Source organism: Columba livia, chromosome 1 (assembly GCF_036013475.1).
Source record: "Columba livia isolate bColLiv1 breed racing homer chromosome 1, bColLiv1.pat.W.v2, whole genome shotgun sequence".
NCBI lineage: Eukaryota > Metazoa > Chordata > Aves > Columbiformes > Columbidae > Columba > Columba livia.
Genome location: NC_088602.1, coordinates 59,164,363 through 59,236,451, shown reverse-complemented (window position 1 = coordinate 59,236,451; position 72,089 = coordinate 59,164,363). Strand labels below are relative to the sequence as shown.

General features: G+C 38.6%; 1 protein-coding gene across 5 annotated transcripts; it reads right to left on the bottom strand.

The window, feature by feature from the left end:
• Nucleotides 1-36,307: 36,307 nt before the first annotated feature.
• Nucleotides 36,308-63,676, bottom strand: LOC102093448 (protein S100-A16-like). Of its 5 annotated transcripts, none has more exons than XR_010471568.1 (7): nucleotides 63,636-63,676; nucleotides 62,327-62,416; nucleotides 60,449-61,522; nucleotides 59,655-59,803; nucleotides 54,047-59,149; nucleotides 51,993-52,105; nucleotides 36,308-51,551 (listed from the first exon to the last, which is right to left on the bottom strand). XR_010471568.1 is itself a non-coding variant. In XM_005507808.3 (3 exons), the coding sequence occupies exons 1-3, from the start codon at nucleotides 60,489-60,491 to the stop codon at nucleotides 58,922-58,924; spliced, it is 420 nt and encodes a 139-aa protein (XP_005507865.2). In that variant the 5' UTR covers nucleotides 60,492-60,595; the 3' UTR covers nucleotides 58,715-58,921. The 5 variants fall into 5 exon arrangements, 1 of the variants encoding a protein (XP_005507865.2); XR_010471569.1 differs by having other exon boundaries at nucleotides 62,327-62,362; nucleotides 63,636-63,654; XR_010471566.1 differs by lacking the exon at nucleotides 63,636-63,676 and having other exon boundaries at nucleotides 36,308-52,105; nucleotides 62,327-63,629.
• Between the last annotated feature and the right edge of the window lie 8,413 nt (nucleotides 63,677-72,089).

Genomic DNA, 72,089 nt, shown 5'->3' with positions numbered 1-72,089 from the left:
AGGCCACATTCTCTCTTCAGTTCTACTTACATGAATTCAACATCAGAGTGCTTTGGTTTTATATTCAAGTGGGTGTAAACGAGTTGCATTTGTAATGTATATTTATTTTAAACAGATTTTTTGTGCTTCTCATAGTCCTGACAGAAGGAAAAAGAGAGGAGAGGAGAGGAGAGGAGAGGAGAGGAGAGGAGAGGAGAGGAGAGGAGAGGAGAGGAGAGGAGAGGAGAGGAGAGGAGAGGAGAGGAGAGGAGAGGAGAGGAGAGGAGAGGAGAGGAGAGGAGAGGAGAGGAGAGGAGAGGAGAGGAGAGGAGAGGAGAGGAGAGGAGAGGAGAGGAGAGGAGAGGAGAGGAGAGGAGAGGAGAGGAGAGGAGAGGAGAGGAGAGGAGAGGAGAGGAGAGAGAGTTGAGTTTTGCATTAAGAGAGATTTCCTTTGCAAATTATATTAAACAGGCAATAAACAATATACATAATTAATGAATAATACATCACAGGGGGAATAGTTTAGGAAGCGAGCCTTAGTTGTGGTGGAAATCATGTCCACAACAAGTCCAGTAGAATGGCATTGTACATCTGCATTTCCAGACAAAGCTTTACATGAATCATCTGGAACAGGCACAGGCCCGTAATGTGTACAGGGGAGTTTTCTCTATGTATGTAGCACAGTAATTACAACCTGTGAAAGGTTAGTTTATCCTTCAGAAAGACTATTTCCATTATACTATTAGGTAAGAATTTACCATATGGCTCCAGGTTTGCCCTTTTACTTTTTTTTTTTTTTCCTTAATAAATCAATAACCAAGGCAACTCGCAACTTTTTTTTTTTTTTTTTCCTAAACTTACTTTTGTGAGCATGGAGTTTGGTGGACCAAGAGATCAGGGACATTCCACACAATCCCTGCACAGATGGTCAGATGCAGCATAAGGTGAGAATCAGAAAAGCTGCCACTTAGCTGCCCTCTCAAAGTTAAGAATAAGCACCTGGTGAGCATGTATAAGATACTAAACAAGCTGTGGAGTTTTGAAATTAAGAGCTACTGGGTTATATTAGCTTTTTTTTTTTTTTTTTTTGTAGCAATAGCATATGGATGCCAGGAGGCCCTCATACTGGGCAGGGAAAACTGAAAGTAAATTGGAAACAGAAGGGGAATAAACTTCAGAAGAATAAAAAACTGCCAACACAGCCTGATGTCTAAAGTTGATAATGGATTTGTATTTCCTCTAGTCCTCTGAATTCTTTATCACTACATTTCCCTGTAAATTATTAAGGTTGTATTTGGCATGTGGGAACTTCTATAGCATGTATCCAACTGAATTACAAACGGATCTGCAAGCAGAAAAATATATTACCTCTTTTTAGGATTTAGTATGTTGACTGCCCTCTAAAAATGCAGTCTCTATCAGCACAAATTTCATACATAACATCATCTGTTTGACACATAATTGACTTAATTTAATAATACATGACAATATTAAATTTGGGATTGTGGTTCATCCAAAGACATTGAAAAAGTGAACACACTTACCCAGCAAATAAGTGCTCTTTTTTTTAAAAAAAAAAAGGTTTATAACTATTTTGTGTGTTTAAAGAAGACATGTCCCTTTAAAATAGAGCCTCTCCTTTTTTTTTTCTGTTTTTCCACCTGTAACCCATGATTGTTAGCAGCAAAATAATTGAATAAAAAGTTAAAAAAAAAAAAATCTCTAACTATGGCTTGTACATCTTACTTATTTTGCTGTATTTTGAGCACAGATCACCTCACATTTTCTCCTGAAAACTCTTATTGATTGTTTTGGAAAATTACTAGCACCTAGTAAGGGGAAAATAGTTTTAACAAACAAAAAAGAAAAATGTCCACCTGATGAAAACAGTGTCAATAAGAACAAAGACCAGTTCTTCTAGTTGAAATCATTTAAAATTTGTCTGAACTTTGTTTATCTAAATATATGGACAAGACCACATCTATTTAAAAGAATATTACTTTATATTAATAACTCTGTTCTTTGAAAATATGTTCTTTGTCTGTTCTCTAATGCACCTATACCACCTCTTGAAGCATTCTTCCAACACAGGAAACTATAGGTCCCTATTCAGCAGATGAAGAAATAAGAGAATAAAGGTCTTAGCCTAACTCAAATGAAGTTTATAAGTCTGTCATTCATTTGGGATGTTTTTAAAAAACAAAATTTCAAAAAAGACAAAGGTCCGCAAAGCAGGACTAAGCAGAGATGTAATCACCAAATTGAAAAAAAAAACAACCAAAAAAAAAAAAAAACAACAACAACAAATAAACAAACAAACAAACAAACAAAAAAAAAAAAACAAAACACATTTCTAAAATCTCTGTTCAACAACAAACCTCGGTCTGGAAGTAACAAAGTGCTCCTGGCATGTTTTATGAATCTTTCAGACCTAGGACATACAGTAGCTCCACCTACACATAGGAACTTGACATTTCTGCGGTGATTTGCAAGACCCTTAATAAATTCTATTTTGTGGCCTGAGAAACCAGTGAAGATTTCTGAATCCTGCTGCACTGGGCATTGCAGCCTCTATTTCTACATCCTCTATTTCTAAATGTTTTTCTGCAAAGTCATGTTCTGAGGTAAAGGAGCAGACTAAATTCACATCTGAATAAATTCATAATTCACACCTTCAGTTCACTCTATGGTTCCCAGTTGTAAGTGATAATCACACTGTGTTCATTTTCAAGGGATAGTTTTGACACTCATAGTAATTGACCAGGTCACTATATAAAGATTTTTCTTTGGATGTTTTATGGCACAGAAAACCATTCCAGAATGTAATGGCCAAGACTGGAAATTCACCGATTAGGATAAAAGTAGCATAAAATTTAAACCATAGTATTTTCAATGTAAAATGTATAACTTAAAAAACAAAAACAAAAACAAAAACAAAACAAACAAACAAAAAAAAAAAAAAAAACACAAAAAAACAATCAGAAAGCCAGGGAAAAATATTTTTGAAAGAAAACAAAAACAGAAATATGTTTTGTTAAGTGAATTTTTTTGGACGGGAAGAAAAAGCTATTTCTGTAACATTTCAGTTGTTCAATGCAAATCTTAGTTATTTCCTACATTTGACAAAACATTTAGGAGTGATAGAACAGCAAACATGAAGAAATCATGAGAAAACATGGCTTTTTGTCAATAGCTGTAGAATAAGTTATCACTCATAGATGTATGTTATGGATTGCTAAATGTAATGGTGGATGCTCTGAATTATGGCTTGCTTGTTCCATCAACAAAGATTATTTACCAATAAATACCAAAGTTCTCATCTGGGTGGATCTTCTGATGTCACACAGTACAGTTTCCCTTAAGGCCGGGTGAAAAGAGGCAGACAGAATAACATGGATGGGGAGAGTATGTACATAAAAGGGAAATTAAAAGAGCAGAGAAAGCAGAGCAAGATAGTAATTTTCTAAGTCATCCAATATTCATGAATAGGTCATTCTCCCTGGTATATGCTTGTTTAGATGTTGCAATGAATGAATTTCATTAGCAAGATCAGAAACTCGGGTGAAGGACTGATTGCAACTTGTTGAGTTACCTTTCTACTAAGAAGTTATCTTTTTTATACACTAGCTCTATTACCTTTAACTGTTGAGCCAATTTTAAAGTCTCCTGAAAATGAGATAAGCTCAACATACGAAAATTGTGAATGGCTAGAGATTGCTTACTGTTAATGGAAATGTGAGCAGATGCTTCACTATTTTCAGAGAACGTACTGAGGGAAGAAGGGTGAATAACAGTATGTCATCCCTTCCTTAATTCTATTGACTGAATAGCCTGTTGTTGAAATATCAGGTTTGGTCCATTGATTTCTGATTGTATTCCACACTTGTTTACAACTCACCATTTAATGTCATGTGATTATCTTGGTGTTCTTTTCTTTTTAGACTAATTTTCTTTTTATACTAATTTAGACTAATCCATTTTTCACCCTTTTTATAGCAACTTACATTGCTACTAGCTATTGTTATACCTCATGAACTGTGAAACACTTTCCAAAGCTGGAAAAGTTCGTTTCCAAAAATGGTAATAAGTAGCTCTGAGGTGACCTTCAAAGACAGTGTTTTCTCCTCCAGTGGAGAAAAAGGAGTAAATTCTGCAGTCACTTTCCATTTATATCGATTTAGCTAAAATAGGAATTAGGCCCAGAAAATCCAGCTGCTGAAAAGGAAACAGAGTTAGAGCTGGAATTCACCTTTGTGAATAACATTCTGTTCTGTGCAAGCTGGCACAGGTTCTGCATTGAAAAGCTCCAGAGAACAAGTCCTTTAGAAAATGTTACTTCATTTGGCTGTGTTTCTTCTTCTTTTTTTTTTTTTTTTTTCATCTTACTTCAGTTAAGCTATTGTTTTGTTGGGGTACCTCTTCAATTAACTGCTTCAGCTTGGCAGTATATGGTCTTGCAATGCATAACTGGATGACTACTTTACCTTTATGGCTCAGAGAAGGGGATGAAAAATCTGTAGATCTTTGAGAATACAGGTCAGTGATGCAGTGGTGTTCACCTACTGCAGCAATATTTTCTACTCTAGGATGCAATGAGGTTAAAAAATGCAACATTTTATTAACATCTTCTACAAACAAAAGAATATCCTTTACCACAAGAAATTTGATGGAGGTTACTACTTGATAAGTTCCTCCCTGAGTAATTTAATCACATCAGCATTGCCACAAAATAATGTGAATATCCCAGTGGCAAGACTACATACTAGTCTTTGAGATGATAACAGAGAACTCTTGTATACAGATGAAAACTTCTGCACAGTCTATTTCCCACTATTACTTTCCCTTATTCTTACAGCTATGGAATCTAGAATTAAAGAGAATAGCTGAAGTATGGTGTTATCTTTCAGCTCCATGATAAGCAGGTACTAATGCAGAAATAGATATTTCGCAGAACACAGAATTAAAGAAATGCATTAGACTGCTGACAGCTATTGACAATATTAGATGAGGTCAGCTGTGGTTTCGCCCCCAAGCACAGAGATGCCACTACCTCCCTGAGTAACCTTTTCAGAACTACACTGCACTCTCTAATGTTTGGCTAAAACTCCTTGCTATAGTACCTAATGCTACTGAAAATAGTTTGTCTCCGCTTTCTTTGTCATTGCCCTTCAAGTACATGTTGACTGCTAGTAGACCCCCCTGTACTCTCCTCTTTACTAGTCCAGATCTTCCAGCTTGTTTTCATAATCCTTGAGGTCCCTGATCATCTTGGTAGTTCTCACAAGTCCCTCTTCAGTTTTCTGCATCCTTTTTGAGCTGTGGAACCAAAACCTGACAAAATAATCTCCCTAAATGCAGCCAGAACTTCCTGTGATCTGATGAGGTAATTTTTTTTCCTTTCGTGTTTCTCCAGTTCAGCAATAGCAGTGATATTTAACAGAACCTCTTGACTCACTGCAACAATCTACAATGTGGCCATTATTTGTAGAGTAGTGTCTATTGTACATCGAGCTTTTAGGATCCTCAATCAGAGAGAAGCTGCATGCAGGACTTGTGGACTATTAAGGCAAAAAAACAACACATAGAGCTCACTCTATATAATATAAGGTGAAAAGTACACTAGTGGAGGTAAATTTGTGATTTTTTTTTCGTTATCACTTTGTCCCCACTGCATCACTTAAAGTGCATCAGCAATGACAAGCAGTTCACTGGGAGACTGTGATTCAGTGATGACATGCTGAAGATGCCTTTTTCGTGCAGTGACTATGCTGGCTCTTAATCTTGAGTTGGATTTTAATTTTCCTGATAGTTTAACTTTCAACAAATTACAGTGACAGTGACAAGGAATTGCTTGACATCAATTGAAAAATGTAAGTAAGTTATTTATGTATGTGAGTCTCTGTAGTAATGTTTCAAATCCAAATCTAGTAAAATAGTATATGTTAGGTGTCCTAAACCAGACAAAAACCCTATGTCTCTGAAACTGATCAGCGGTAGGTTTTCAGAAAAAGTTTATTGGAAACAGAGCAAATATACTCCTCATCTGTACCTTCTTGATTTCCCAAACTTGAGGCTGAAATTATAAATTTTTTCTTCCATGACTTGTCTTACTGCCCCATTCTTGGTTTATGTCTTCTTCATAATGCTGTGAAAAAAATAAAAAGCAGCTTCTTCATTCCATTGGTGATTTTATCATCTTTATTTAGCCTCTTCTTGGTAGCTGTCCCACTATTCTAACTGTCTTCACAGCCTTTTTTGGGTCCTACTCTACCCTTGCACCAGCAGAAGAGCATGCAGCATTCACATTGCAACCATTCCAGAGATTTATACAATGGGGGAGTGGAGTCTTTCATCTTGTTCTTTATTTATTGTCTTTCTGATAATTTCAACAATCAATTTGTTCTTTAAATTGTTATTCAGCACTAAGCTGACATTTAGAAAACTATCCACAATGAGTCCAAAATTTCTTTGTGGAATACTGATAGCTAATTTAGAGCCAATCCCTTTGTGTGTATAATTAGGAAGCATTTTGTATTTTTCCCTCTTGAAAATTATTTTGTATTTATCAACAATGAATTTCATTTACCATTTTATTGTCATGAGAGTCTTCTGTAGTATTTTACAGTCAATTCTAGTTTTAACTATGTGAATAATTTTTTATTACTAACAAAGCTTGACATTTCATTATTCATTGTTTCCCAATAATTTATGAATATATTTAACAGCAGAAAACTCTGGTAATAAAACACTGATTCTGTTCTACATTATAGTTTTCATTAATGACTGGTAATAGTCAACTCAGACTCTTCTGTGTAAAATTAAGATTCTTTCTTTTCTACAGTATGCACCATATTACATTTATCAGCACTGAATTTTCCTTTATACTATTCAGTCACACAGCGCTGTACTGTCCTTTGCAATTCTCCAGTCAATTGTCATCTTTCCATATTCATTAGTAAGCTGTGTCATTTGCTATTCTTCTTCTCTCTAGGTCAGTTATAAACATACTGAACAGCACAGGCCGTGGCATCAATCACCATGAAACTCTAGGGCCCGACCTCAGTGAAAACACACTGTTTACCCCCACTCTGTGTTTGCAGTGTTTCTTCAGTTATTTGTCCATATGAAGACCTTCCTTCTTATCTCATGGCAGATTATTTTCTGTCTTATCCTTCTGATGAAGGATATTGTGGAAAGCCTTTGGAAACCATATAAAGTAGATCTTCCTGTTCCACACAGTTGTTGCCTCCAGGAAACTGAACTTTTAGCTACTGTTTTAATAATCATTCCAGCTTTGATGCAGTTTCGTTTTCAAAATTGAATATTGCTGTGGAAGATTCTGAAGGGACCTTTTAATCCCTCAAGAATATTAAAATTTATTAAATTTACTATTACAAACAGGCTCTTCTGAATCCAGGTGCATGTACAGCGCAGGCTTAAATTCAGAGCTGTTTCTTTTCTTGTGAACTTTTTAATTAGGAATGCCAATAAGCAGTCATGTATGTTGTCAAACAATTTATTTGTTACACCATTCCTTACCAGGATACTACCCAGTTCACATAGAGGTAACCGGAGTCTCCATTTATCGTTGTACTTTTGCTTTTACCTGCTATATTTTACATTAGTGTTTCATGTATATTACAACCTTCTTGACTGACTAACTGATAGCATAGTATATTAATATTCTGCCTAGTCAAGTCTTCATTTTAATTGTGGGAATACTCTGTTGCTAGAACTTAGAGTTATTTACCTTATTTCACTTCTAACATGCAACGTCACTCCTCCAGGTAATACCTTATCTCTCATTTCTCTGTCATTTGTGTCTTGATATTACAGTATTTTGTTGTTTCCTCTCCTATTTCTGAGATGCCTGTTATATCTCTTGTATAATCATAAATTCTTCTACTTCACTACTTTCTATCTGACACTGCATAGAAGCAGGCAAACAGTTAAGTTCCATCTCTATGCTTTATGTAAATTCCCTGCTGAAATAGGACTTCTAGTGTTGTGACTGTTTTTTTAATATTTCCTACCTTAATTTAACAAGGTCTTTTCTAGAGAAACTGGGAGTGACGTTGAACCTGAGAAGAAGGGAGGGGTGGAGAGAAAGTATCTTAAGATTTTGTTTTATTTCTTGTTACCATACTCTCATTTTGATTGGCAATAAATTAAATTAATTCCCCAGAGTCAGGTCGGTTTTGCCCATGACAGTAATTGGTGAATAATCTCTCCCTGTGCTTATCTCAACCCACAAGCCTTTCACCATATTTTCTGTCCCTTGTCCAGCTGAGGAGGGGAGCGTTAGAGTGGCTTGGGTGGGCACCTTGTATCTAGCCAAGGTCAACATACTGCAAAAATAAATCCGTATTTGATGTAACGAAAAGAGTACGTATGAAGGACAAACACATTAAAAACCCCACATTTCATTTAATCTGATGGGAATTTTTTCTAGTTTCCTCTTTCCCCTTCCTACCACAGAACACAAAGGAGACAGGGAATTCAAACCTTCTCAAAAAATAAATTTAGAAGATTCATAAAAACCCAAACTCTAAAGTAAAAATATTTTTGTCCATTCTTCAGAAAGAAATAAAGGTGCTCCAAAAATAATTTTAGTGCTTTTAAAAACTTTTATGTTGAATCTTTTCACCTTTTATTTAAAGTCATTTTAAAGTAAGTGTTATAGTTACTGGAGGAGACTACACTATAGCACAAAATAGTTTTAGTAGACTTTGCAACACTAGATAAAATGTCTTGAGTGTGAGATGTGAACATTTGTTAAACAGTTGTACATGAAGAGATGTATTACTGTTAGTGTATCAAAACGATTCTCTTTTGAGGAATCAATTAAACATTTTGTGCCAAAAACTGTTTTAATCAAGTGACTATAGGAATTTCTCAGTTACATATTATACGTCTGCCCTGGTTTTGTTAAAAACAAGACCAGTTTCTCTTTTAGTGAATTTTTCTTTCAGTTAAGCCCTTCTTAGTAACTGCACTTTTCTGAAGTTGGATATATGTTTTGGTAGACATAGCAATGGAATGCAAGGTCACTGATAAGGATGCACATCCTGTAAGTGAGAAGGGCAAGGAGGAGCGAACTGAATAGGTGACTAAAACTGACCAACTAAATATTCCATCCCATTCACATGATACTTCATATAAAAGTAGGAGATCACGAGGATCTTGTCCCTTTTTCCCTTCTTCGACTATGGCTGACATCTGGGAAGGACCCTGACTGCTGTTCCTGCAAATCTGAGGCCTAGTGACAGACCCTGCATTCTTGAATCCAGTTCCGGTTTGCTGCAGAGTCCAACCAGGACTTCCAGGTGCCTGCTCTGCTGCTACCGGAGCAGCCGGTGCTGAATTGACGGGAATTTCAAGATCAGTTTTGTATATTTTCTATTATTTTCTCTATTTTATTAGTAGCATTAGTAAAACATTTTAAACTTTTTTTTTCCAACTTGCTAATCTGTCTCTCTTTTCCTCACATCGTCTCTCCTTAGTGGGAAAAGGGGGTGCTGAGCAGGAGAGGGGGCTAACAAAGCATCTGCCATGGTTTATTGTCACCTTGCAATCAAACCTTGACAATGCCATTCCTAGCTCACAAGTCTAGATAACAGTATATGCTAAAACTAGAATATTTTCTACATTTGATCTATGAAGGTTAGCTTAATTTAGCACATTTTTGACTATTATGTTAAAGGCAAAAATAAACACAAATGTATTTCCCAACACTAGGGGGGCAGAGGGGGGGAAAAAACAACAAAAAACCACAACCAAACAAAAAAAAAAAAAAAAACAAAAACAAGCAAAACCAAATAACAAACAAAGAAACCCAACAAACCAAAACAAAATAAAACCACACTTTTTATTTATTTAAATTTATTGCTGTCATTATTATTTTGTTTTCTTCTGTTTTGCTATCTGCCCGTCAGTATAAATGCACATCCAGGTCTACAGCTGAAATCAGCATGTAGATGAGGCTTCTGATATTGCTGTCAACCATTTGTCATCTGATCTGAGGTTGCTGGCCAACACAAGTTGCCTTGGCCTAGGGCACATCCTTCATGGGGGAGCTGTTGCTGTTAGTAGTGGCAATGTGTTTTGTAGGCTTTCATTAGACTGAGTTTCAGTCGATGTAATCTGCACAAATTTTCTAAGGCTTTTTTTTTTTTAAAAAAAGGCCTCTTTACTCCATATATTCCATGCAATTTTCTGTGGCAAATACATTGTTTTTCCTTTGAAGAGCTATATAAGAGAAAGAAGCTCAAAGTACTGTCTTTGCCTGGTAAATATTTGGGTTCTCATTTGTAGTGGGGTTTTTTGCTGTACCTGAATTCCTGTTATCTCACATGAGATTTTGTACATCTTTCTCAGAACTTAGTATTTCAAAGTGCGATTAGCAGCCTTGGGATATATGGAAAGCATGGGATATTTTTGTCCTTATGAACTTGATGAAAGGTGTAGTCAGGTGCTAACACATTATTACAGTCTGTTATAGTGCAATGAACAACAATGTTTCTTAATTTCAGAATAATAAAGAAGGTAAAGGCTTAAGAAACTGGTTTTATCAATTATAAACAAACAAAAACCACCCAGTGAGAAACAGGAAATTTCATATATAGGATATGTAGCAATATTAAAGTATGTTTGAATACAACACCTGCAAAATAGTAGTAGTAATTCTAACAGTAAACAAAAAGTCAATGTATTTTTCAGTAACCCAGCACTTAGACCTACTCACTCAGGATCTGGAGATCTAAGATCAGTTTCTCCCTCTGTCTCATATGTTAAGTAATCCATCCCATGTTCTAGGAGAAGGATCCAGTCAGCCTTCTACAGGGTGTTTGGTTATTGTGTTCTTTTGATCTCTAATGTGAGTATTATAACACTGTGTATTAAGTAACTTAAATAATGATTCCATGGTCAGCTACTTTGGACCTACAGCTACCCTCTTACACTGAAGCCAGAAGAGAGCACATCTGAACTTAATGCTTGCCCATTCCAAGTGAGAGCTTTAGACAAAGGAGTATCATGAAGTTAGAATAATCTCCTTAACACCTCATGCAAACACTGTTTTTCTTCATGTAATTTTTTAAAAATACTTATTAGATCAGTGAGAGAATCTACATCTTAATGTCTATGACATTCACTTGCAGGGTAATTCCTTTGCCTGTTCCACTATTTAAATAATTTGTACAGAAATATTCTAAGCAGAAAAAAAAAAAAAAAAAAAACAAAAAACAAAAACAATCTATGGATAGTTGTTCATACATCCTGCTGCAGAACAAGTGTTCCAGGTAGAAAGGTTTTCAGATATGGGTTCAGGCTTTCTATATCATTGGGAAGTTTCAGTGACTAGACTGCTAGACAGAGAGTCACTGTGGTCAGTTGTGTCAAATACAGATTTTATTTCTTCAGCCTATTTCTTCTAAGTACCAGAAAAGCAAATGATTTTATGAAGTGATTCAGGAAGTTAAAACTTTTCATTTCAGGAGAATCTTCTTGATGAAATTGGCCCAAACCATAAAAAGTTCTGTCTTCCTCAACAGTGAATGTTCAATTATAAGATATTCATCCAGGTCCAGTAGGAGAGCACTGAGTATACATAATTACTTTGCTCTGCTGACCTCCTTTTCCATGGGCCCTGAAGCATAGGTCTGTTTAAGGACTTTATTCAGGGATTCCCTCGTCTAAGCTGAATTGGATTGAGTTGGACTGTCTTAGATTCTAAAGTCCTCAGAGTCAGAGCAAGGCCTTTGCAGCTCTGGGCTGCATTAAGTCTTCCTCATCAATTTGATAGGCCTGATAGAAGGATGACCTACATTTTCTTTGCTCTACGTTTAGGCAGCCCATCTCTGACTTAGCATGTGGTACACACCTCCATATTTATCAGGAGGTATCAGCAGTCCTAGGGGAAAAGGAGAATATGTCATGGAGGCAACTGCCTCTCTCCTCCAGAGAAGACAGAATTTTCATTCTTTTCAATCTCCAGGGTATGCAATTGTCCGTATTCAATAATTTATTCAGTGGCTCCCTTTTGTTAGCATGAATTACTGATACATACAGCAGTAAATCAGTCAGTAAAAGTCTGAAGTGAATCACCTCATCAATGCCAGTTAAAAGAGAGATGTAGTTAAAATTTCAACTCAACTTTTGTCTTTTCTTAAAATTAATCTTTGAAAATTCCCTCACTAGTTAGGATCAGCAAAGGTCTTCCTGCTGATGATAAAGAGGTAAAACCGAAAATTAAGGTACAGCAAGATAAAGTTCTTTTCTTAACACTCTCATGGAAAAGAAAAAACCAGGACAACATATTCTTAAGTGAGATCACTTTTTTCTCTAGAGCTGTCAGTTTATAAAAATAATTGTATTCTCAGCATAATCAAAGTATTTCAGAAGTAACACTGTCAGTTTTGTGGACTATGAAGAGACACTGCCAAAAAGGTCTGGATGGAGAAACTTTGTATGCTGGCAAAAAAAGTACTAATACTAGTGAGATTTATGGATTACAAAGAGAGCATGTAAATGCATAATCATACTTGCAGTTTGTCTTTTATACTCAGCCAAAACCACTGAGAATGTAATCTCATTAGGTTTAAATTGTCTACATGTTTCTTTGGCAACATTCATATAAATCTATGGTTTGGTGATTAAGAAAATGGAAGAAGTGAATTAATAAACTCTCTAGTTTCAGTTGAATATAATTTTAATTATAAGACAATAATAATACTTTTAGAAAAATAAATATTTGAATACTCATACAAGGTAGTACAGTACTGAGTATTTGACATTCTTGTCATTCTGTAATTCATTTGTCCTGTTTAGTGAAATAGATACTATGTGAGCCTTTTAACAGCCAGAAATAAATTGATGATGAACACCATAGTAAGGGCTTAATGGGACAACAGAAAGAAAACTGAGGTTAAACAAAATAAAGGAAATGCTTTGTATCTTTTCTTAGTATTTAGAAGTAATGACAGAACCACAGAAAAATTCCTTAGCAGATGGCAAGTCATCTTAATCAAGCAAATTAACGGATTATGCATTAAAAAAAAATAAAGTGGTGGGTTATTTGACACACACTGTAATTACATTGGACATATTGCTTTCAATAGACGTTAAAGGACAAATTAACATTACAGTTGTGCCAACTATGTTTCTAAATCTGGTTTTCAAGCTTATAATTAAAATCCTACATTATTACTGCAATAAATTAACACTTTTAACAGGATTCAAACATTGTGATCATCAACATTTGCTTTTCTTTCCCCCTCTCCCGAGAAAATATTTTATAAATAAATAAATAAACAAATGAACAATAGAGTGCCTCTGTAAATACTAAAAGTCTAGATGGCATAGAATTGTATCCTGAATACACATATTTCCAAACTGCAGCCTTTGAAAAGTTTTATGATGCTCTAGTTGAAAATAAAGAGCCAAAGGAAAGTGAAATTGTAGAAGTATTTAAAACATTCATTGAAAGAATCAAAGATTTTCTGGAAGATACAATTTTCAGCATTTTGATGGCTGACAGCTTTTTCATCCAGCTCAGCACCTTTATCTTCTTAAAGCAGTATTTAATTATCATACTGTTTGAGCAGATAAAAGCAGACCTTTTTTAGTGTAATTAATGCTTCACAACCCTCTCCGGGAAAGTTTTTTTCCTAATATCCAATCTGAACCTCCCCTGGCACAACTTGAGGCCATTTGTTCTCGTCCTATCACTTGCTACTTGGGAGATGAGACCAACACCCTCCATGCTACAACCACCTTTCAAGTGGTTGCAGAGAGCAATAAGGATATTGCTCTCACCCTCCTTTTCTTCACGCTAAACAATGCCAGCTTCCTCAGACTCCTCATAAGACTTGTGCTCCAGACCCCTCACCAGCTTCGTTGCCCTTCTCTGAAATCTCTCCAGCACCTCAAGGTCTTTCTTGTAATGAGGGGACCAAAACTGAACACAGAATTCAAGGTGTAGCCTTACCAGCACCAAGTATAGGGGGACAATCACTTCCCTAATCCTGCTGGCCATAGTATTTCTGATACAAGACAGGATGCTGTTGGCCTTTTTGGCCACCTGGGCACAATATTTCAGATGCGGTCTCACCAGGGCAGAGTAGATCCAGCAGACCAACACTCTCACCCAACTTGGTGTTGTCTGCAAAGTTACTGAGGGTGCACTGAATCCCCTCATCCAGATCATTGATAGAGATTAAACAGAACCAGCCGCAATACTGAGCCCTGGTGAGCACCAGTCATGACCGACTGCCAACTTTATTTGACTGCTTTCACCACAGCTCTTTGGACCCAGCCATGCAGCCAGTTTTTTACCCAGCAAAGAATACGCCTGTCCAAGCTGCCAGCTTCTCTGCAGAAATGCTGTGGGAAACAGTGTCAAAGGCTTTACTGAAGTCTAAGTACACAACATCTACACCCTCATCCACTAAGCGAGTCACCTTGTCATAGTAGGACGTCAGGTTGGTCAAGCAGGACCTGACTTTCATAAACCCATGCTGAACTGGGCCTGATCGCCTGGCTGTCTTGAATGGGCTATAAGGATGTGATTTAATAAGAATTATCCAAAATACAACATTTTACCAATATAGTCAAAGCTATCAACTACTTTTTGTTGTGAAGAATGCTATCCTGTCTTATTTACAATGAGCTGGGAGAAATTTTTGGCTGTCCTTAGCTTTTTTAGAAATAATTTTATCATCTTCACTTGAATAATTTGTTCTGTCTTCAGCCTTAAAGGATGTACTTCTATTTCTGTAGTTCAAAATGTTGTAGCTCCAATTACTAGAAAATATAATATTAGCAATTCAGTATCTTATATACATATATACACACAGACATATATATGTCAATCATGCAAATAATGCAAGACATAAATACATGTAGAATGTTTGTCTGGAATGTCTGCTATTTCTATATGCCTTGAATAACAGGGACAGGTTCACACCACTGTAAGTGCATCATTTTTCATCTCTTACTATTTTTTATATGTCACTGAAGGAGAATGATGAGGCATAATAATGTAGTCAAATAATAAAGAACCTGTTTATAAAGCAGTGGCATACACATCTTCTTTAATGACATTTTTGTATAAAGAATTTAACTGAATAATTCTGGTTTATTTTTAATGAAACCATTGTACCTAAGTAAAAATATTAATGTTTTCATCATGTTCCCTGTGTAAAGAAAGATACTTTAAAAAGTGCTGACTTTCAAGTTTACTTTGAAGTTAAAGGCGGTATTCATATACATTACCTGCAATGACTTGATTCTAATAGATAGTTGTACACAATGCAGAAAAGTTTCATCAGAAAAGTTTCATCAGACATTTATTCAATTAATATGCAAAATATTATCTAGAGGAGTTTGTTTAAATTTCAGTATGAAAGTGAACAGTTTATTAAGAATATTCCTAATCTAACAAACCAAAAAAAAAAAAAAAAAAAAAGAAAGTTACCTACTATATTTAGGGAAGCCTTCCATTCTGCCTAAATTAATCTATTCTCTAAAACAAGTTAGTCAGAAGATGAGTTTTCTCTTATGTTTCTTATACAATGAATTCTTTTTGTGGCCCCACTGGACCAGAGAAGACAGCAGATCTAAGAGAACAGAAAAGTTACAGGCTCAGGCTGAATATTTTTCTTCACCAAGTGCTCTAATTTGATGCTCTGCTACCCAGCCCTGAATTTTCATGAAACTTCAGGATTTAATTGGCTTTGACAAGTTTATTCTTTCCTGTATTTTACCCTTTTGTCACACTGCATTGGCAATGGGCTCAGTTTTCGGGAAGGAACTAACAGGTGGGTAAGCCGAAAAACTTCGCCTTGCCATAACCTCATATTCTTAGGAAACCAAATTAAAATGCTTTTTTATGTCTAGTAAAGGAACATTGTGTTCAGTAAGACTCACTAAGTCTAGGTACCCCAATAACCAAACCACACCTAAATGAAAGGAAATCTCTTGCAAAGACTGAAATTCAGTGTCTTTTTTACACCTTGCTTTAAACTCATAGTACTTAATACTTGTCATTATCAAATAACTTTCTTAATTATGATTGTCTCATTTCCTCTCAAATATTATAGTTGATTAACTCAGAAACAACAAAAAAGTTGTATGTGTCCTCATCTACTGGACTGTGGAGGTTAATTGTTTCTCCCAAATTTTATTGTAGCACTCTTGACCTTCTCTTTCTTCAGCCTTCCTTGACCTTCTCTTTAACGAGGCAAAGAAATGGTTTTATTCTGTAGACACATCTTCATGGAAATCTATTGCACTGTATTTTTCTACTAAGTTCACAAAACCATGAAATACTAAGCAGATAATTTTAAGCTGCAAATTTCATTTGTATCCACTGCTTTCTTTTTGAATCATTTACAACCCCCAGTCACTGCCCCCTGTCATCTTCTTTGTAGTTAATTTTTGACATCTGGATCTGTAAATAAGTCCTCTAGTTATACATACATACAGATCTTGTCTGAAGTGATCTGTGGAAAAGTGTTACACTCCATCCCAGCTGGTCAAATCACATCATGGACAAGATGCAAGAGTTATTTTTCCATGAAACCAGGTTAAGTGATACGAATAAAGTGGTCTTCAGTCTCGTAGTATGGAGTTGGGAGAGGTTCAAGACAAACACCTGGACTTCTCACATATGGAAGCATCTTTAGGTCTTCCATTGAGATGTAGCCATAAAATGCTCCAAGATGTCTTTCCAAAATAAAATCTTGAGTACCACACGAATTACTCAAATGTACACCCAAATTTTAACATGTCGATTTGCAAGTCTGTTCAATTCAATGAAACAGATAATTAAGCGTTATTTATTATATTTTATAAATATTATTTTTTATATATTCTTTCATAAAACAAATGCTTTATATGGGCTGCTTTGCTTTAGACCTCAAGCAACAAAGAGTTAAAAAAGAGACTCATTTTTTTCATATTTCTCATTCAGGGTTACTTACATGAAAGAGGACTGAATGTCTAATTGAAGGCTTTATTTTGTATTTCTTTTCTATCTCCTCCATGCTCGGTCATCCTGTTCAGAATAAACAATGCAACCTAAAAATCACATCCAATAAGAAAGAAGGAAAATAAGCAGGAATATAATTTTTACATCATCGTTCAGATTTCTGGTCATCACCTGATGAATCAAATATATTTATAATAACGATGCAAGGAAAAACATGCCAAATGATCTTTACTGGTAGAATTGTGACTTTACAGATAGAATTGTGACTAATAAATAAGAAATTAGGTGTTTTTAGAATCTTTTTACTACTTGTTATTTTTAGTGTGTTACATAGTTTCTTGGTTCTGTGTTTTTGAATTTTTTCAACTTTTCCCTTCCTTCACAGCTACAACAGAATTTGAAAAGAAGTAAGGTTTTCTGTTGCCTTTCTGAATAACCAAAAAAAGAGGTGAGAATATGAGATAGTTCCAACATTTTCATTATTACTGTTTTATACACAATACAAATGTGTGTATAAACCAGATTTTTCCACAATGCAACATTGTTGAAGTCTTATAGAAATAAAGGAACTAGTCCCATACTTGCAGTACATGCAGAGTAACATATGACAAGATAGTGCAGTGCTTCATACTACCATACTGTATCCAAACGTAATCAACATAAAAACCATTAGTAACCATTAACTACATTAACTCATTAAAGTTGCATGAAATTTCAGCATATATCTTAGTCTGGTATTCTGTCATTGAGTTTATTTTCCTTAAATAGCTTGCTTTTACAGGAAGAGAGAAAAATTAAGGATGCTATGACAGGTGAACATAAAAGGTAAATAAGTGCTGAGAACTGTTAAGCCAGAGTGTTTCCAAACATTTCCAGCTTGGGTTTCTGAAATCACTCACAGAGCTTCTTATTTGTTTGGTTTGGGTTTTTCTTCAATAATTTGTGTATAAATAACTAATGTAAAATGCTTCATTAGGTTTTCTTTTTCCTTTCTTCAAGAAGAAAAATATATTTTTATTATTGCATCTAGGCAAGAATAAAAAAATAAGGTTTTCTCTAAATATTTTCACTACATTTTCAAAGACATTTTAATCTTTATTTTTTATATATATATATATATATATATTATAGAGGATTTTCTGTATTTCTGAAAAGACTGTAAAACATGAAAACACTTAAGGCTTCATTCCACCACTGAAAACTATACATTGTCTTATATTTCCTACTAATGCGTGAATGTGTGGTGTAAAATATAAAGATGCAGAGAAATCAAGTTCTCTGCTAATTGCACTTTGGTAGATCCAGAAATAAGTTGAATTTCTTCAAGCTTGCAAAGAATTGTCCCGCCAGTGTTGACTGTAGCAGAATTTGGTAATTCTTCAGTGCTCTTGAGGTGAAAAAGTTTCTCTCATCTGGAAACCTAAACTTAAAACAAATGTGCTCAATAATTTTCTATATAAAAATCATTAAAGGACCAAAGACATACTGTATTAAGAAATATAAACAGCAAATATCAAACTTAAAAAGGGAAAGTGATTTCAGAAATGCAGCTGTCCAGGACACTCTTTGTTTCAATTTTATTGAACAGGTTTTGTATCAATCTAGTATGACTTTATTTTCTGTATAGATCAGCAGATAGACAAAGGTAGATATGTGACAAAGAATAAATTTTCTTCGGAAAAAGGCATGCAAGCAAAATTTCTGTAATGTTTCATGTGTTGATTTTCTTGTTTGTGTGTTCTTATTTTAGGGTCTTTCAAATTCAGAAAGGTGTGATGCAAGCTTAAAATTAACTAATTGACGCATTTTTGAAAGATAAACCATAATAAAGGTATAATGTAATATCATTTATGACGATTTAGTGAAATTATTCTTCACTCAGACCCACTGTGGTTTAGATAGGAAGCAATAAAAAACATAGATATAATGCAATAATATAAACCAAATCTTGGAATCATAGAATCATACAACTGTTTAGGTTGGAAAAAACCCTGAATATCATCAAGTCCAAATGTTAACCTAATACTCCCAAGTCCGACACTAAACCATGTCCCTAAGCACATGTGCTACACCTTCAGGGATGGTGACTCTGTGAATAAATTTTTCCTAATATCCAATCTAAACCTCCCCTGGTACAACCTGTGACCATTTCCTCTCATCCTATCACTTGCTACTTGGGAGAAGAGACCAAGCCCCTCCATGCTACAACCTCCTTTCAGGTAGTTGCAAACAGCGATAAGGTCTCTCCTCAGCCTCCTTTTCTTCAGGCTAAACAGCCCCAGTTCCCTCAGGTGCTCCTCATCAGACTTGTGCTCCGGACCCCTCACCAGTTTTGTTGCTCTCCTCTGCACTCTCTCCAGCACCTCAATGTCTTTCTCGTAGTGAGGGGACCAAAACTGAACACAGGATTCAAGGTGTGGCCTCACCAATACCAAGTATAGGGGGACAATCACTTCCCTAGTCCTACTGGCTGCACCATTTCTGATGCAAGCCAGGATGTTGATGGCCTTTTTGGCCACCTGGGCACACTGCTGGCTCATGCTCCGCTGGGTGTCAATCAACAGCCCCTGATCCTTTTCCACCAGGCAGCTTTCCAACCACTCTACACCAAGCCTGTAACACTGCCTGGGGTTGTTGTGACCTAAGTGCAAGACCCAGCACTTGGCCTTGTTGAACCTCAGACAACTGGCCTCAGCTCATCAATCCAGATGGCCCAGATCCCTCTGTAAAGCCTTCCTACCCTCGAGCAGATCTACACTCACATCCAATTTAGTATTGTCCACAAACTTATTGAGGGTGCACTGGATTCCCTCATTCAGATAATTGATAAAGAGATTAAACAGAACTGGCCCAAATACAGAGCCCTGGGGAACACCACTTGTGGCTTGCCACTCACTGGATTTGACCGCATTCACCACAACTTGTTGGGCCTGCCCATCCAGCCAGCTTTTTACCCAGCAAACATTATGCCCATTCAAGCCATGAGCAGACAGTTTCTCTAGGGGAATGCTGTGGGAAACAATGTCCAAGTCTTTACTGAATCTAGATAGACGCCATCCACAGCCTTTCACTCATTCATTAAGCAGGTCACCTTGTCACAGAAGGACATCAAGTTAGTCAGGATAGCCAGTCTTCCACCTATCTAAGTAAATGCCAAACACTAGAAGTCTCTTGTTTAAAATATGCCATGTCTTACACATTTAAAATACTGTGTCTATTTGTCCCACTATATGCCTTCCAGGCTTGGGCAGTCAAACCTCTTTATAATCTTATTCATATAAAACAAAATATTTATTTCCACTCTGAAATATATTTCCAAAGTGGCTGCAGCTCTTTTCCCCTATGGTACCCTTGAAAATTCATGACCTTTTACATAAAATCAAATACGCTATTTCTACAGCAGGGGACAGTTAGAAAGATTTTCAAATAGGGGCCTCAAATTAATAAACTTTGAGCTGTGCATTTTCTGTTGCCTACAAATATTTTAATAAGCAAAGATAAAGTTCAAGTCTTTGCCCACAAAGTGTTAGCGGCGCCTTATAGAAATCTGGTGTTGTGAGGTTATGTGGAGTTCAACATGAGGTTATTCTATTGTCATTAAGAAAAAAAAAAAAAAGTAGGTTTTTTTTTCTTTTTTTTTCCTAAATAAAAATTATGCACACAGATGTCTGATGTGTGTCACATATATGAATATTGCAGTTGAGATTTTAGATTATGTCAAAGGTATAGTATATTCAGGCAAATTGATTCAGAAGTAGTTTTTGTCAGTTATACTTTGCAAGAAAAAACATGCCGTTCTTCATGCTAGACTGCTTTATGGTTTGTCAAACACCACTTAGCTCTGTGTCAGCTCTAGAAATAGAACTGTCTCTGTTGAGTCATATGTAATACAACAGAAGTCTAGCCACTAGTACTATATTTTTAACTGTAAATCCACAGTTATAAATTAAGGTAATTCAATAAGGAATATATTTTAATTTGCATAAATCTTAGCCTTGTTCTTAAAACAAACAAACAAACAAAAATCCCTAAAAGCAGTATCAGAGGGAAAGGGCAAGTGATCATACGAGACACTGAAAGAAGTCATGCTGGAACTGACAAAGAACTACCTGAATTTTTAGTGCCAAGCCACTTGCATGTATAGCTGTTTCCAGGGGAAGTAAGGAAAACAAAAGCCATACTGGGCAGAGACCTGAATTACTCAGTTTTAGGCTCTGCTCTGCATAGGAGAGCCTGTGCCACCTCTGGATTTTAGCTCTGTACTGACTTCAGGCTGACCACAGTAACAGAGCTAGTAAGTCAAACATCTTAATCAAAAATAACAATGGTAACTGCTTATAAGTGGCCCAAAATAACAACAAATGTCATTAAACAGTGACTCATACACTGCAATTACCTTGCACTAAAATGAATCATTTAAGATATAGCTATAGCTTTTACTAAGTAATTTCCAAAAATCACCAATTAAGTGTCTATATTAGATTTCTTTGACTATAACTGGCAAATATTTCTCCTTTTGCACTTCAAAATTACAATAGTATTTACTCTGATTACGTCAACATCTTGATCTTCCCTCAGTGCACACAAAAAGTTCACTAACTCGGCACAGCTGTCTTCTGATTGAATCCTCAGTGCAGTTTTCCCACACAACTTTTTTCACGGTGTCTTATTCAATATGCATAGGATTTCCCATTTTGAAGTTTCAAGAAACATAAAGTTAATGGATTCAGGGACTGCACATGAGTAAATTCATATGGTAATTGTGCACCTTCAAGTAGACTTTTACGTAAGACACATTCGTCTTGACTAATACAGGCAGCTAATAACAGTAACTGATGAAGGCAATTTCTCTCACTTTTCAGATAAGAGACACAGACCATTATAAAGAAAAGAGTGGGCTGACCATTATGTGGGCTGAATCATCTGGTTAAGTATCCCCCTTTCCTTCTCTCTGTCCTACAGGGAGAAGAACATACCCAGATTGGATAGGTTGATGCTGGGCATTTGGGCTCCACAGAGTTATTTAGTTTCAGAAACTCATTAGTTTTGTCTGAAGCAATATTTCACCTTCCGTTTGGACTGATAGACTGCTGCCAGTTCTCAGAAGTTCTCATGGATCATACTTCAGTGTACCTGATGAACTTTTTATATGTTCCTGAAAATCTGTATTCTAAAGGATGGGAAGAACTATTTTGAGAACTCCCTCAGTGCTTCTTGTGTTTGTCCAGCACTAGTAACTGTGACATAGTGAAAGGTTCCCCAATGAAATCTAAGGATACCCTCTTTATACTGTTCACATCTATAGTTATCCTGGAGAAGGATGAAATACATTTGTGTATATTCTCTGTGCAACTTAACATAAAACAAGTTCTTTCATTTTCTGGAATATATTTGAAAATCACAGAATCACAGAATGTTAGGGATTGGAAGGGACCTAGAAAGATCATCTGGTCCAATTGTTACTTAAAGGAATACCAATAAGAAAAACCTTCTGGAAATTCTATAGTTTTTTTTACTGGTAGTATTTTCTACCAAGCTCTATCGGCTTAGTGTTCATTAATTCCACATGAGTTTTTTCTTTTGAGGGAAGGGGAGGTTGTGTGGTGGGTTTTTTCCTGTTAGTATGCTGTGCAAGACACAGGGGAAAAAAATCTAATGGGTAACTTTATGATAAAAGATGCTTTTTATAGTTTTTCTCAATTCTTCAGATACCTATTTTTACTTTCTATTTTTTTCTAGATATGATCAATGCAATCATAAAAATAGCTGCTACAAGACAGCCAATACTAGTGATTAGTAAATGAAAAGTTCTAGATAAATAAAACTGTACCCCATGATTTTGAGTACTTTGGGTTCTCAAGAGAAAGCTCAACAGAAATAAAGCAAATGTAGCCTGAAGAACCTATATGTTTTCTCCATGGCAAGATACTGCACTTATATAACAAAGGTTAGCTCACTAAGTCATAACATAAAGTGTTTTGCATGTTGGGATGCCAGAGAAATTAAGGTAATTTGACTCATTATAAACAGTAGCCAAAATAACTGTTTTTTGGATGTTTTAATGCTCCGTATTCTGCAACTGTATCTGCTTCTCTAGTACATAAACTACATCTGATAAAGAGTTTGGCTTTGAAAATTTTAAATAGGAAGGGAAAAAGCCAGCATACATCAATTGGACTTGTGTGAAGTCCTGCCTTTGAGGCCCAGAACTTGTTTGAGGACTAATTATCTTTCTGCCTCTTTCTATCTTTTCACTGAATTGACAGGTGGTGTGCTTAAGACTATTCCACATCTAGTTTGAAAAGTAAGTAGCAACCAAAAATCATTTAAACACACTCATGATAAATTTAAAAGTGACTGGATCTAGACATGAAAGTAAATGATTTTGAAATAATATTTTTAAAACCATAGTCAAGTATAGGATGTGAAAAAATGCCAGAAAACAGTCAAAAGCCCATAGGAAAAGTTTAAAGAGTGTGAGTAAAGCAGTTCCAAGGTGAGAAATGGAAACTTTCCAACTTCTTGTTCTCAAACCAGTGGTTTGAGAAAACAAGTGACAGTGTATCTGAGGGCCCAGATCCGCAAAGGCAGATGGTTGCTTTGCTCCCTGGAAATCAAAGGAACTATATGATTGAATATCTTTGAGGAGTTGCAGCACCAAAATTTAAAATTGTGATATCACCTTGTAATAGCTGTTTAGCTCTAGTTACCTGGGGAGAGCTATCATTGAGTGAGAATAAGTAAAGCACATCTGCCAGGATCCTAACATCTGAAAAACAGAAGAGAAGTGATTTTCTCAAGCATCTTCCACACCAATTACCTAATGGCAATACAAGGTTCTCCAGAGAGATTAAGAATCAGACTGGTAGAAGAACAAAGCACTTTCTTCTAAATTATCTTCATCCTCCACAGATCACAGCCTGAAACAAATTACCTCAAAAATCAGCATAAAACAGCTCCCAGGAAAGTTGTCTGATAAAATATTAAATCTAAGCCGCACCCCCATTCCCCTCTTAAGTTTTCTAACTTTTATATTTAATTAAATTAATGCATGTCCAATTTTAGTATTCTGCAATTCAGAAAATATACACAGGAGATACAGAGTATTGATACAATAGGGAGCTCATCTCCATGTACCCAAACTTGCTCAACCAAAGCTGACAGTCAGTCAGCTGCAAACATTCAGCTGGACTTCCCTGGAAGATACAGAAGCATGAGCACTAACTTGGCTGTCATTTGTCCCATTTCTCACCACAGACTCTAAACATTCACCCTAGAGGCTTCCAGGGTCTGACTGATGTTTTTCTTTGTATCCTAATACAGTGGAGGCTTCAGAAAGCATTATTTTGACTTGATAATCTGAATAGTGATCTAATATGGGACAGCTGTGGCATCTGAGTCCCAGGGCTATTTATTGTCAATTAGTATGAATCTTAAACATATTCCCTTCATCCTTTATTTGACCTGTCCTTAAATAAAGGACAACACTCTGCAGGAGGTAAAAAATTAGTCTATGGCAAGAACTACTGAAATGAACCTAAACAGAAAAACTATGAGGAAACTTCAAGACTAATTAGTGAAAGACTAAGGATAATGAATCTTTGTGATGTGAAGACAATTGATAATAAAAAACCATTTGATCATTTAAGATGCCCTGAGGGAGATTACAGCAGAAATGCAAACTGTCAGACTTACACCATGCATTGTAGTTATGACCATAACTGTGTTTCTCTTTCAGCCACTCTTGGGTTTTTTTGTTTGTCTTTTTGTTTGTTTGTTTTATTTTGTGTTTTTTTGTTCTTTTGTTGTTGTGTGTGGCTTTTTTTTTTTTAAAGAAACATTGTGCTTCAGGGAAGTATAGTATTAAAAGTCATCTGTGGGAAGGTCAGCTATGAGATGAGAAACTCAGTATCCCATGAGTGGGGCTACAGTTTCCATGGACCCCTTGGGAGCTAAGGATGTTAGAAGAGTAGGCAGCAGTACTGCAGCATCAGTGCTTGTGCATGGACACCACAGAGCGGTATCCGAGACCATGGTTTCGTTTCCATGCTTAGAATACAGAATACTTTCTGTGAATATATGGGAACACAGGAGAAAAATTACACCTTTGATATGCTAATGTAATGTCCAAATATCTTGTTGCTATGACTCTGACAACAGCAGTAACAACAAAATAAATTGAGAAGTCTTATTATGCTTAAAGTGTATTTGAAATGACATGACATAGAACTATCATATGAAGTCCATTAAACACTGCATGCCAGCAAATACATATGTTCAGCCTGGAGAGTATTTGATACAAGGATCAGAAATATACCGAATTTTAAAAGGAGTGATGGCGCCACAACATTGATTCCACACGAATCATCAATTTATTAGCAAAGGGAAACAGAGGTGGCTCATCTTGTTGTACTCTCTTAGAGAAGTACGAAACATAGAAAAAGAGTTTGAGGTCAGCTAGAGAATCAGAAAAGGCTTTAGGCATTAGTTTAATTTATTTATAATGTATTTATGGTAAGGCAAGTATATTCAGACATTATTTCTCTGTAATAAGGTGATCCAAAAGGTCAGTCTAAAAACATACAAATTTACTCAACACTGCATGGACATTTTCTGGGGATAATTACCTGTTGCAGATAAATGTTATAAAAGTTCATCCAAGAAATACTGAATTTCAATAAATACCGTTTGTATTTATATGCTTTCAAAATTATTTGTAAATAAGTGAAAACTTCCTTCATTTCTTCTATTTGAATATCCTCACATGTGATGTTAAGAGAAACTTTGGCAGAGTCTCCCAAGAAGTTTGTTTTACATATAATTCTTTTATTAGTCAATACTATTGGGAAGGATATATGCAGATCTCAATTTAATGAATAAACAAGTGCAGAAGTCCCGTAAACAGCATTTAGTTATAGTGTTGCAACACAATAGAAAATAAAATGAGCACTAGAGCCTGAAGCCACTATTAAGCTGAATAAGGAAAACTGAACTTCCAGATTAGCAAGACAATAAAGCAAAAAGAAGGCTGTCATCTGGGAGAAAGTGGATGATCCGCTCTCTTAAAAGAACGCTGATACATCTACACCTGACACAGATGTGTGTACAATTTCATGAAAATTAAATTGCATACAATATAAAAATATTAGAACTCTAAACACTAAAAGTTATAGCTTAGTAATGAAGATTTTGAAAAAAAAAAAAGTAATATTGAATACCATTTTTTTCTAAAAATGGGTCCCTTTTTACACACATTTTGAAAAAAAAAAAAAAATTCTTGCTCATATTCTAATTTTCACTCTCTTGTTAGAATAAATCCAAGCCATATCCTAGAGATCTCTGGCATTTTTAGTACCCTGGATATTTATTTAAGAAACTAGATGGTTTGCAATTAGTAGAATAATGGATTGATGGAAGAACAAGGAAGCAGGGAACTGAAGTTTTCTGAGAATTGGGGTTTATGCCTCTTTATCTGGAGGGCCTCTGTGCACATACCATGGTCAGAGCCTCAAAACTACTCATTCTGCAAGGGAACTCAGGAGGTCTCTAGTTCAGCCAGCAGGGTGGCTTGGACAGGTTTCACAGAGCTTTATCTGTTCAGGTCTTGAAAACCTCCAGGATGGAGACTGTCTGGGCAAGTTGTTACAATGATTGTCTTCCAGAGGAAAAAGGTCTTTTTATCCAGCCTGAAATCTCTTTTTTTCAACTAAGGCCCTTTGTGTGTTGCCGTTTCACAATGCACCGCTATGAAAAGCCTGGTTACATCTTCTTGATGATGCTCTGTAGAACCTGGCATGGGTGTGAGGTGCCCCCAAAGCCATCTCTGTCCCTGCCTGAACAAGACCTGTTCCCCCAGTCTCTCACCATGGGGCAACCATTCCAGATGCAAATGATGCTAGTGGCTGCTGCTGAACTCCTTGAAATTTCCAAATGTCCTTCCTGCATTGAGGGTCCTTAGCTAGGCACAGATGTTATCTGCTGAATGCTGAATGAAAGGAAATCATAATTTTCCTTGATTTCCAAGCTCCTGCTGGTGTAGCCCTGGATGCTGTTGGCTCTCTCTGTGGCCAGGGCTCAAGGCTGGCTTAGGTTCATCTTGCTTTACACCAAGACACCCAGCTCCTTTCTCCAAAGCTGCTCCTTGGCCAGGCAGTGCCAAGGTGTATCACTGCCAAGGATTACTCCTTTCAAGGTGCAGGACTTTGCATTTGTCCTTGTTGAATATGATAAGGTTCCTGTTTGTTGATTTATCCCATTTTGTGTAGGTGCTTCTGTGAGGCTGCCCTGCTCTTGAGCATATTGACTGGTGACCCTGCTGTGACTGTCATCTGCAAACTTGATGAAAGTGTCCTCTGTCACCATCGGTAACGACATTAAGCAGGACAGGTCACAGGATAGACCTGTGCAGTGCTGCACATGTTACTGGCCTCCAGCCAGAATACTGCCCATTAATCATGGCCCTCTGTGCCCAAGCATCCAAACAACTGTTTTCCAGATTCATTATCCGGTCATCCGTACTATAATATCTCAGCTTGGGTTCAAGAATATTATGGGAGATTACATCAAAAGTGCTGCTAAAGCTGAGATAAATGACACCTACTGCTCTCCCCACATCCACAAATCCAGTAATTTAATTTTAAAAAAGCAAAAAGATTGGTCAGGCATGTTTTATCCCTGGGAAACCCTTATTGACTACTCCCAATAAATCTCTCCTTCACATGTGCAGAAGCATATTCCAAGATTTTCAGTGTTTCCATAAGATTACTTCACATTTTGGCAGGAAAGAAAGTGAGGTTGGCCAATGTGTAGTTGCCTACATCATCTTTTTGGTCTTTCTCATATTTTCATTTTACGGTGGTTTGGAGTGGGGTGATTTGTCTTATGCCATTTGTTCTGAGTATTTTTATTTTCATCTGCAGTTTCCTTTTAAACTAAACCAATGTATTAACAAATTAGAAAAACCAATTAAAGATCCATGCAATATTTCAAAGCCATTACAGAATGATTCCTTGTATATTACTGTTTCCATGCAGAAGAAAGTGGCCACCAGGTGACAAAGCTGTAAATATGATTTTTTTTTTCCATTGACAGAAGTTCTTCCCCTGAATTAGATGACTCATTGCAATTGCTGACTGTAAAGACCTGTTCATGTTTTTCCAAACTATCTTTGGGCTGACAAATGCCTGCTGAAAACCTTTATGCTTCTGGAAAATACACAATCTTACTATTCAAAAACTCTGATTTAATGTGTCATGAACAGTTATTTAAAAAATAGAAACAAAGAAAGCCTATCTTTAAGGTTTGTATTCTTGTTCAGTGAAAATAATGATCTCACCATAAACAATCTCCCTTAATTTCTTATAAAGCTAGAAAAAGACATTCACAATAATTTTCACTTTACTGAAGGTTCTGAAATTTTTTATTGTTGGACCACCAAGAAAGGGTCCAAGGACTACAAGGACTATACTTTTTCCAAGTGCACACAGCTATGGGAAATCTGACAAAGAACTAAATGCAGGGAGTAGGAGGAATAAAATTGAATTTATTAATCTTTCTTCATTTAGTTTTGGTTGTTGTTTGTTTTTGGTTTTGTTGTTGTTTTTGTTTTTGTTTTTCCCCAGATATATATATCTCTTTTCTTGCCTTTCGATTTGTATTGACTATTTTTTATTTCAACATAGCCATGGTGGGTTTTTTTTTCTCCTCTCATGCTTACATTTAATCCTTCTCTTTCTTCCTTCTACCTTAGTCTCTCATATCCCAAACATTGCAATTTATGTTTTTCTTGTCTTATCCCTTTTCTCTAGCTTTTCATTTTCTTCTGTGTCCCTCCTTGTTTCTTTTGCCAGTGGCCCCCACGCTCTATCCTTTTCTGTGGCTACATTTCCTTCTTCTCCTTTTATAGCCGTGTATCCAAGTCTAATACTCAGACAATGCCATACATAATGATGACATGCACATTAAGGAGGGAATACTTGGGAGATGTGAGTGAAGTTCCTTCCTTATCCAGAAAAGTTTACATAAAAAGAAGACCGCTTTTAAAGAAGAAATGCTAGAGTTATTCTATTTAAGCCTAACAGTTTAATGAAAAAATGTTAAAACAAGCTGGCTAATTTGAAGCTTTACAAATAATCTTGTCTAATTTTTCTGAAGTGCTAAAACTAGAACATCATCTCATTACCCAAGAGGTGCTTTATACAGAGTACATAATATATATATGAATGTATCCCCAATTTTTTTTTCATATATCAATTTATAGATAGAGCATTTCCATCATTTTTCCCCTTCCTAACATAAAAAAATAAAAATTCTCAATAACTTCTTTTCTACATTTTGTATGGAATGAAAATTCCTTAAAGTGTTCCTAACTAATTTCTTAAACTAGCAAATCCCTTGGAAATATTTATTGTGAATATGATTTCAATTTGAGAATATAGAAAATAACATATATATATTATATATAAATATGTACATTATTATTGCCTATATAAAAATATAGACTATAAAAAAAGTAATTGGTAGATGTGGCTCAGTGAGTCAAGCAACTCAGGTAAAGTCATCTGACACTGGAATTTCAAAAAGTTTTGGGGTCTGAATCTGTTCCTAAGAGTACCTGTAAGAGTAACATTACAGTGAAATTTAGTTTTAAGTTTCGCTAAAATTAGACAAATCTTATTCTTTTAAAAAACATACTTCATTATTTCAGTGGTCAGGGTATTTTTCATTTATATAGTATATATATCAGGAATAACCTATGCCAAGAGTTACGTCAGTTATAAGAACAATCAGATTGGATAAGTCATAATGTTAAAATCTGTTTTCAGTCATACTCCAAATAGACTTAAATGTCTCATCTTGTATCCCTTCACTCAGTAGAAGAGATGTAAATAGTGCAGGTGCACACAATTACACTACTTGTCCTTCTGCCAAACCACCATCTAAAACATAACTGAAGATTACACACATCATTACAAAAATAGCTGAATTCGTCTTTCTTCATTAATATTCATTTTTGCAACGTAAGCACTTCAGCTGTCACAAAGCATTTAAGAAAATGTAGGAGAGAGAGTTCCAAGCTCAGAGGTAAAACATAAAGAGTATGCCTGCTTCAGATGATAAATAAAATTATTTGAAAAGGATTTGATGGAGGCTCGATGTCCAGATGGAGATCAGTGACAAGTGGTGATTCTCAGGGGTCTATTTTGGGACCAGTAGTGTTTAGTACCTTCATCAGTGACATAGACAGTGGGATCAAGTGCACTCTCAGCAAGTTTGCAGACAACATCAATCTGAGTGATGCAACTGACATGCCTGAGGGGCAGGATGCATCCAGAAGGATCTGGACAAGCATGAGAAGTGGGCCTATGTGAACCTCATGAGGTTCAAGGTCCTGCACCTGGGTTGAGGCAACCACAGATACCAATACAGGCTAGGGGACGAAGGGATTGCAAGCAGCCCTGTGAAGAAGGACTTGAGTGTACTGATGGATGAAAAGCTGGATATGACCTGGCAGTGTGCGCTTGCAGACCAGAAAGCTAACTGTATCCTGGGATACATCAAAACACATGGGACCCACGGATCAAAGGAGGTGATTCTGCCCTTCTACTCCACTCTTGTGAAACCCCACCTGGAGTGCTGCATCCAGCTCCAATTCAGTGGTAATAATGTTGTGGGAATCAAATCCAAGTCCTTACAGAAGTCCAAGTAGATTACATCAATAGCTGTTCCTTTACCCACTCCACAGTAGAATGCCGCCATATTAGTCAGGCAAAAATTACCCTTGGTGAGTCCATATTGGCCTTCTCTAATGACCTCACTGCCTTCCATACATTTCAACATGTCTTCCAGGAGGATCTGTTCCATGATCTTACTGAGCACAGAGGTGAAGCTGACTGGTTTCTTGTTCCCAGGTTCCTCCTTTCTATCCTTTTTAAAAATGGGTATGCCATTTCCTTATCTTCCAGTCACTGAGTACGTTGCCTGACTCTCATGATTTTTCAAATATGATGGGGAATGACTTGTCAACTACATCTGCCAGTTCCGTCAGGACCCTGGATGTATTTTTTTCAGGTCATATGGATTTATGTATTTTCAAATTCTTTAGGTGAACTCAACTTGGTCTTCTCCTACAGTGGGAAAGACTTCATCCTCCCAGTCCCTTCATTGAGGTTTAGAAGTTGAGATGTGGGATGAGAGATTACCACTGAAAACTGAGGCAAAAATATTGTTGAGTACCTCAGTATTCTCCACATCAGTTGTCACCAGCTCTCCAGTGTTACAATGGTGTGTACATTTTCTTCAACCTTCTTTTCTGGCAGATTTATCTTTAAAAGACTTATTGTTCTTCACATCCCTCACCAAATTCAGCTCCAGCTGTGCCTGTGCCTGGTAAAATTGTGGAAAAGATTGTTCTGAGAGTTATTGGAAAACACCTGAATGACAAGACAGTTGTTGGTCCCAGACAGAATGGGTTCATGAGGGGAAAGTCCTGCTTGACCAATTTAATTTCTTTCTGTGACAAGGTTACCCAGCTAGTTAACTAAGGGAAGCCTGTCAATGTGATATTCTTGGATTTCAGTTAAAGCCTTTCATACTGTCTCTCACAGAATCCTCCTGGACAAGATGTTCAGCATACAGTTGGATAAACACACAGTGCAGTGGGTGAGCAACTGGCTGACAGGCCGAGCTCAAAGGGTTCTAGTAAAGGGGGTTATGTCAGGCTGGTGACCAGTCACTATCGTGGTCCACAGTGATCCATCTTAGGGCCAGCACTCTTCATTGTCTTCATAAATGACTTGGACACAAGACTTGAGGGAATACTAAGTAAGTTTGCTGATGACAAAAATTTAGGAGGAGCTGTTGACCTTCTTGAGGGCAGAGAGGCCCTGCAGAGGGATTCGGACAAATGGGAAAACTGAGCAATCACCAGCTGCATGAAGTTTAACCAGTGCAAGTGCCAAATTTTATACCTGGGACATGGCAACCCTGGCTGTACATATAGACCAGGGAATGAGATGCTGGAGAGCAGCTCCATGGGGAAGGATCTGGGAGTTCTGTTCAACATCAGCTTAAACATAAGGGCCAACTGTGTCTTGGGTGCATCAAGCACAGCATTGCCAGCCAGACAAAGGAGGTGATTCTCCCACCTCACCTGGAACACTGTGTGCAGTTCTGGGTGCCAAAGGATAAAAAGGATATAAAGGATATAAAGGATATAAAAGGATATAAAGAGTGTTCAGAAGAGGGCCAGAAAGTTAGTAAAGGGTTTGGAGGGGAAATCACATGAGGAGCAGCCAAAGTCACTGGGTTTGTTCCGCCTGGAGGAGACTGAGGGGACACCTCATCACAGCCTACAGCTTTCTCAACAGGAGAGGACAAGGGGCAGGCGCTGATCTCTTCTCTCTGGTGACCAATGACAGAACCTGAGGGAATGGCAGGAAGATGTGCCAGGGGATGTTTGACTGAACATTAGGAAAAGGTTCTTCATCCAGAGGGTGGTGCATGCTTCCCCAAATGAACTATGCAATACATTTAGCTTTTCCATCCTTACATTTTTGTTGGGTTTTTTTTGTTTGTTTGTGTTGTTGTTGTTGGCTGTTTGGGATTTTTTGTTTGTTTTTTCTATTCTGAAGTATTTTCTTGTTTAATTTAAGCATCTTTTAGCCAACTAGAATGCACAGCCTGTAAAGTCACACACTTAGAAAATAGAGGTTTAATACATAAGCCCTTGGGCTTCTTTCCTCAAAAAAGTTATCTAACATGAATTTGTTATGAAACTTTACTTGGAAAAAGTTCCAGAATGTGCTTTCCAGAATAAAGTAGAGTACATTCTTCTTTTTCTTTTTTTTTTTTAATATTGATTTTATTCTTCTCTGCAAAGAAGCCAACTTGCCTTTTAAGCTGACTGTAGGAGGCTTCAATTAAACCTTGAGGCCACCAGGTCTTCAATCCAGTACTACATTTCCAAATACAGTGACACAATGTAGCAAACAAAGCACAAGAAATGTCTCACTACCCCTTATTAAAAATAATAAAAAAGTGTTCCTACCATCCTACCATTGCTCAAAACTTAGAGGATCATCATTTAAAGGCAGGCCCCTTATAGGAAAGCTCAGAAATAAGTAATCACATGAAACAGTTTCCATTTTGCAGCCTATAGTAACTGTAATTTTCTTCTTTGCCTTGTCTTCTCACAAGTAACAGCTTGAAAGCAGTTAAATTTAGAACTTTTAGTGGTGACCAGTGACTGTGTTGAGATATTGCACATTCATAAATCAGTGTGAGAGCCACAAGAGCTACAAGATCACATCAAATTTGGCTGAAATGTAAAAGGAGAACAGTAGTGGTCTAACTCATGTATCAAATATATCTTCAGGTTTTAAAATATGCTTTTATTGTCTATGGTGTGAAATGTATTTTATAGCCTAAAATAAACAGCCCAATAGTATGAGAAAAAACTCCAAAACAAAAGAGAACCAGCTATTGTAAGCTGTGTATATTACACTCCTTCATTAAAAGTCAAAACATTATTAAACTCCCATATTGCTTGTTTAAACTGTTTTGGACATACATAAAAATAAAAGATGTGTTCCTAGAAATAGCAATCAAATTGTGAATGATTTATTAACTACAAAGGAGCTACAATTGGTGGTAAATGTCAACTTCAGTAGCAGTTTGGCCAGTTTTGCTGAATATATGGCTATAATTTACATGTTGGAAGTACTTTCCATCTTACTGATGGTCCATGAAATGCCAGTATTTTCAATTAATATCTTCAAGTTAAGTACTACAGTATCTTCTTCAAGACATTAAAATGTCATTAACTTTTCAATTAATTTTATTTTTGTATTAATTTAATTACCTTGATATTTTGATTTCAAAAAGGAATTATAAGAGTCTGGTAAATAAGAAAGGCAAAATGAAGCTCAAAGAATTGCAGAATATTGCTTAGTACATCTTAGGATAACAATTTTTGGCTTACTATGGATATATCCAATAGTGAAACAAATACTACTGTAGTTGAGAGTGAACTTAATGGAAGCATTCTCCTTCTGACCAAATAAGAATAATGCACCATATAACAACTCACTGATTATTCTTGGCTAACTTCCTTCAAGCAACCCTGTATATATCCCAACTCCTTTGCTTGTCATATAGGAAAGTACTAAAGCTTCACTGTTCACTACTTCCTCTGTGAATAAAATCCTGACACTTAAACTCTGCAACTCGTAACAACTGCTGCAGAATCCCACTGAGAACCCACACAGAGACCTTCAATAGTAAAAAGTAATCAGATCTATTAATTTTTGCTGGTTTTTTATAACCCTAGCTATCATAAACCCTGAATGCTTTTCCCAGCATTAATTTTCCCAGCATTATTTTTCTCCTCAGCTAATACATTGGTATTTTAAAGCAATGTTAGCCTTATTCCACTGATAAACTAATAATTCAAAATGCACCTACTCGTAGTAGATCCAAAACAGAAATTGTTCTTCTTAGAAGAGCATTGTTAGGATTTGTTTGCTATTACTTTCATGGGTGAGTTGTTGTTGTTTCATACTTTGTGAATGTAATTCAAAAAATGACTATGATTTTATTTAAAATGTCACTTTAAATTAATCTTCTTTTAAAGGCATAATGAACATTTATCACTTAAAGATCAATTCTCCTTAAAGATATGTTGTATTAAATCCTGACAACAAGGTCTATCTTTTTTCCTCAGTAGGTAGTAATACCTGATAGCTTAGTGCAAAGATTTTATGAGTGTTAGGAAGAAAATGGAACTGTCAAATCGAGTACAGAAAAATTTATAAAGAACTAGAGAAAGATTTACAATAATGAAAAAATGAAAATTCAAAATTCATAGGTTTCACTGAACTGAGTCAGCAGAGCTCTTCAAATGTACTCGGTTTATGCTTTTGGTTTGTGAGTCATGTTGCCACAATTTTAAGAAACTTTGGAAATATCACTTGCTCTGGTCCAGTTTAAAACTATCTGGCTCATTTCTTTTAACTATTTGAAAAGTATTTAATCTGAAATCCAGGAATTAGCATGTGACATTCAGGTGAACTTTTTGTTATGTTACAATCAAAGCATCTTTAATGTTTTATTTTTGCTACTACACAAGTTTTCCTGTTGTATCTACCTGCAAAGCAACAAGAATTACCTTTGGCTTGCCATTTTAACAGTTAAGCAGTGTTCAGTATTCAAACATCATCACAGAGAGGCAATAAACTTTTGTGTTGACCTGTCCTTATTACTTCATCAACAACTAAACTATGATTGAGAACAAAATCTCTGCCAATCTCTTTACTCCTTCTGAAGACATTTGGGTGGAAAGGTTAAGAAAATTGTCACTTTTTTCTGACCCTCAGCCAAAAGATTTTTACATATAAGCTGTCTTGGGTCAAAACAAAAACTGGTTTCAGTTTGCTACGAGAGGGAAGTAACACTCAAGGGAAAAAGGACAGGATAGAAGCATGTGTACACATTGCTAATTTGACATTTGAGAATGATACTGAATAAAATTAACCCCTTTTCTTTCTCTAACCCTTCCATCTATGGAAAATCACAACTGAGTAAATTATATCACAGGTTTCAATCTACACCAAATCTGAATTTCTTGGCATGCTTACTTTTCAGAGGGTACCAAACTGCATCAGTGGGGATAGTCAAAGCTTAAAAAGCTGAATTCCAGAATTTAAAAGTAGTAATCTTATCAAAAGTCTTGTCCGCTGTTGATAAAAGCACGTTTTTAGGCTAGGTGTAACAATCTAAAACCCTTCTCTGACACAGGTCAAGATTCTAGGCTGTCTTTATATTAGTTATGTAGAGCTCCAATATGCCCATAAAATAAACAGATAGCAAAGGCCATTGTATGAATCAAAGGGTGAAATAATTGTTACTTTCTCAGGTATTACCAAGATTCATAAATACAACAGGGAAAAATATATATATATATATAATTGCTCCACCCTGAACAGTAGAACACAAATTATACTGAACTGTTTAGCATGACACATCTAATAAAGTATTCGCAGTAAACATAGTGTTTGGCACTGGTTCTTCGAAAACTTCCATTTCTGCAAATTTATGCTGCACATTTGATAAAAATCCATTGGATTTTTTGTGTACACTTGAAAAATCCATTTTGAGGCAAAAGGAGTCAAAATTATTCAACAGAAAATTCCTCCTCTGTAAGCTAAATAAACAAGACTGATTAAATAAACCTCCAAGATTGAAAGTTAGCAACATATCACTTGGACAACTTGGACAATAAATCTTGAACTAGTTGTTGAATGCATACAATTCAAAGAAAATGCAGGCCACACAGAGATATATGCAGATATTTCTATTTGTGACGAGGCTAAAATAATACTTTTGCACTTTTTCTATGTCACACATATAGCTATCACTTACAGAAAAACAGAAAATCACTTCAGGAGTCAGTTTATAGAGGATTATTGCAGATCTCAGTATTTTAGACGTTGAAGATAGTGTATTATAGTAACTGAGAAAAAACTGAGCTTCTTGAGCACGTAGTTCCCTCTTGGTAAAAATGAGATGTATAGGTGACAGCTGAGATCTTCTTGATCTTGAAAATTACTTCATTTCTTGGTCTCCTAAAATGTAGGTCTGGTAATTCATGGGCTGTTCTGTATCACCTTTTTGCTCTGTTCTTCTTTCTATTTGCAATGTGACTGAATGGTGAGATGAATGGAGACAATTTTTGTATGATTGAGGGAAGTACAGAAAGTGCTTGGCTCGTATCCTGGTCTTATTCTGGAGTGACTTCTTCAGGAGTGACACAAGAATAACATTTCATATAGAAATCAATTTTTATATAAATTCTGAAGGAATCTAGATAGGGACAATCAAGATAATTAAATTTGTACAGCATGGATCTTCAAATGCACAGATTTTCCTAGAGATGGTGATAACACTTCTGCAAAGTACATCAAGTAAAAATTCTCCAAAATTACTTTCTTGTGACATTTCTAATAATTTTATCTTAATAAACATAAGTCCACTTTTTGACAGTCTTACCATATATAAAAATACACCCATATTGCATGTGGCCTTTAACCTCCAGGCTCTGGCTTCTTTTCTGTCTCTTGTCACTCTATCACTATTTTCTGGAGTTGTGGTTCAGTCTTCACAGACATGGCATGAGCAGGCCTTGTGAATGCAACTAGTTTTGAAACTGAAGAGAAAAAATTTAGCTACAAATATAAAAGGAAATTTAAAATGCTGTCCTGCCACAGTATCTAAACCAGGCTGCATTAATTATATCCAGTGTGGGGAAACATAATTTTAAAATTACATGCTTTACATGATGTCACAACAAAACATACTGTATTGGTTTTTGTATGCATCTATTGGAATTTTCTAACTCACTGAAAATAAATATAAATGATGTTTTCACAACACTAATGAAGATTTGATATCTTTGGCAATATGAAAGCTAGTTTTTTTTTTTCTTTCTCATTTGTCTCATAAATCTTGCTGAGGAAGATGTTGTTACTTCAATACATTGTTGATTTTTCTACCATTTTTTGGGTTCAGGATAATGAGTTACAAAAATGATATTGATCTCTTACTAGCAGGTAAACCTTCCACGACCTTGTATTTTCTTTGCCTTTCCCATACCCCCACCCCCTTTTGTTTGCTGCATTTGTTTTTCTAATACACCCTAGAGTAATCTTTTCGTACACAAAGGATTCAGTAGACTGAAGATAAAAAATCTGACAATTATATGTTGTATTGCAATAAATTTCTCTGTACAGGTCCTCCAAGTTCAAGTAAGCTCAATTACTCAGTTGTTCAATTATATTCTTATCTTTGTCTTGATGTTCCTTCACTGCCATTCTCTCTTGAATGAAGTCTAAGAAATAGTAAAATAAAAGAAGGGGTATTTTAATCCCAGCCTGCATGATAATCTCACTTTCATCTTCCATAGTGATTCTAGAACCTTACATTCTCTCCAAGACGGATGGAAATAATGCTATTCCTCTTGAAGATATTACCGAAGAACAAAACCTGTATTTTCACATGCAGTCATGAAGCATACACTTGCCTTGCTACCATATTTCCATTGGCAGAACTTCTGCCTTTTGTGTGGAATCCCAAAAGGGTTGAAGGACTTCATAGTGATAGAAAGGATGATTTTAAAAATACAAAAGCAGAAACAAAGCTCAAATATCTGCTACAAATAGCAAACAAACAAACAAACACAGTAACTTTCCAGGCATGATCTTGAAAACTGGAATTTCTTCTGTATTCATTTAACTTTTTTTTCCTGCCATCAGCAATCATTCATAAAATGAGTATTTTCCACAATCTTCAATTATTAGTAAGCAATAACATTCACCTATGTCTTATCCCTCTGAGTTTTCTGTATATTCTGAGTTAAGTAGAAACCTTCTTCAATGTAGGGAGTTGAGACAACCATAGATTTATAACAGTTTGATCACAGACAATGAAGACTATTTTTCTAAACTTCCCTCTTGCACTTAACCAAATCCATCACCGGCTTTATTTCTCCCCCCAAAGGCTAAGACACACATGCAAGTGTTGAAAAATAAAATTTAAAAAAAAAAAAAATATATATATATATATATAAAAATGTAATCTGTTTTCATTCTATCACTCACCTATGTTTCTCCTTCTAAAAGCCCAATATCAAGACCTTTGGTCAAGAACATGACCAAGTTCTTTCAACAGTATTTACCAACTGTTACTGATAAGAGGTAGGAAAGTTAAAAGTAATGACTGGGGGTTTTTGGAAACTTATTTGTCCCCTTTTTGTTTATAAGTCTCACTTTTTATCCTTCCTGATGAGACTTAAAAATAATGGACATCTCTAGAATTTCCTGTTTGTTTTTTTTTTTTCCTCTGGCAATATAAGTTTAAGCCTTTGGTGACAACATGGGAGAAAAAGATTGTTCTAATGCGCACTTAAAACAGATTCATCAAGAGAAAGCAATGCCCTTAGAGAAATCATTACTTGCAGAAACAAATCCACAAGCACTTTTAAGGACCTTTGCTGGAAAAAATTACATCATTTTAATATATCAGTCATTAGAAATAATCAGTATTATTGCCACTAAAAGGGAGCTCTGTATTCAGAAAAGACAAATCATTCCCACTAAAAAGGTATTGTTAAAACTAAAGAACAGCCAGGAAGTTTTGAAAGTAGCGTATGTGAGCAGAGACTTCCGAGACATATTTTAAAACTGAATGCATCATTTTCATGAAGTTAATTTATATGTTTTTACTAGATACATAGTAACGTTTGTCTGGCTAGATCCCTGTAAATTCCAATGATTTTTAAAGATGTTCTCATAAACACAGGATGCTACTAGCCCAGTACAATTTCACAATAAGAGCCAAAACATTTTGCTTGCATATGCTAAACTAAGTTTTGCTGTGTTCTCTTTTGTTATTAAATACTTTACATAGAGTTTACTTAAGCCATATTTTGCTTGTATTCATATTTGTTGTATCTTGATTGACATGCATGTTCCCTACAGAAATGAGAACGGAGATACAAAGTATTGCATATTAAATTCTTGATTGGTGAAGGGGGTGTTAGTAGTTAATAGTTTCAGCATTTGTACAACTTCTTGGATTGTAAGGATCAGTCCCATACATTTTTGTGAGCAACAAATCTTAAATGAAGTTGAATAATTTCTATAGGGGAAGAGTAGTCCAGATGTATGATGTTAGACAGGTACTTTCTTTATCTGTATTTTGATTATGTGAGTCCAATCATCAATGTTTTCTTTTTTTTTTTTTTTTTTTTTAAATACCTAAAGACAGGATAATTATACCAATCTTAGAATTTAGCAGGATTATACCAAAAATTCTATCAACTTTCTAGCACAATTTCTCTATACTATAAAGTATTTTTTCCAGTCCATTCCTTTACAGAAACAGTATCCCTCAAGGGTAGAATATTTTGATTACTATATAAAAATATACAGTGTTTGGTTTACATGCTCTCCATATCCTGAGGTAAATCTAAATCTAGTAAACTGGTTGAGTCAAGAGAAAAAAAAATATCAGTTTCCTGGCATTGATACAATACAAAAATACTGAATATGCCTTACAGGTTTAAAATTTACATCAACCTCCTTTTATCTTACAGAGGTATTTAAACTGTTATAAATTGTCACTTTGCATACAAATCAGTCCTGTAACAGATCTATTACAAACAAACACTGTACAAGATGCTTATGCATTGTAAACATGTAGATCTATAAAGTATTATCATCTGAATTTTCTTTCAGAATTTCATCTGTAGAGCACAAAGTTTTCTGATTTCTTAATTTGCCACTAGAGAAGTGAATATTCGCCAGTCCATGTGTTTGAAGCCATGATAGTACGTTGTGCTTATGACCCAAGAATGGCAGGCTACTATATTGATTCTCCGCACTATACCACTAATTAGGAAAATGAGATGAGACAGATTTAGGTGTTATGCTTCACAGCAGAAGAATTATTCAAAGCATTCAAATGAAAGATGCTCTCTTGACTTGTTCTTTCACTGGACCATATCTTGAGGTTACTCCTTGAGGCTGTTCTGTAAGCTGATGTATTCATTTAGATGGCTAGTCACACTTAAAAAGCCACTGAGATTGTAGAAACTTTATAGCCTGTATTCCAATGTGATATTGTTAAGGCTTAAATGCTGATTTTTAATGGTGTGTTTATAAGAGGCACAATTTTAAATACAAGATCTAATTAAATGAATGTCAAAGGGAGTCTTGCTTACAGAAAGTACTTTACGTAGAGGTACAATTAAAAGATTAAAAATATATTGCATTGCATTTCAAAAATTTTGTCATTAAACTAATGCCATTTATAAATAATTTCCATACTGTTGAATGTATATAATATCTCTTTTTAACAAGTATTAATGAAGCAATCTCTGGTAATGCAAATAATTTTATGCAAGCTGTTGAGTTAGAAGGTCAGCAAGGTATACTGAGCTAGCTCTCCCTTTGCTGCAATAGCAATTTTGTAATGAAACAAAACAATATTAATCTTAAAACTTGCTATTACTATGCTACTGTTGATATGTTGGGCAGCAGGGTGGGGAAAGAACAAAGAGACATTTAAACTAAGGGTGAGTTTATGAACACTCACAAATCATCAGTCCTGAGGTAGGCTTAGACTAATAGATTCAAATTAAAACCAAACAAAAAAAATAAATAAACCCCCACAAAAACAAACAAACAAACAAACAAACAAACAAAAAACCTTAATAAATATTTAAATATTCCAGACAAAGTTGTGTGGTTGTTAGGCACTTCAGTATCAGCTTGCAGTCCTGAAACCTCTGATCAGTGGTTACTTAGCCTGGATTTCTGATGATTCAAGCTGATTCAACTGAATGAGGTTTTAGGCTCAGCTCACCCCAAGCAGACAAGAAACTGTGGAGGAAAACATAATCAAAACCATTCCCCTGCCTCCTCTTCCAGTACCTTACTTTCAGTGCATACCTTCCTTATAGGGTGGAATAGTTTTAATTATAGCCACGGCTACCACAGTATGGTAAACAAGGCTCATTCCGTACTGTAAGACACAACCCCATACCATAACCTAACCATGCTATGGACTGTTCCACATAAGAGTTTAACCTATCTCCCACCCAAAATATTGCATGCACATATATTTAATCAGAATTTCTTTTGCACATGCATTTGAAACCTTGTGCTCAAATGTTCTGGAACTCCAGCTGTTCTGAGTGTACTGGGTTTCTGTCCTGGTTTTGTTAAAAACAATACAAGTTTCTCTTTTAGTGAATTTTCCTTTCAACTGAAGTCTTAGTAACTGCACTTTTCTAAAGTAGGATACATGTTTTCGTAGGCATAGGAATGGAATGCAAGGTTACTGATAAGGATGCACATCCCATAAGTGAGAGGGGCAAGGAGGAGCGAACTGAACAGGTGACTAAAACTGACCAACTAAGTATTTCATCCCATTCATGTGATACTTCATATAAAAGTAGGAGATCACAAGGATCTCATTCCCTTTTTCTTTTCTTCGACCATGGTTGACATCTGGGAAGGACCCTGCCTACTGTCCCTGCAAATCTGAGGCCTAGTGACAGACTGAATCCAGTTCCGGTTTGCTGTATAGTCCAGCCCAGGACTTCTGGGCTTGCTCTGCTGCTGGAGCAGTTCTGATCTTTGACGGGGAATTCAAGATCGGTTTTGTATATTTTGTATTATTTTCTCTATTTTATTAGTAGCATTAGTAAAACATTTCCATTTTTTTCCAACTCTTTCTCCTTTTGTCCTTCTTTGCCTTCCTATCACCTGTACTTAGTGGAGAGGGGCGACTAAGGGGGATTGGAGGGGAGAGGGGCTTAACAAAGCATCTGCAACAGTTTATTGTCGCCCTACAATCAAACCTTGACAGTTTCACTTCACGATTCCCACCTCCTCTGTTCAATTATTCACTTAACCTAATGATATAATCATAAAATGGTTTGGGTTGAAAGACACCTTTAAAGACCATCTACTCCAAGCTCCATGCTATGGACAGGGATATTGTTCACTAGACCGAGGTGCACAAAGCCGCATCCAACATGACTTTGAACACTTCCAGTGATGGGGCATCCACATTGTCTCTGGGTAACCTGGTTCAGTGCCTCACCACCCTTATTGTAAAAAAATTCCTCCTTATGTCCAACATAAACCTACACTCTTTCAGTTTAAAACCACTGTTCCTTGTCCTGTCACTACAAGCCTTGGTAAAAATATCTGTCCCCTTCTTTCTTGTAAGACCCCTTTGTACATTACAAGGCCACAACAACCCCAGATCTCTCAGCCTTCACAGGAGAGGTGCTCCAGTGCCTTCTCTGGACTTGCTCCAGCATGTCCTTCTTGTACTGGGAATACCAGAGCTGTAGGAAGTACTCCAGGTTGCAAGGAGTACTCCAGGTGAGAGGAGAGGGGCAGAATCATCTCACTTGACCTGCTGCTGGCCACACTTTTTTTTATGCAGCCCAGGATACAACTGCCTTTCTGTGCTGAAAGATCATTTGCCAGCTCATATCCAGGACTTTCCACTTGTCCTTGTTGTAATTCATATGGTTCATAAATATGGTTCATGTCCTAACAACTGTCAAGAATCACTGTTGAACACCATTCTTTGGTCTACATATAAGAAAAAACACATGTGAAATATACATCACTCTACTTGAAGAAAACAAGTTCCCAGGATCTTAAAGCCTCACACGGAGTGACTCATTAAATCTCATGTGGGGTAGTAAGTAAGCATGATGATTCTTGCAGAAGTTGCTGAGTGTCTCCTTTGTCTTATATGTGCAAACAATATTCTCACTCCAATAGATTAAATGTGCTAATGAATGATTGGTCTGAACAGAGTGAACATCCTTCATCCTCATGATGACAAGATTTTTCAGCAATAAAGTTATTTCTCTGGTAAAATGAAGGAGAGAACTGTGAATACCGAGCCCAGAAAACAAAGAAGAATGAGGAACATTATCTTACCAGACAAGTAAACAGACAAATGCCTATCAAATAACAAATCAAAGTAAGAGGTGACAAGAAAAACATCAAGAATACAAAAGAACATGTCTGTAAGGGAATGAGCATCAGATAGGTAAGTACAGCTTTAGAAAAATTGCAGAGGACTGAAAAGGTCAGTAAGGGCATATACAATAAGGGACTTATGAAATTGAAATCTAGAAAAAAAAAAAGGTGGGCTGGAACAAATTGTGCCTTTAGCTTCAGAAGGTAAACTGTTGAGCAATAAAGACAGTCGTAACAAAAGTTATGTTTGGTGTGAAGTTACTGAAAGTAAATTATGGACATCTCTTTATTGCACTGTTGGATGAAGTCCTCTACAAGTCTTGCCTTACGGTCCTATTCCTCTTATTCAGACTGTCTGTGGCAGTTTCAACAATAATTTTTAACCCAAAATTGAATTTTGTAATTACTTTGCATTGTGTCCACTTTTATTGCACTTTTCAATGCTTGGCAGCTTTCCTGAGACTATATTTGTCCACCTGCTACATGTTCAGCTGTTGAAATATTTTAGCTGTGTATTTTTCTTGATCTCCTCAGTGTCGGCTCCCGATTTAGATTTGTTCTTTCATATTGAGTTATTTGATTTCTTCTCTGCTAAGATTTGTCTTATTCCAGTGGGGCTGTGATTGGTATAAGTGAATTTTTAACTTCCTCTAGAATGACTTGTCCTTTAATTCATAGGTTATAGTTTAGAACTTCAAAATAAAAGGGAACATTTATAAAGCATCTGATACCTGCAAAGGGTAGCATTTGTGTTGAAAACGAAGACTCTTTTAACCTTCATGTGTGATCATATCCTATAAGTTTTCCCTTCAGCTGTCATTTGAGATCTTGTGCCTGTTTTCCAAGGCTGTATTATATAAAATCTGAAAAGATGACCTGGTCTGTATTTCTATTAGAAAATGAAAATTCTGTGTTGTCACACATGGTTGCTGCAATCACATGTGCTCATAGGGGAGAAACATAATGAAAATAAATAAATAGAACTTCAAAACTCAGTAACTCATAAAATAAGTCACTAAATAAAAGGATTTATTGAAAAATATAAAGAAAAAAAAAAAAAGCCAATTATTTTTCCTATGTCCCCTTTAACTTCAGTATAAAATGCGTAAATGAACCCATAAACCTTAGATCTGTGGAAGTTGTACTCTGTATTGTGTTTGTAGGATCAGTTCAATTTCAAACAGGCAAGTATTTCTCAAAGATATTTCCAAGTCAGTAAAAGAATAAGAATTGCTCATCAGAATAAATTGCTGGCTGGACTAAGGCTTTTTAAGAAGCCATTTGGATTATGCTTTGTTTGTGTGTTTGTTTACTTGCTTTTAAGGAGGAAAAGAAGGCCAATTATTTCAAGGTATTTCAGTGGCCTCAGTGCTTAGCTATTAATAATACTCTTATTAGATATTAATATGTACTGTTATTAGATATCAATACTTACTGTTATTAGATATTAATAATATGTCCTAAGTGACACACATCTGTATGATCAAGTGAAGATAGTGCTCTGGGTTTCCTCTTGCACTGTGAGCCAACTCTGCTGTGCAAAGACAGTTGCCCGACTTCCATGCAACAATACACCAAATGTTGTATAACTTAGTGTGTAGGAGAATGGGTGTAGTGAGTGGTGACTGTGGATACTGAGCTGTGTAGACATGCTCCAAAAAGACCAGGAGCTAAGTCGCGTTTTTCTTTCCCACTTATTTCTTATTGTATACAATGGCTGTTGTTTCATTCTGTTTATGCAGGCAGCTGTTACTTTCTAGGAACAAGAAATATAAAAGCAAGAAGGAAAGGAGACCTCAGTATCTTGCCGATAAGGAAGCTACGGGTCCTAGATGAGAAAGCAAGGGTTCAAGTGCAAACAAAGGGACTTCCAAGTATCCGGACTGAATGGCTGGAAGGGCTTGGGAGTTCAGGAAGCGTAATGAGATCTGCCAGGAAAAGAGTTCCAGTGGTCCTTCTGCCCAACTCATTTTCTTTTATTGAGACCCTAAGACTATCCAGAGAATCAGGCTACTAAAAGTGTTCTCACTATCACCGTTGTGATTTTTAATTGCAAGGTGTCACTCAGCATGTATTGTCTTGAGCGTAATTAAAGCTGTCTTCTCAAAAGTCTGAGTGGCCCTAGCCACAAGGAAGGGACTTCTGCATAAAAAGCATAAGAGTATTGATTTCTGAAGATTATTTAAATGTCGTATGGGTATAAACATAGTCCCTTGTTTCAAATTGTATACAACTAATAAGGTTATGTCAGTCTCAGTGAGCTGATGAGTGTGGAAATTTAATACATAGTTCAGGTGTAAAAAATGCATCAGAAATCCTTGTGCACACCTTGGCCAATGATTTATATTAACACATTCAGATTTGCCCAGGGCTTCCTCAAATGTTTCTTCCAATTGAAAAAAAAAAAAAAAAAAAAAAAAGCTTAGAATTGAAAAGTCACCATGTTATTAAAAAAAAGTAGTTTAAATCCATTCTTGACTGCTCACTTAGGGACAGAATTATGAAAACAGCAGATTTTCTATTAAAATATTTATAGAATGGACTAGTAGCTTTCTAGAGGAAGTTCCCTTCTTATTCTGTTTGGGAATGGTAACAAGTGGGCTTGAAGGAACACTTAACCTTTAAAATAAGGAAATTAAAATTCTTTACCACATGCTGGTAAATGCTAAAGCTGAAGTTTCCTGTGTTAATTCACATAATGATAATGCTATGCAGAATATTTCTCATAAACTCCAAAGTTATTTTTCTACAATACACATTCACCCATATTGAAAAGACACCTGAAATGATGTCTGCTCACTATACTAATGAAAAAGAAACAAACATTCTAGCACAAAATATTCATAAAAGATGAACCGTGTTTCAAACACAATTCCCTTTGTGAAAGGAGAAACATTTAGGTAATTTGTCATGCATTTTTTGTGTGCTTGTTTGTCTCATCAGAATACACGTGAACAGATTCCTTAATGAGCCACATTTTTTTTATTTAGATAATGTTTGTGCAGAGTTTTGAACATGTGAAGTGCTACATAAGTGCTCAGTATTATTCAGCTCAATCCTCAGTCATTAATCATATAGAACTCCCAATAGACTGCTATTATTTGATTCCTGATGTAGCCTATTCTTCTACAAGATAAGAAGACATAATTTCAAAATAATTTCTCATGCAATACTATGACTTAAGTCTGTTAAATTGTAACCACAGTAGAAGGAAACAGAATATCAAACTGAACTCCCCATCGTCAAAAAAAGAAAAAAGGGACAAGGATATTTTCTGAGGAGCTTTACAGTTATGATTAAGAATCCAGAGTACACATATAGGTCACAAGTTCAAATTCAGTCCAGGTCACTAATGGCTGAAAATCATTACCAGCTGAAAGTTATTTACTTCACCATATGAAAATATGTTAGTGTTCTGAGCTTATAGAGAACAGACAACTGTGTACATAACACCACCATTGTACTAGGTACTACTTTTCTTTTGGAAAGCAAAGCACTCCTGCTCCAAACTGACATAAATTAAGTTCTGAATTACAGCCTCCTAGCTAAAGTTAGTGCAGAGTCTTGGAGGTGAAACACCAAACAGACAATGAGAAATTAATTGTTCAATGTCAAGGGAAAATTTATCACAGAATCACAGAATGTTAGGGATTGGAAGGAACCTCAAAATAAAAAATACTACATATTTGTTTCTAAAAATAATAGAATTTACTCCTACAGGCAAGGGAAGTAGTTACAGTACCATTTCTGACCTCCATATTGCCCTTATTTAAACCAGTGGCAAACCTGCTACAATCAGAAAAGGAGGAATGGTAAAGAAAAGAGAAAAAAAAAAAAAAAAAAAAGACTGCTCATGAAGAAATATTAAAATAGCAGTAGATAAGGGTTTTTTTCAGTATCTAGCAAAATGTACAGTGCCTCCTGTTCTGAAATCTCACAAAATTTGTCTTCTGCTAATCAGTCATCCTGTTTTTTCAGCATCAGTTCATTATGATGAACGTTTTTGTATTTGTTATAGAAAGAGACTTAGGAAGTTCTTACGATGGATCTTTGTGAAGGAACAAGTTTGAGAAATGGTTTCTGAGCATAAAACAAGGATTAAAACAAACTGAAAGAATAAGTAGCAATAAATCAGCAATAGTATGTGCTAGTCAAGATTTTAAATGAGCTTTATAAAATCAAGGAAGTTTCAATTATGTATGGAATTTACTACTTAAGTTCTATGCAATTAACTACTCGAGTACTACTTACCTGCTATTAAAGTCAGTTAAGGTCACAGGAAGGAGATGTTGTTCAGAGTACTGTGTGAGGATTTGTGCTCCTGAATTCATTTACATCCAATGCAGTGAACAGAGAGCAATGAAATAACAACATTTGCTAACATTACAGAATTACATAAAAAAAATAATTTTTTTGTCAAAAGAGCTGCATGATAATTTCACAAAACTCAGAGACCAGGTGACTGAATGAAATTCAATGTGAAATAATACACGGAGTAAAACAAATAGAACTGTTCAGCACTGATAGAAAAAACATTCAGAATTATTAGGAGAGGAGGTGGAAAAAAAAAAAAAAGGAGAAAACATCATTTGGCTACTGTGTAAATATTTTGAACCTGAGCATTTTCGATCTTCTGATTATGATAATTAGCACAGCATAAAGGAAAAGATATAATGAAAAACAACAAAGGTAAGCAAAGGTTTTAGTCTGCTATAGAAGGACAAACTCAATCAACTAGGAACTTGAAAATGTGAAAACTATGTGGAAGATAACAATGTAGCTTTATATCATAATTAATGAGTCACAGAAAAAATAAAAACACTTCATTGTCTTCCACAATATATGAATTGTCATCAGATGAAATAATCAGATACTAGTTTAAAGCGCACAGAAGAAAATATATTTTCATGCAACATATAATCAAATGTAGCACTTCTGAGCACTGCTCAGAATGTCATGCATGTTAACAGTCGTGATGGGTCAAATAAGCAATTAGACAACTTCATGAGCAAAAAGTGTATCAAAAGTTATTAAACACAGAGATACTAGTTCTATTCAGGAATTCTGTACTGCAGACTGATGGAAGCTAGAACTTACCCAAGAAATTGTCTTAATATAGAAAGTTATCCTCCTATAAGGAATTCATAGGTTTGATTCCAGGTGAAAAAGAAGCTCAGGTAATAATATGTTTTATAATATTTCTGTAAAAATTGTATAGTAGTGTAAAATGGAACAGAATGGAACAGAAAGGAGCTTACTTTACTCTAGAGTAAGGAATAAGCTTTTGGGGTTTGGGTAGGTTGTTTGTTTTTTGTTTTTGTTTTTTTTGCAGATGTGTTTTTGTTTTGTTTTATTTTCATTTAGTTTGGTTTGATTTGGTTTTTTTTAGCTTACCTGGAATAAGCATTGTTTTCACAGTAATATACATAAAGACCTCACAGCTTTACTTCAAAATAAATTTTATATTAGTCTTGGGACTACTTGGTGAAATATAAGCTTAAGAGAGTTGATACTTTCCTATAAGGTGCCAAAATCAAAATGCTGGAGTGAGATCAAAGCGCAGGCAGGAATCTTAGCACAGTGATTCCACAGCACATGGGAAAGACAATAAGACCCCATTTCCAGAAGTGCACACTAACAATGACCACTTGACTTCTCTTGAAATCTGTATTTACTCCATGACTCAAGCATATCATCAGATATCACAGTGGGGAAAAAAATGAATTTAAAATATTCTCATTTTTATTCCGGAAAGCTGATGCTCAAGCTCCCTTCTTCCCATTTTACATCACACAATAGTCTAAACTTGCTTCTCTTTTTCCCTGGGCAATTTGTAAATGCCAGTCCTCAAATTGCACTTGTGGTTGTGCTTCAGTGGTTTTAAAAACTCTTACTTTCATCTGTTGCCATTTCACATGGTCAGTCCTCAATGGGAGATTATTTTATACTCCATTACCTTCAAGTTGAACTTTGACTGAAATACAGCTATTATGAAAACCTACTCAAAGTCACAAATTTTCCTATCGTTTAAAAGAAGTGAATGCGTTTTTACATCCTTGGTTCTTTCTCTGGCCCTGTTGGTTTACATGACCTTAGACTCTCACAATCCATAATGACATCGCAGGTAAAATGAAAAAGTATTTTATTTTAAATTGGATTCAATTGAACTATGTCTGCAGCTACTTCAGATAACAGTATGACCTAATGATTTCAGCTTGATTTTAAGAGTTATTTTAAAGTAAGTTTTTTTGATTAAATTGTTTAAAGCCACCAGGATTTGAGCTCCTAGCCTGGCAATCTAACAAGCCATAAAATGTCCTGTTCTTTGGTGACATTCTGCAGAATGATGCCACCTTTTTCACAGAGATGCTCAATTGAATTTGAACTAAAAGCCATAGGCAGTAGGGAGAAAAAGGGCTGTTTGAAAAGGTTCACTTACTGATAGTCTTTTAAAAAGTTATTTATACTTTGAAGCCTGAAAAGGCTTCTTAGTAAATTAGAATCCAAATAGTCTTGAAAATCAGAGCTAGGATATTTAAATGCTATTTCACCATAACACTAGGTCTTTGGGCTAACTTATGTTAAAATAGACAGAAAAACAGTCAGAGAAGATCTGTATTTCTTTTCATTTCCAGATTGGACTTTTGCACTGGGATCACACATCTCTTGTCCTTTCTGAAATACCAAAAAGACAGAAGTCTCAGCTTATTTTAGCTAAAAGGGAAGATGCATTGGAGACATCCTCAGTGTAAAAAGAAGGAAAGTGCTCATGCAAACCAATTTTTGATATGACCACCAATCAGTTTTTGAGTGTGTTTTTCTCAGTCACACTCTCTGAACTGGGATGGAAATCTTCAGGTGAAGAGCAACTTTACCAAACATACCCTTTCAGTCATCATTAAAACTGGAAGGTAGATACAACAGGTGGATCTTCCTGGGGAGGTGGAGGTAAGGGAAGTCATAAAATTGCCTAATTTAGGGCATGTGTTTGCACCCGTGTTAAGAATGACTCATTAATTTAAAAGAAATGTTAGTGAAGATTTAGGATACCTGGATTTCACTTATTTCTTTATAAAATCAAAGAATTAAACATCAACAAATGGAAAATATTTCTAAGTCCAGTTCCAGAACAGTCTGTCCAGGTGATTTCGTATTATCACTTTATTCTGTGACATAAAAGAAAAGGAAGAAAGCCTTGAATCCAGATCACTCACATTGTGGAATGATAATCTAAACTATCTAGTGAAGGAAAAAGGAAATATCAGCGCTAATTTTCTGAATATAGCCCTTCTAGCTTATGAAACAAATGCTGAAATACATCTACATATTTTTCTACAAAAACAGAATACTTTCTTTATACCATTGAGAAAAAATGTAGAGATGACAGAACTTCTGATCTAAAAACAATATTTTTGTGTGATTTTCTTCTGATGGCTGCAGAGATAGAACCAAAATTAGATTAAAACAAAACATTCAGGCTTACTTATCACCCACTATTCCCTGTAGCTGTATGAATGATTGGCACCGTGCTTTCATTCCCAGGACCACCACATCAATCATGTAAGAAAACACTCTGGTCAGCAGTGCATATGGTCATCATATGTTCAATGCTGTTTTCTTTTTTCACTTAAAAACACCTCTAAATAAAAAAAAAAATAATCACATTATTTTTCATTAATCCTTACCATGTTTTCCTATCATATTAAGGGAGCACATTTCACAGTTTTTGTTAAATAGATGCAGTTCGATCTGAAACAAACTATGTCAGCATTTTATGATACACTGCATAAATCAAGTGTCAAGAATAAGACTGGTCGTGTTTAGTCTGTGCTTAGGTAGGACATTGTGACCCCAGCTTTGCTTGCATGCCATCCAAGTAGCGCCTCCAGTGGAGCTGACAGTCTTTCTATATGTGTCTGCAGGTATCCAAACCTGGTGGTTCTGTATTAATGGCATACTATGCCTCTGGGTAGGCTTGAGGGTTCTGCATACTCCAGAAATTTCATATTCATTCCCTGGGATCATAGGAAAGACAACTGATGATAACCAAAAATTACAGCACAGCAATTTCTTTTCTTCTACTAACATAAAATAAAATCTCGGTTAACAACGATAAATTCATATTGCTGTGTATTTTATGAAAACAAAAGAACCCCCTCCAAATCTTGTACAGTAAAACTGTGAAAATTTGATATTCCAGAAACAACTGGAGAGACTCAAACAGTGGTGAAAGGTTAATACAACTAATGCAGCATTTCCAGAGAAGATGAATGTGAGGCTTATTGAAATGGAAGATTAAGTTGCTTTTCCTTTTGATATTATTTTTTCACAAAAAACATGTTTTGTTACCTGCTGCATTAAAACTTTTAGACATCTAACACTGAAACACTTAGGAGCTCATACACTAACAGCATTCTACTTGCAAATCAGAGCACACACAAGAGGACTTGACTTACATATTAAACTGGCAGTTCTTTCCATTCTCTATTTAATGAACGCAGCCACTTCATTTATAATTCTTCATCCTAATTTTATTATGTGAGCTTGCACAGGCCACACAGAACACTGCCTGCAAGAAGACGTGGATGAGTCACACACAATTATTTTCGAAAGATCAACACTTAGACACTATTCGATTTTTGGTGTATATGAATCAAATCATTTCAAAGGAGCTTGAGAAAGAAAAAAAAATAATATTATTCTAAGAAAGATTTAATTCAACACTATTTGCTGTCCTTGTTAATCAGGAAAGCTTACCACACCAAACTATTTTGTTATCTGTTAGGAAAAAGTTTTTAAGTACTCCATTAAAATTTCATATTACTCTTTTTTTTTTTATTTCCTTCGTAAATTTTTGTGCAACTCTGGATATGGTCAGAGCCACCATTTATTTGCTCAGGACTCAGTGTAGAACTGATTTTACTTTAAACATATTAGCATGTACAAATGAAATAGCTTCATACAAATGAAATGACAATGACCACTACCACAGATCTTGGTGGTATGAGGAGTCACAAAAAGAGAAGCTGAATCTAGTCTGCAGCTTGGAGTCATGCACTTTTTCAAAAAAAAGAAATGCTCAATATTCTACTTTTGTAATACTAACAGTAGTAGCTACTTAATGTAAAGATTCTTGACTGTAAAAGCAGCCTCATCACCAGTATGTCTTCATTTTTGCCACGATCAGTGTTTTAAATACAGAATCTTTTCCCTGCCAAATCCCAAAGAATAATTTAAGTAAGTTCTCATTCAGCCTAGGTCTTTCCAGTTCCCTTCGTACATGCCTTTCCACTGTCTCTAACACTGATATGAACTAAACAGCCACAGCTTGGGGAATTTTAATTAATTTAATTTCTTGTCAATTAAAACCAACTTCTAATCATTGATCTGGGTATTGGGGAGAGAGGACACCCAACAAAAAATATGGACTTTTTTTCCCTTTTTAGTCTCAATTTCTATCATGTTTGACATGGGCTACACACCATATATCCTAATTCATTTGGTAAAGCAAGAGGCAGCACAGGAGGTCGGGTATGCATTGCTTATTATCTGCTCCTCCATGCTTCTCACTGGTTCTGTTCCACTGCTTTGGGCTTCTTCATTTTCCACTGCTCTGGCATGTGTTACCCACAGGCCACAGTGCCTCAGGGTGTCCTGCCCTGACACCTACTCGCACAGAGCCAGAGTCTCTCAGAAGTGTCCCTATCCCAGCATGGGTCAAGTCTGTCCAAGACAGTATCTCCAGCCATGCACCTAGTTGTCTCCTTATCAGCATATTTTCTGCCATGTCTCTCCAAGAGGCATGTCTTTCCCTCTGTGTGTCCCCAACAGCATCCAGAGCATTGTCAGCCCCTTGGGTCTGCTGCTCTGCCTTAAAAATCTGTGAGCTGAGGTGTCACAGGGTCCTCTGTCAGAGTGCAGTTTTGACAGGTGATGAGCTGCTCACACGAGTGTCAGACTGGGCTAGGACCAGCAGAAGGCACTTCATGGCCTCCACACAGATCACCTCGGCAGCCCCCTGCTTCCAACACCCTGCAGTTCATGCTCAGTAAGGTCATATATGACTCTGAATGCTTGTCACATTAAAGTTACATGCCATAGCACACATCAAGACAGTACAAAAGTCCATTCATCTCTCTAAATCTACTGCCTTATTTACCATCCTATAAAATGAAGATACTGGTGTTTTTGAATCTTCCAGATGTTTTTTTGAATTCACTATTCAACTAGCTGTCATCTATTCAGATGGCAGTCGTATATGAAACTAGGACAGAGACATTTCTTTCTGCAGGTAGCTTTAACTGTCAATCAATCAAAGCTAATCACATTAATGAAATTCATAAATGAAGCTAAAGCAGAATGAAGAACAAACACCCTCTAGCAAAACCAATAAACAATATTTTTAAAGCTACCATAAAAACACAAGCTGAGAAAAACAAAGGCAAAATTGAGCTTGGAAAAGTCATCTGAAAAAAACAAATCTGAAATGCTGGCATTTAACATGACATACCTTTGAGAAGCTGTAATGATTGCAAGAGGCCATGGATTGATGATGGAACTGAACATAGGGGTAGAACACCCTGAACCAGAAACGTAACAGTCACTTTTAGACACTCTTACACAAGGTGGGCACTGTGCTGCAAAAAGATACAGCTGAATTTGAAGCCATTCTGAATGCTGCTGGATAGAAGAGACTGTCAGAGTGCTACAAGGGCTGATATAGAAAGACAGCAAGATAAAATTCAAAGATCATCTCTGAAGAGGGATTAGGGTAAGAAGGGATATATGTGCTTGTTTATTTGTTTATTTTAAAGAGAAGTAAGCCTGTAGTAAAAGTTCTGCAAGAAAAATAATGGAAACCTTTTACCTGGATGTTGGCTTAAAAAATAGTGTTGAGAAACATTAGATTTACAATACAAACCCTTCCTCACTGATTACTGACAGATTACCAGTTGGTTGCTCAAGTGCCAAGATAAGCACTTGTATCTAAATTTCTTTGCCTTTATTTTTATATTTCTCTTCTCTGCTAACATCTGAGCTTCAAAGAAAGAAACTTTAAGAACAAGAATGTAGAGATCTCTTCATATGTTTTCATTATCTTATATAGTGGAAAACAATCAATACTAACAAGCGATCAGGTACAAGGATTTGTTTAGTAAAAATAATCCAAGTTAAATTTTAGGCAGGTACAGAAGTTATTATACTCTGTGGACCAAATCCCAAGAACTCTGTGGCACTATTTTGGCTGATCATTGTGTGGCTGGCCTCAGCCTCTCTGATGTGGAATTGTATTAGAACAGCACAAAGGCTAGTGCTGACAGCACAAGAACGTTGAAAGAGAAACAGCATAAAAAATATCAGCCCTTCCTAGTTTAGCAAACATTAGCAGTAAATCTTTAACTGAAATGGACTTCTGCCAAGACATCTCAGCTGAAACCAGTACTTGAAAATGTAATTTTAATACTGCATTAAACTCAGGAATCTGAAACTGCTTAGTGCAGGTGTACTGGTTGCTCCTGTTAGTGCTAACATTTCTCAATACCTGCCATACCATGGCATCTGCAATGGTACAGTTCTTTCCTGTTCCAGAGAGGAAACTTTTCTAGTGTCTTCAGTATCAGTGTTGTAACTGTACCCTTTCATTAAGCACAATTTACTGCACATCATCTACAAGGTGAAAATGGTCATCAGATCAAATCTAACCTGACAATGGAGTATTTTACAAAACCATTTCATGACTGCAGTCAAATAATATCTAATAAAAAGGGAGGTGGATGATGTCTGAATATTGCTATATTTCTTGCCTTCTCTGTGTGAGGATGCCACTACCCTTTGGAAGCTTCAACAGATTGCAGCACTTACTGCTATTAAAAATTTACTCACAAAAAAAATTAATAGATCTGTTTTCACTTGGTCAGTGCTTGCTAATTTAAAAGTGATGTTACAAAGTTCTGAACTCCAGGGAAAGTGTAAGTCTTGACACTGCCTGAATCTCTGAGAAAGCCAGAGATTATAGTCTCCGCTTTCACCTTTTCTGGCCAAGCACAATTTTTATAAAAGCTAGTCACTACTTCTTTCTTGTTTCTTTGATGCTATGATAAACACATAAAAGGTGTTTGAAACCAGCTTTTTTTCCTAATAAGTAGAAGGCTGCAGCATCAAGCATTAGTATTTCTCTGATAACAATTCACAGTTGAAACCTTCTGTGCATAAAAGTCTCTTCTCTTTAGTGACCAATGACAGAACCTGAGGGAATGGCAGGAAGATGTGCCAGGGGGTGTTTAGATTGAACATTAGGAAAAGGTTCTTCCCCCAGAGGGTGGTGCAGCACTGGAACAGGCTCCCCAGGGAGGTGTCACGGCCCCAAGCCTGACAGTGTTCAAGAAGAGACTGGACAAGCCCTCAGACACGTGGTGTGAACTGTGGGGTTGTCCTGTGCAGGGACAGGAGATGGACTCAATGATCCTTGTGGGTCCCTTCCAACTCAGGACATTCTGTGATTTTATGATTCTATGATATTTTGTGAAAAAAAGCATGGAAGAGAATAAAGTTCAAAAAAGCAGATGCATTTTGAAATGCAAGATTCTCTACTCGCTGAAAGCAGCCAGAGTAGTACTTATTCCAGTACAAAAGGGACTGATTAATCTTTAGCCCACAGAGATCTGAAAGACAGGATAAAAAATGGAAAAGGGAGAAAATAAGGAAAAGGAAATTTAAAAATATGTTGTTTCCACCCTGTCTGATAGGAAGAGTGAAGAAATGAAATTTAATTGGAATCTTTGTATCAATTGTGATGCACAAAGCAGAAGTCTATGCATCACCACCTAAAGTTCCTACTTTCTCATCTGCTTCAGACTCAAGTCCAAAGGATAAATTGCTCTTCACAGACAGTTCGTGACAGTTACCTGAACTTTAGTAATTTGTTGTCTTGTGCCACATATGCAGCTCCTATAAGGGTTTCTACACGGAGAAAACTGAGACTACTACTCCTACTGCTGACCTAGCTGGCACAGGCCATCCAGACCATGCAGGACCGCTCTTCAGGCCCAAAGAGTGTGGGAGTCAGTGAGGCAGGTGTGAAGTTGCTGAAGTGAATGAAAGGAGGGGACTAGAGTCCTGATTTTGGGAAATGGCCACTGGTAGGAGACTAGGAGATACTAATGAAAAATAAACAAAATGGTTGGGGATCCAGCTTTGTACAGATGAGAGTATGTGAAGTAAAGAGGAAGTAAAGGGGTTTAGGATCAAGGTTCAGTCTGGGGACATGGAATTTGGTAGGAAATGCAAAAACTGGAAAGTTTGAATTTGGAGCATAGGGATGCATGATATCTGTAAATTATGCTAACACTGAGCCACCTTATAGTAAACATGCAAATATCAACATTTATCATCTAAAATAGACAACTCAGTGATCAATCTTTAGAAAAGAGGGAATGAAAAAATCTAAATCCATTCAAAGGATCCTAAACTTGCATCAGAAGGTCTCTCTTACTGTCATTCATCAGACTTGCTCTCTCTCAAGAGACTGTACAGGAATCAGACTGTATATTTTCTCTTTTTTAGTGGACTATGTTGGATTTAATAGTCAATATTTCCTTTGAAGTCTTTCAAAAGATCTGGACCAGTTTAACTTTTCATCCTCAACATTTATTTTACTTTGTCCTTAAGTAGGAAGCAGTCTAGCCAGCCTCTTATTAGAATAGAAGGTTCTTTCCCTTTCAGAGATAAGTAAATCTCTCTTTGTTGTAGCAGTTTTTATCATTGAGAAGTTAATAGAGTAATAAACAACTCTTTGCTTCAATTAAGTGCTAAAACTGTGACCTCCATCCTCCTCTTTCAGTAATTACTTGGCATTCTGCAGTGGTGAAGCAACAGTTCATTGAACCTCACGTTCTACACATTTTTCGTTTACTTTAAATATATACATAATACAAACAGCTGAAGACTTACTGCATGCAGTTTATAATTGGATTTTCATTGAGACCAGACAAACAGAATTGAAATTACTTAGGAGTGATTGATCCCTAACATCTTCCTTTTAGGTATGTTGTAAAACTTGCTTATATCCTCACTATAAATGAAAGATTGAATAATCAGAGGCATGTTCTTACTGTTGATCAAAATGGGGATGACAGACTAGAAGAAACATATTACAGAGTCAGCTTGTAGACTGACAAGGCTCTGTTGTGACACAGTGTGAAAACTTCAAAACATTATTTCTGAGTTTGAGTCAGACGTGGCTTTGTTTATGATTAGATCTACTATAGAAGATAGATGTTAGGTATAAAAAAAGTTACAATAAGTTTTTCACTGAAAGGACCCTCACCACAACCAGTCAATAACGCAGATAGAAATGGAAAATCATTATTTGTCCCTTTTCTATATTCAGTGGGGAAAAGTGGGAAATAACAGACTCAGGACAGACGGCAGAAGTAAAGGGCTCGGGGGAGGTGGGAGGGGTCTCCAGGGGGCGGAGCTTACACGAGGCACCGCCTCCCGCCTTATATAGGGCGAAAGCGCACGCGCTCCAGTCAACGGCCACGCCCCCCAGGCGGGTTTCGGTCAGGTATGCTCGTCCCGCCCCCGCTTGGCCCCGCGCCCTGGGTGGGGCCTGGAGGCCGCTGGGGGTTCCTGCGGGGCTGGGTGGGGAGTCACTGTGGGGCAGGCCCCGCCCACCCCCTCAGGCCCCGCCCGGGCTGCAAACCGCCGCCCTACTTTTATTTTAAAATGATCGTTTTCCTCAAATACCTTGATTTATCCCCCAAACTGCTTCCCCCCTCAAGTCTCTGTGGTTCCTTCCTGCAGGAAGCGCCTTTTTTATTATTATTCGCTACATTTTCCACATTTTTATACATTTTCCGTGTCTGTGGAGCCACGGCCTCCCGCAGGCCCCGCCCGCAGTCGCAGCCCCCACCCACTCCCGCAGGCCCCGCCGTTTCAATCCCCATGTCTCACTAAACCACACAAAACCTCTCAGTTTTTTCATTCAAAACCAACACAAAATCCCACTTTTCTCCCCCAATCCCCCCCCACATTGACGCCAAACAAAAATCCCCATTTACACACCTGCAATACCCAGTACTGCTTTTATCTTGCCCTTAAAAATGATCATTTTCCTCAAATCCCTTGATTTACCCCCCCAACCGTTCGCCACCCTCAAGTCTCTGCGGTTCCTTCCTGCAGGAATCGTATTTTTTATTCTTATTAGCTACATTTCACATATTTGAAGGGTTTTTAAGACATTCATCACCTCCAGCAGACCCCAGGGAGGGGAACGGTGACACACCCGTGGGTCCCCATCCCCACACCCCCCCACAATTTGGGGTGGTAAATGCCACAATTGGGGCACTCGCCAGCCTGGAGTGTCCCTGGGTGTCCTGTGGGCTCACAGCACCTCAGGGTTTGCGTCAGCGACATCGGGGACATTGATGTGGGGTGAGTCCCCGGTGAAGGCGGGGGGCGGGGGTGCAGGGGAGGCCCCGAAGCGGCGCTGGCGCAGGACGTGGCACAGCCAGGCCACCAGCTGCCAGTACTCATCAAAGGAGATGCGCCGGTCCCCATTGGCGTCCAGCTGCGCAAAGATGGCGGCCACAGCCTGGGGCTGCGCCGTGTCCTGGGGACATGGGGACATTGGGGACAGCACGGCCTGGGGCTGCACCATGTCACGGGGACATGGGGAAATTGGGGGCAGTGTGGGGACAGCATGGCCTGGGGCTGCACCATGTCATGGGGACATTGGGGACAGCATGGCCTGGGGCTGCACCATGTCACATGGACATGGGGACAGCATGGGGACAGCACGGCCTGGGGCTGCGCCACATCCTGGGGACATTGGGGACAGCATGGGGACAGCATGACCTGTGGGAACACTGTGGGGCCATGGGAACATGGAGACAGATTGGAGGGACACCATGGAGACATAGAGACACACTGGGGACACCATAGGGACAACCCAGCTACATGAGAGGACATGGGGACAGTGCAGGGGGAGGTGGTGGTTCCACCTGTGGCTTTGTCCCCTACCTGGGCAGGAGGACATGGGGCTGGGGCCATGGGGACCCTGGGGTCATGGAGCCATGGGGACACTGGGAACATGGGGACACCATGGTGCCACTCACTGTGAGCTGGTGGCCCAGCTCGATCCGCAGGAGGCGCTGGAAGGCTGGGGGGTCCAGGCTGGGCTCCCCTCCCCCCGGCGGGGGCCGCGCATACTGGTAGAAGGTCTCAACCAGTGCTGCCAACCCCTGCTCCAGAGGGGAGGGCCCCCCTGGGGACAGAGACAGGGGGGTCACTAGGGATAGGGGACAGGGACACAGAGACACCAGGGACAGGGTATGCAGGACACGGTGACATGAATGGGGGGAACACCAAGGATAGGGGATGGGGACGGGGGGATGCCAGGTATAGGGGACAGGAGAGAGGGACAGGTGGCACCAGGGACGGGGGTGCACCAGGGACAAGGGTACAGCCCAGGGACACCAGTGACACATCCCAGTCTCTCCCAGTACCCCGTGCCCCATCCCAGTGCCCCCCACAATGCCACATCCCTGTCACTCCCAGTTTCCCCAGTCCCCCCATAACCCCATCCCAGTCCCACCCAGTGCCCCCAGCCCCTCATTCCTGCTTCCCCCATTCTCTCACACTCCCATATCCCAGTCCCTCCCAGTATCCCCAGTTCCACATCTCTAACCCCCCAGTACTCCCAGTCCCCCCACACTCCCATCCCAGTCCCTCCAGTTCCCCCAACCCAGTCCCTCCTAGTCCCGCCCAGTCCCCTACAACTCCACCCCAATCCCTCCCAGTCCCCTCAATCCCACATCCCAGCGCCCCCAACACCCCCCCCCCAGCCCCTCCACATCTCCTCCCGGTCCCTCCCAGTTCCCCCTAACCCCCTCCCAGTACACCCAGTTACCGCTGGGCTCTGGGGCACTGTCAGCCCCCTGGCTCTGCCCCATTGTCCGACACTCCCAGTCACCCCAGTAACACCCACTCACTAGGGACCCTGCGGTCCCCAAGGGCGCCCCAGGGTCACTGGACTAGGTCACATGACCGCAGCTATTCCTGTCACCTCCTGGATGCCTGAGTCCCATAACCTCCCCTGTGACACCGGCCTCTGGGACGGCTGGGTTCTCTCCCACCCCAATGCGCCCAAATCCCCTGGAAATCACCCCAAAAACTGCCCGACAAGTGCACCTGTTGTTAATTAGTGACGCTAATTTGTGGCTAACTACAGAGATTTCAGGACATTTTGTCCCTCTAGCCAGCAGACGCTTTGAAAACTCCACATTTTTGACCCCGAGATTGCCCGGTTTGGGGCTTTTTCCCCTCAAATCAGAACCAGCATCACTCAGGTTTGTTCTGTTTTATTTTTTTATTAATATTGCAATATTTTGCCCCAAACCTCAAAATTTCACCTCAAAACAGATTGTTTTCTACAATGACCCAACTCAACCCCAACCCCAAACTGTGACATTTGGCCCCAAAACTCCTTATTTTGCCCCGAAACTCATAATTTCATCCCAAATTGCAACATTTCACTCCAAAATTCAGCATTTTGCCTCAAAGTGCATCAGCTCAGCCAATGACCCAGCTCAGAGGCCCCAAATTGAGACATTTTGCCTAAAAATTGGGAGATTTTTCTACAAAATTGGGACATTTTGCCCCCAAATTGAAACATTTTACCTCAAAATTGTGATGTTTCACCCCAAAACTGGAACACTTTTGCCCTAAAATCATAACATTTCACTCTAAAACTACTCACCTTGCCCAACGACCCAGCTCTGTGACCACCAAATTGCAACATTCTGCCCCAAATTTGTGACATTTTGCCCCAAAACTTCTCATCTTGCCCAATGACCCAGTTGAGAGACCCCAAATTGGGACATTTTGCTCCAAAAATGGGACATTTTTCCCCAAAATTGGGACATTTCACTGGTTGTCCCCTCAAGATGTCCCTGTCCCCACAGTTGTCCCTCGTTGTCACCCCCTGCAGAGGGAGATGGGGCTGAGTGACACCCTGGGGACCCCAAAATCACCTATTTTCACCCGAAATGCTGCATGTGTCAGGACAGTGCCATCGGGGACAGTTGGGTGTCACTGTCCCCAGGGGGGGACACTGTCCCCGGGTGTGTCCCTTGTCCTCTGCCTCCGGTTCTTACGTGGGTGGCCACAGGTGACAGCCCACGCCTTTGGGGGAGGGGGTGCCCCATGTCCCCAACCCCCATAACCCAACCCCCCTGTCCCACCCCCCCCATGTCCTCCCCAGTGTCCCCAAATCCCCCATCCCTGTATCACCAACATCCCTGTTCCCATGTCCCCAAACCCCATCCCAGTGTCCACAACCTCACAATGTCCCCCCAATCTCCCCAACCCATGTCCCTGTATCCCCAACCCCACATGCCCCCAACCCCCACAGTGTCCCGTGTTCCCCCCCATGTCCCCAAACTCCCAACTCAAAGTCCCCCAAGTCCCCACCCTTGTTCCCCCCGCCACTGTCTGCAAACTCCCCATGTTCCCAACCCCTGTCCCAATGTCCCCAATCTCCCCGTGTCACCAACTCGCCCGTCCCAATGTACCCAACCTCCCCGGAGTGTCCTCAACCCCATGTTCCCAACCTGTCCCATGTCCCCAGTGCAACCCATGTCCCCAACCCCCCCTCTCCCTGTCTCCCCAACTACCCCTGTCCCCAAACCCCCAGTGTCCCTGTGTTCCCAACCCCCAGCCATGTGTTCCCCCCTCCCCCATCCCCAGAGAGGACCCAGGCATTCGGCTGCCCCAGTTCCCTCAGTACCTCCCAGTGTTGCTCTGGGCAGAGCCTCTGCTGGACCTGCAGGGGGAGCGGAGGCGGTTCCTATAGAGTGGGACCTATAGGGGCTGGATCCTACCGAGTGAGATATATATGGGCTGGTTCTATAGGGGTAGGGCTTCGAGGGGCTGTTTCCTATAGGGCAAAGTCTACAGAGGCTGGGTCTATAGGATGAGATCTATAGGGGCTGGTTCTATAGAGGGCAGAGTCTATAGGGTGAGACGTACTGGAATATGGTTCCTACAGGGTGAGATCTATAGGGAGCTGGTTCCTATGGGGTGGGATCTATAAGGGCCGAGGCTGTGGGTCCCTACAGGGCAGTTGGAGGCAGTCCCCTATAGGGGCTGTAGGGGTTGGTGTGTGCCGGGGTCACCTCCAAGGGGTGCCCCGGCCGTAGGTCACCCCAATGCTCTGCCCAGGCCCCTACAGGGCGGCACACAGAGCAGTGCCGCCCACAGGGGGCACAGGGCCTATGGACACCTACAGACATCCTATAGATATCCCTATAGATGCCCAGATGCCTACGCTATCCTATACCCACCCCCCCCCGCCAGAGCCCCATGTGCCCCTATAGCCCCCATATGTCCCAACCCCCCATATGCCTCTATATGCCTCCACATACCCCCATAAACCTCCCATACCCCCATATGACCCATATAACCCCCCACAGCCCTCCAGACACCCCCTATACCACCCTGTATGTCCCATATACCCCCTCTACCCCCCATACATCCCATATACCACTCCAGACCCGCCCATATGTCACATTTACCCCCATGTTTCTCTCCAGACACCCCCCATACCCCCTAGGCACCCCTATAACCCACATACGTCCCAGCCGCCCCCATACGCCCCTATATGCCCCCCATACCTCCACAGACCCACCCATATGACCTATATAACCCCCGCAGCCCTCCAGATACCCCCTATACCACTCTACATGTCCCATATATCCCCTCTAGACACCCCTATAGCTCCCATATACCCCTCCAGACACCCCCTGTATGTCCCATTTACCCCCATGTTTCTCTCCAAACACCCCCTATACCCCCCTAGGCACCCCTCTAGCCCCCATATGTCCCATATACCCCTCCAGACACCCCCTATATGTCCCATATATCCCTCCAAACCCCCACATACCCCTCCAAACCCCCCTATAGCCCCCATAGCCCTCCAGACAGCCCCATACGCTCCCCACGCCGCTATATACGCCCCATATACCCCTCCAGGACCCTCTGTACCCCTCTGTACGCCCCCTCCAGATCCCTACACAACCCGCCCCTCTCTCCCTCACCTCCCTCTGCGGCTGCCCATCATGGCGGCCGCCGCGTGGCCTCCTGGAAACGCCCCCTCGGTCCCCAGCTGCCGTCTCCCATTGGCTGCCGGCCCGCCAGTGCCCGCGGCGATTGGCGGGAAGCGGCTCGGGGCGGGGAGGGTGGGGGTGCTGGCGGAAGGAGTCATCTAGTCCAACCTCCCTGGCATAAGCAGATTCCTCTACAGCAAATCCGGGTGTGTCTTGCGCTGTGGGCTGCCGAGCTGCACGCAGTGCTGCAGGGGGGGGTCTCACCAGAGCGGAGCAGAGGGGCAGGGTCACCTCCCTCTACCTGCTGGCCACGCTCCTTTTGGTGCAGCCCAGGTTACAATTGGTCTTGGGGGCTGCCAGAGCACATTGCCAGCTCATGGCCACTCTCTCAGCCACCAGTCCCTCTACACAGAGTGCTTTCAATCCCTTCATCCCCCAGCCTATATTGATACTGGGAGTTGCCCCGACCCAGGTGCAGGACCTTGCACTTGGCTTTGTTGAACCTCATGAGGTTCACATGGGCCCACTTCTTGAGCTTGCCCAGGTGCCTCTGGATGGCATCTTGTTCCTCAGGTGTGTCAGCTGCACCACTCAGCTTGGTGTCATCTGCAAACATGCTGAGGGTGCACTTGATCCCAGTATCTATGTCATTGGTGAAGATATTAAACAGTACTGGTCCCAGTACAGACCACTGAGGGGCACCACTTGTCACTGGTGTCCATCCAGACATTGAGCCATTGACCTTTACCTAGTGGTTGTGACCATTTAGCCAGTTCCTCATCCACTGAGCAGTCCACCCATCAAATCCATCTCTCTCCAGTTTAGAGAGAAGGTGGTCTACTGACCTCCAATGGGATGCACCCCTCTCAGAAGGGGAAAAAGGGGTTTTGCTCAGGAGCCAGCAGGGCTGATTAGTAGAGCTTTAGACGAGACTGGAAGGGGGAAGGGAGCAGTACCAGGCTAGTTAGTAATGAGCAATGGGATGGCACACCAGAGCTTGAGGAACTGTGTGCTGGTGAGATTCTTCAGACTGTGCCATGAGGTGCCAGGCACAATGAACCACACCTGGAGTGTTGCTACACAAATGTGTGCAGTATGAGGAGCAAGTAAGAGGAGCTGGAAGCCTTGGCCCTGTCCCAAGGATGTGATGCCACTGGTGTTAGTGAAACCTGATGGGAGGAGTCCAGTGTCTGGTGTGCCATGATGGATTGTTACAGGCTCTTCAGGAGGGATAGGCAGGGCAGGCGGGGCAATGGTAACTAATTGAAATGTGAAATTCCATCTGAATATAAGAAAATACTTTTTTACTGTGAGGTGGGTCAAACACTGGAACAGGCTGCCTGTTCCCAGCATGCCAGTTCAACATGGTCCTCTCCTTCATGCCCTGTGGCTTCCTCCATCTGTCCTCATTTTCCTGGTCATTGCTGAGGCCTTGTGTTTCGTTTCACAAGGCTCTGGACAGATGATGGACGCCAAGGATCCTGTAGGTTGCCCGCTTCATGACAGCAGGGCACGGGCTGAAATGGATGAGGAAGGTGATGGCCCTGCTGGCCTGGTGCGAGACCCTCATCCTGCTGTGGATGCCCAGGCTCTTCATGAGTGCTGTGACAGGAGGAGGGCAGCCAAGTTCTGCTGGCTCCCTGTGCCAGCCAGGAGAAGAGGACTCCTTGCTTGGCACCTCTCCTGTCAGCCATCAGGCAAGGCCGCCTTCTTGGAGGCCCCCCTGTGTCCAGCTGCTGTCCTGGTGCTCAGCAGCTGTCTCTCTGCCAGCCCCGTCCTCAGTCCTGCTCCCCCCACTCCTGGGCTGATCTGGGAGAGGACAAGGGTGGAGGCAGATTGGCTCAAAGGGAGGTGCGGGCCCTCCTCTGCCTCGGGTTCCCCACTGCGGGGCCAGAAAGCACAGCAGAGCTGCCATCCAGCTCTGCATGGTGCTGTCCCAGAAGCTGAACCTGGTGACAAGAGTTGGTACAGGGACAGGAGTTGGACTTGATGATCCTTGTGAGTCACTTCCAACTCAGGACATTCTATGATTCTATGACTTCCCAGGCCAGCGCCAGTCAGGGTATAGCTGCTTCTCCTGAAGGTGGTGCTCCAGGGCCTCCCGGGCCTCCCTTGGCAGGAACCACATCATTACTGGCAACCACCTATCTTTGTCTCATGAAAGCATTCAGCATGAAGACAAGCATCTTAAAGATTTGTAAGAATTGTAAATCATAAGAACAGCTAACCAGTCATTAGCAAAATGTTTTCACTGACTGTCTGTAGGTCAAGATACCAAAGCAGAGTTATCACTTCATTAAAACTGCAATGACTATGAAATAAACATTCCACAGGAGTTATTGCACACATACATGTATCTCCTGTAGGATACCATAAAGAGCTTTTCCTTTCACCTTTTCAGAACAGTTTTAGATTTACTATAGATTTAGAAAATTCTGAATAAATTTCATAAGGCATATTTGCACAGCTATTATGTGATGAACAGAGATCATTCAAAAGCCATTGATTTTCACAGAATCACGGAATGTTAGGTATTGGAAGGGACCTCGAAAGATCATCTAGTCCAATCCCCCTGCCGGAGCAGGAACACCTAGATGAGGCTACACAGGAATGTATCCAGGCGGATTTTGAATGTCTCCAGAGAAGGAGACTCCACAACTTCCCTGGGCAGCCTGTTCCAGTGCTCTGGCACCCTCACTGTGAAGATGTTTCTTCTCAAATTTAAGTGGAACCTTTTGTGTTCCAGTTTGTACCCATTGCCCCTTGTCCTATCATTGGTTGTCACCGAGAAGAGCCTGGCTCCATCCTCGTGACACTCACCCTTTAGATATTTGTAAACATTAATGAGGTCACCCCTCAGTCTCCTCGAAGCTAAAGAGACCCAGCTCCCTCAGTCTTTCCTCATAAGGGAGGTGCTCCACTCCCTTAATCATCTTCACAGCTGTGTGCTGGACTCTCCCTGTCCTTCTTGAACTGAGGGGCCCAGAACTGGACACAATATTCCAGGTGTGGTCTCATCAAGGCAGAGTAGAGGGGACGGAGAACCTCGCTGGACCTACTAGCTACACCCCTTCTAATACATCCCAGGATGCCATGGGCCTTCTTGGTCACAAGGGCACAGTGCTGGCTCATGGTCATCTTGCTGTCCACCAGGAGGCCCAGGTCCCTTTCCCTTACATTGCTAATAGGTCATTCTGCAACTTATACTGGAAGCTGGGGTAGTTCTTAGTTGCCCAGATGCAAGACTCTACACTTTCCCTTGTTATATTTCATTAAATTTTTCCCCACCCAACTCTCCAGCCTGTCCAGGTCTTACTGGATGGCAGCACAGACACTCCTCCCAGCTTGGTGTCATCAGCAAACTTGCTGATAGTACATTCTATTCCCTCATCCAAGCCACTGATGAATATATTGAATAGTACTGATCCCAATACTGACCCTTGAGGCACTCCACTAGAGGCACTCCAACTGGACTCCGTCCCATTGACCACAATTCTTTGGCTTCTTTCCTTCAGCCAGTTCACAGTCAACCTCACTACCCGATTGTCCAGTCCACACTTCCTCAGTTGAGCTGCGAAGATTCTGTGTCAAATGCTTTACTAAAATCAAGACAGACCACATCCACTGCTTTGCCATTATCTATCCAACTGGCTATGTCCTCACAAAAGGCTATGAGGTTGGTCAAGCATGGCTTGCCCTTGATGAAGCCATGTTGACTGCCCCTGATGACCCTCTTATCCTTGATATGGCCTTGAGATGGCACCAAGGATAAGTTGTTCCATCACCTTTCCAGGGATGGAGGTGAGGCTGATCAGACTGTAGTTACCCAAGTTCTCCTTCTTGCCCTGTTTGAAGACTGGAGTGACTTCTGTTTTGTTTTGTTTTCCTTCAGTTAGAAGAACTGGTTTTAAGATAAGTAAACAGAATTGTTTTACCTCATAGACAATTATGGCTATCAACCGTAGTAAATACTGGGAATAAAAGTGCATCAGTCCAACATATATTGTGTCCTCACATGAAGAAGCACTCAAAGAAATTCATATTAAATGAGTTTTCACTTTGTACTCAGATAAAACTGACCCACCCTCCGCCCGCAACAGGACATTATTCTTCTTACCTACAGTACTAACATGACAAATAAAATACTGTTATTTACCAAAAATAGTCAGTGTAAACTATTTCAAAGAAAATCAGTGACAAACCTACACTGAAACAGTGGGGTGACTTCTTACCAGGTAAAAAACTCCTCTCTTGGGGAGATTTTCACTTTGAAAATACCAATGGCATCAGTTCTGCATTTTACTATAATTATTTAGTAGAGTTGTTCGTCATTACTGGATAATTTAAGAGATTAGCAGGTCATTTGTAACCATGGAAATCATGTTGCCTGCATATCTAATAGACTAATTTCCACATGAAGCAAGGCAGTAGTTCTGTTTATTTATGTGCTTGTTAAATGCTATTTTGAACTACCTTGTTTTCCTCAGGAGAATTGTCACTCAATTTCTGAAAAGAAAAACAAAAAAGTTAAGCTATGTCCTTAGACATCTACAATGAATACACACTTTCCTATATTTTCAGTACATGTATATTTGACAATATTTCTATTTTCACACCTTTTTTTGATTCTTGTCTTTTACATTTTAGATAGAGGTTTCAAGTGGTTAAGGACTACATATTTAAAACAAAAATCCGTAATATTTCAATATTTCCAGTTAGCAGCCTTAGTATATAAGGACATGGATTAATGACTGAGTCAGAGCAGCTTAATGGTAGTTACAATTCACCAGTCAACTGATTGCATTTGTATGTTTCTTATTCTGTCCCATCTGTGGGACAAAGTGTTTAAATCATCTTGATTTCAGCATAGTAAATTACTATAGAACTAAAAGTTCTTTAGAAAAGATAGGAGCAGCTTGAAGAGATAATGAAGTTTCTGGATTACTCTATATCCTCTAAGGAAAGACATGACAATAACGCAGATTTTTTAGAACAGAAAATATATGGTCCAAACCCTGGATTATCGACTTGTTTTTTTCCTTTGTTATAGAAAGGGATTCTTAAGTTAAAGAGAACTGAAATCTCAAGAACGCATGTCTTAAAAGGTCATGGAAAACACGAATCACAAGGTGACTCACCTATCAAGTATTTTTTCTGCTTTCACAACTACAGCACTGTCTTCATAACTTAGGCTCAAATCTTTCATATGAACACCCCAATAAATTCCCAATAGATTAAAATTGTATTATATCGCATTCCTTCTGTCAATAATTTAGCTAAAATCTGTTGATTTTTCCATAGTACTTGCTCAATTTGATGTTCATGTCATGGCCAGTTGACAACTAGCTGTCTTCTTCCTCACTGAACTCAAAGCTGTCTACTGGTTATCATCAATCACTTGTTGAAATAATCATACTCTGTTGACATCTTAATTATTTTAATAGGCAAATTACACAGCAGGGTGATGTTGTAATATTAAATCAAATATATTTTCCAAAATTCACTTCACAAATTTTCCCAATAATATGAGCACTTAGAAAAAAAAAAAAAAAAAGAACTTAAAGACATAGCTACCACATATTAGGTTTCAGCCACAAAGGAATAGTGTCAAAATTGGCCATTCTATACAATTAGATATACATATTTAATAGTGGCGTATTTTAATTTGGCAAGCAGATAAACACCACACACAGGCATTCTCTCACCAACTCCCTCTATGAGATGGGAGAGATAGTCAGGGAAAAGAGGTACACATCATGAATTAATCTAAAGACAGTTTAATATGTCAGAAAGGGAATAATAATAATAATTATTATTACTATTACTATTACTATTACTATTACTATTACTATTACTATTACTATTACTATTACTATTACTATTACTATTACTATTATTGATGCACAATGAAGTCACTCACCACCCGTCAGCCAATACCCAGACAGTTCCAGAGTGGCCGTTCCCCAGCCAGCTTCTCCAAAAATATGCATTCAGAATGATACAGTATCAAATATCCCTTTGGCCAGTTTGGGTCAGCTGTCCTGGTTTGCCTTCTCCCAGCTTCTTGTGCACCTGGCATGGTGTGAGGAGCTGAAAATTCCTTAACTGCTTAACAACAACTAAGACCTCAGTGTGCTGTCAACATTATTCTCATAGTAAATCCAAAATACAGCACTACACCAGCTACTGGGAATAAAATTATCCCAGCTGAAACTAGGACATACAGAGAAATTAAAATTAGTACAATGCGGAAATCAACTGATTGCTCTTAGCCGAATAAACTAAAACCACATTGCCTACTTCATCAAAATCTCTGTAAAAGAAGGAATCAGCATCACTGTTTAAATGCTGAACAACATCAAGTGCCTCTCAAGAACAGTAGTTCATTCTTCAATATTAAAAAAAAAAACCTTAATGAACTGACTTATTTTCGTCTTTGCGGTGCTGTAACAGTCTTGCATTTTTCATATATCTACAATACAGGTGGGTGGTACCAGCAGAGGCCTCTCCATTAAACATAATGCAACAAATGTAGTGACTAGCAAAACAAGACTAGACTTGACTTTCCTGTATTGGGAACATTTCATTGAGGAACAATTGTATAGCATATCTGTGACAGTAATGAAGTTAATTTTTATAAACAGTCCTAAGCAATGGTCACAAGTTTTAGTTAAACATGAAATAACTTGTGCTAAGTTTCCTAACAATTTTCAAGTCAAATATCAATTGAAAAATCTATGTAGTTTATTCTCCAGAAGTCAATGTGGACTTAACTTACTGAAAGTTTATTTACTTTCTACTATTTACACTGAAAACTAAAATTATTTGTTTCCTCTTTCATTAATTTTCTTGCAGTAACAGATTTTCAAATTATATTTTGTATTTTAGCCTGTCATATACCTTTCTTCAAAATGAGATACAGAAGAAATATTACTGTACAAGTTACAGCTACATTCAGATTGTTACAAAACATTCACAAAATAGTAGACTGCACTAACACTTTTTTCATGTGAGACATCCAAATCTTGGACAATCAAATACAATGCTGAATTAGTGATGTGTACTTGAATACTCCATTTACAGATCTATTTTTTTTCTACAATTAAAAATGTAAAACAGCTAGGATCAACTGGCATAACGTCATTCATGTAAGAAGCCAATACAAATTAGTCACCTCAGCTCCCATTATAATTGATTTAAAAGCAAGGCACTCTCAGAGGATGATTTATCTTTCTGCAGAAACTGTCTTATGGTGGAAAAGATTCACACCATTATTCTTCCTGCAGCTATAAAGGGTCTCTAAAGAACTAAATTACTCCACACACCTGAGAAAGGAATCCTCTAAGTAACCTATGTGGAAAACATTCACAGTATAGCCATTTTCCTCTGAAGCAGTCACCTAAACTCTCTTTATAGTCCATGGAGTTCTATGACAATTAGACTGACCCATTTTAGTAATCTACAATAGATGAATGAGAGATGATCCGTGCCCTGGTCTTTCTATTGCTGGTATAAAGACAACTTAGATAATGAGCTCAGACAATGTCTAAAAACCACTGAGAATATCTCTGCCTTCAGCTTTCTTAATGTTAGGTGAATTGACACAATGCAATAATCACCATTTTTCTATCTCTAAAGTTATGAAACACAGTTGTGACTTGCTTAGATGACATCACTTCTGAGTCGTATAGGGAACACTGCATTTCTTTGTGCTTCCACAGTGAATTCTGAGAGAAAGAGGAGGGCTGGACAAGGTCAGTGAGATTTCAGGCTCTCCAGGGAGACTCTTTAGACTCTGACCTTGGATTCTCCATCTTCTATCCATAATCAAACTGCAAAAAGCCCTAATTTGATCACACCTCAGATCTGACCATGCTTTGAGCAGGAGGTTGAAATAGTCATCCTGAGATCTTTTCCAGCAAAATAAATCCTGTGATCCTATAAAAGAAGTGAGGTCAATCAGCAACCAAGAGATGAGGCTTCTGGATAATATGTGAGACTGACATGTGTCACTTCAACTTCTGAAGTAGTTGGATGCTTCTTTGGATGGTAGGATTGCATTTTCTTGCTATCATTCCACTGCTTATATATCTTTCTTTCTTGTCTGTACTACTCTGAGGAACAGATGATCTCCTTTTACTCCCTTTTATCTCTCCCAAATCTACTACAGTAGCTCCTATTGAATGTCTTATCTCCCAAAAGTTTCTTGCAAGCTTCCACAGCAGCCACTGTTCTTCTGAGGGGGAAAAAAAAGTAAAAGGACTGAGATCCAGCTGAGGGAAGACACAACTGGAAGCAGTGTCTACCCCACAATATTTTCCATTGACATGTTCATCTTAACATCCATCTAAAATATTCACTGCGTGCTATGTATATGAGGAAACAGGGATAAGTAGTCAATATTTTCATAATCTCTGCATCATCATATCATTTGCTTATGTTATT

Bases quoted from the DNA above. Each gene is read 5' to 3' on its own strand.
- LOC102093448 (XM_005507808.3), bottom strand. From the start codon at position 60,491: ATGGGGCAGAGCCAGGGGGCTGACAGTGCCCCAGAGCCCAGCG. The intron at 59,804-60,448 runs GTAACTGGGTGT...CTCTGTCCCCAG, and splicing joins CAGTGCCCCAGAGCCCAGCG to GGGGGCCCTCCCCTCTGGAG. The intron at 59,150-59,654 runs GTGAGTGGCACC...CCATGTCCCCAG, and splicing joins AGCTGGGCCACCAGCTCACA to GACACGGCGCAGCCCCAGGC.